The sequence below is a fragment of the Lepeophtheirus salmonis genome, chromosome 7 (assembly GCF_016086655.4).
Source record: "Lepeophtheirus salmonis chromosome 7, UVic_Lsal_1.4, whole genome shotgun sequence".
NCBI lineage: Eukaryota > Metazoa > Arthropoda > Copepoda > Siphonostomatoida > Caligidae > Lepeophtheirus > Lepeophtheirus salmonis.
The window spans coordinates 9,204,705-9,276,793 of record NC_052137.2 but is presented as its reverse complement, the minus strand read 5'-3'; the positions used below and the strand labels follow the sequence as shown (position 1 = coordinate 9,276,793).

The window sequence follows — 72,089 nt, the reverse complement described above, 5'->3', positions numbered from 1 at the left end:
TACCTAATATAAAAAGTACATAGTAATATTTCGTATGATTAATTATCATAATTCAAACATCAACAGCTGACACGCCTCTCGAACAGTATTACTATATACTTTTCCCAAATGATCAAAGGCCTGCTATTTGCGGGCACCATATTTTTCAATATTCTCATCCTTAATAATACTTCCTTTTCTTTAAAAAAAAATGTGAAGCGCACGCTTGATGCTAAATGTAAAACGCCTGCAAGATTTCATTAATATGGTTATATTGTTATTTCTTATGTCAAAAATGACTTAACAGATTACAAACAACCAAAATTTGCTTTATTAATACTGATATGTACTTATTTTATTTTTCATGACTCGCTTACTTTTTCAGAAATTATGTCATTTTTTTGCATTTTGTTTGACTCATATTCTGGAGAGAGTATTGTGAGGTCCAGTGTTTTAGTTATCAAAACCCTATTGTACATGTTTTTAGTCTGTTGATGTAAAAAAAAAAACTCTTAGTAATATTTTTCTTAGTTCAAGCCTTATTGAGTCAAGTTCCTTTATATAATTCAAATGCAATTTAGCAAATATTTATATCAATCTGTTCATAATTTGGTCATTCCACGTCAAGTATACACACCCTCACGGAATGCCCATCGCCGATTTTGATGATTTTTGGTGAGCTGGCTTTTTTATATGAAATAAGAGATTGTGTGAAATATTAGGGTTCTGTGACTCACCTGGGCTGTTCTAGGACTGCTCAAAGTTGGGCCTGATGCGTTGGACCTGTGTTGTTTAGAAGGACATAATTCCACTCATAGTGGCGAAATTTTAATACAAGTTACGTCAAAAGATGCACAAGAACACAAACTTTAACCTATATTCAATCATATTCTTATTTTAATCTAAAATGAAAGTTTGTGGCTCTGGTGCAGCCTTTGAAATGACGCCCTTGCCAAGCAGCAAACCTGATTTTGTTTTAATTTTCGTAGAACCTGTATTAGTATACGTTTTCAAACATATTCAAAACTCAGAGTGGGATCTTAATTGGATCACTTCCAGCAAGAGCATTATTTAGAGTATATAGAGCCGCTTTTATAGCATATTGGTATGATTGTTCTACATATAAACTCGTATTATATATATTATACATATTTTCTCTTGATTAATAAAATAAAATAGGATTCTTATCAGAGGAGTCAAAAGTTGGATCTGTTATATAATTTAATTTTAAAATGAAAATGATTGAATAAATATTAAATATTGTTATTTTGTAGAATATATAAATTTTGAATTATTTTATACTTAAATAAGAATCCTATTTAATTTTATTAATCAACAGAAAATATGTATATTATATATAATACAAGTTTAAATCAGTTTGAACGAGTTTTACATGTATCAGTATATGTTTTCAAACATCTACTGATACATGCTCAACGAGAATTAATACAAAATCACGTTTGCTACTTGGGAGGGGTGCTATTTTGAAGGCCGCACCAGAGCCCCTAACTATTATTTTTGATTAAAATAAGATTATGATTAAATATAAATTAAAGTTAGTGTTCTTGTGCATCTTTTGACGTATTTTTTTTTAAATCGAACAATTGCAAGCGGAATTATGGCCGTCTGAACAACACTGGTCCAACGCATTAGGCTCAACTTTGAACGGGCCTAGAACGGCCCAGGTGAGTCACAGAGCCCTAATATTTCACACAATCTCTTATTTCATATAGAAAAGCCAGCTCACCAAAAATCATCAAAATCGGAGGGGATCATGGCGTAAATGACAAAAAAGTTTTTACACTTGACGTGAAATGACCCAATTAAAAAAAACCTATTTGACTTACTGGTTTTGGTGCTTCTATACTTATTGTAGATGTGTTGGATTTTGGTTACAATAAAGTTAATAATTTCTATTTTTGGGACATATGAAATAAAACTGACATCTTTGGGTCGTAAAAAAACATTTTACATTTTATAAATAATCTGTTAAATACGACTGTTTCTTTAACTCTGAATAAAAAGTGACCAGATGTTTTCATTAACAATCGTTCATTTTCAAATATTACTTGTGAGGACTAATTATACCATAAATGATAAATGTATAGTATTTCAAGAAAAAATTCATATTTTTGAATTTTATAAAATTCAGGTAATTCAAAAAATTCAGGAATAAAGGAATACAAATGCCATCTCTAGCATGTGAACCTGCAAAAAAAAAAATTCTAGCTTAGACCCTCACTTTTCTAATAATTTAGAGTGTCCCTTATTAGATATAGGTAAGCGTACATTAATGCGGATCTTATTTTTTAAACGTTCAAAATATGAGGTCCTTCGAGTCTCAAAATGTTTATCTTAGTTTATAGACATCATTGCCTAACTTTCAACTTTTTAAATATATTTCGAGGGAGCTCAACTTCCATAAAGTTTTGAAATTTTACACTTTTTTAGAAGAAAATGTTTTTTTTTAAATTTTAAATATCATATACATATTTAGTTTAAATTACAGCATTTTTATGAAAAATACGAAATTTAGATAAATTAAATTTCAATCAATGATATTTTATAAATTTTGATGACAATAGTGTTTCCAAAACAAAGACCACTTAAGTGACATGAATTTTAGCTTTCAATCTATTCGCAACTTAAAAATTCCACTGATCATACCAAAATTTGTCAAAACACATATTGTGTACTTAGATAAACAAAAGAATACAAATTTGGATGACCTTGACCTCGACAACCTTATTTACATAAAAAAAATATCCATATAACTAGATTTTATAAAATAAGACAGAAATCTTTGTCAAAATAAATTTAGCAGGAGTTTTTTTATCTAAATTTTGTATTCCACTTGCAAATACTTTCTGGTTTCGGTATTTCCTTATGTATCATTCAAAAAATGTAATGGCGAACGACCCAACTCTTTACACTCATCATAAGTCGACAAATATACGTCATTGATTTTTTATTCTTATTAATTCAAAGATTATATTAGACTTTGAAAGATTAAAGGGTTAATTTCGGTTTTAATATTTTTTTTCCCTTCTTAAATAAATACCCACATAATAGGAATGAATTCCTACTATTTAAATGTATTAATATAAATAGAATAAGCCTCGATGACAGAATTAAAAAGAATCAACATACTTACATTGCTTTTTATACCTTGAGATCAGATTTATATCTATACAAAAATCATGAAAAATTTATTGCTGTAGTGACTTGCTTAAAATAAATAATCGCCGGTGTTATTTTGGCATTGATAATTTCTTTTAATGGAACTCAAAATTGAAGTACGTTTTTTGTAAGATAATGGATACATTTAAAGTTATACTTTTAGATAGTAAGAATTTTTTCTTTGGAAAAGATTTGCATATTGTGCATATAAATAGAACCGACATTCAGCAAATCTATGGGAATAGAAGAAAGAAAGAAAAAGTCATTGCTCTGGAACCAGTTATGAGAAACAAAAATCTAGATTAACAATGTTTGACAACCTTGAAGAATAAAACATCTTCATATTTACGAATGAACATCGTCCATATAGTGAATGCATATCATATATGTCTTCTACATTACTTTAAAACTAAGTGTAGAACTTGTACTAATTATTTTAAAATATGAGTTTCTCAAACTTTTTGCAATGCAGAACCTTTTTGGGTTCAAATAGGGTGGTTCAAAAAGAGATCCGTGTCGGTTATAGAAAGGATTACAATTAGTCAAATGTAAGAATAAAATATGTTCTTTTTTATTCCTGTCTTAATATTTTAATTAGCAAAAAAAAAAGAAGACCTTTCTTTTTTCACAAATTGATTATAATGGAATAAGGGGATTATCAAATCGAATTAACCCTGAAAAACTTGGATTTTTCAAGATATAAAAATGTTCCCGAACCCTTCGGATTGGATGTAAAAATATGACATTTCTGAATAAACACGAATCTAATTCATAATCACTTCGTAGAAAACGATATTCAAATAATTTTATATACCTACATTTAATGGCACAAATATCGTCAGAATCACTATTTTATATTTGTAAGGTTGCGTGAATATAATGCCAACAATATATAATCAATCCCCACTCCCCACCTGTGAATACATTCCACTACTGCTAGTTGTGACGATATCAATATTTTTGTACAGGTTCCAGTAACGATATAACTATTGGTGTTGTGATCTACAAATGTCGTTAAGGGAAGTTGGCATGCACTTACTGAGTTGTTTGAACGGTTTTTGATTGTGTTAGGAGTACCGGAGTATAAATGTGTTTACAAGAAGGAGGGGTGGCAAATTATATCATGGTCCTGTCATGAAGGGAGCCTGTATAATTTTTTTTTTTAGGGTGGTCAGGGATAATAAGCTTTAAGAGTTAACATTTTTGGGAATATATTAAATTTGAACGAATTGTCTGATTATCTTTTTGCCAAATTACAACTTAATGTTTTTATTTTAATGTATTTTTTTTGTTATAGCTATAAAAATTCTTCAAAAGTGTGTGGGAGGGAGAGAGGGGGGAATACGCTCTATGGTTCCTGTGCCACTGGTTAGGAACTAGTTCATAAATTTAATGGTTATTTTTTTTAATAAAAGAAAATATTTATACTTGGGTTTTTTGTTTTTGGAAGAAGTGAGTGAAAAATTTGAGGAGGTTTGTTACGGGCAGACCAACTTTTATATCACTTAGTGAAATTGCAAACACCTATTTCAATATCAGTTTAATAAATTAATATTTTAAAGATGTTAGTAAAACAACCCTAGTACATAGTCAAGATACAAATATTGCTCAATAAATGTTTTTCACATACCTTATTTTACCAGGAAGCTAACTTTGAGAATCACTACTGCTCTAGGTCACTCATAAAATAGCTAATGATGAGGTTTTGTAAATAAATTTTCTTACATACATTAATCAATTGGAAAAATCGTTGGATTTAGTTCATATTATTTTATTTGTAATAGAATGTAGAAGGGAAAATAGTGTTATCCTGAGATCGAGTGTAATAAAGAACTATGCACGCTTGATATAATCTATATATAAAGCAAAATTTATATATATGTATGAAAAAAAGTCACAGGGTGAGATTTAATAATAATAATTGTTAAATATAATCACCTTTGGTATCAATAACAGCCTAGACTCGACATCAAAAACGGGAGTATATCTTGATGACAGTCTCCTTTGGTAGATTCCAGATTTCCTCCCAAATCCTTGAGATCAGATCGGTTTTTGTTTTGCAGAAGGATCTGTTGGTGTGTTGCTTAACTGTGTCCAACAATAAAAAGTCCATGGGGTTGATGTCAGGTGAGCTTGGAGTCGAAACACTGGGTCTAACGAAGTCAAAGTCATCCTCTACTTCTTTGTATTTTCTTTCAGAATGAGCTCTTTGCATCTTGTATGATTTGAATAGAAAGTCATCTGCCACACACTTCCTGATCAGACTTTCAGAACAGTTGAGTTCCCTGGCAATGACCTCATCGATTTAGATGACTCATCATCAATGATTTATTTTTTTTCCAAATTTTCAATGATATCCTGATTCCTCTCATCTTGTTATCAACACACCTTGCTCCTAATTCATGATCACCTTCATACTCTTCCAGTTCCTTCACGACTCTCCTGACGAAGAACATTTCCAGGTTTAATAAGTCTGCAATCTTAACATTGTCTCGTCCAGCACGGATCGTAACAGGGACACCCTCTATTTTCTCGATTGTGGAATAAATACTTCCTTGATTAATGACATTATTTTCACTGGCCCCAAATCCTTCTGGATTGCAGCCAAAACGACAAGCAACTTCCTACCTATACATGCACAGCTGTCACATGGTCTTAAAGTTCCTTTTTAAACATGGGACACATGCTCCATATAGTCCTGCTTGATGTATATCATATACCAATACAGTATAAAGAAAAAAAACGAGAGGATAATATACAGGCAGTAATGAATAAAATGAATTATATCTCCTTGGCGTCGAGTTCAACTCATATTAGAAAGAAAAAAGGGAAGTACTCCATCTCAAAATTTAAAAAATGAATCTAACTATAGATTAGATTTAGCAAATTTTTATCAAGCTCTTATTCTATTTTGATTCTTGAGGAGAGAACGTGAGATTTTGCTCTGAAAAATGCAGAGTAACACACACCAAGTATTTGTAAGTTTGTCGACGCCTAATAACTCTGGGCATGCTGGATAATACAGCTAGTTCTTCATAAAACAATAAGTAGGCATGAAAGTCATAAATATTTGCTCAATGGGACGTGTGAAAAAATTTTACACGCCTTTATTTAAGAATCATACATGGCATTTTTTTTTATATTGAAAAAGATTATTTAAAAGTCCTAGTCATGGAAGCAGATCTTTTTTGACCTTGGTTGTACTTGCTATAATATGTACTTATATAGATACTACAATATAATAATATGTGTTCTCCTGTGTTTGGTTTTTAGGTACATGTACAAACTGTATCGTAGAGGGAAAGGGGGAAACCCTTGATTCATTTCTGATATTTATGAGTAGGTACATCATAGTAGACCCGATTTGAATGAATGAAAACCCCTTTTCATTTCCTATTTATAACTCCTCCTGTCATATATACAGGGTGCCCAAGCATTTTTTTCAAAACCAATTTCCTTACTGACCATTTAACAAAAAAAAACAAAAAAACAGATTCTGAAAGCTTGATGGATTCTTGATTTATTTTATTCAATAAAATCCTCTCAAGTCTCTATTATAGTCTTACTACGAGGCCAAAAGTACGAGCAAATCTTCGCCACTCGGTAAATATTGGAATTCTTTCTTGATCCGACTGATTAGTTTGTCTTTAGTGTTGCAGGAGTTTGGTTGGATTGTTGTTCGATCGCCCTCCACACATAAAAGTCCATCAGATTAAGATCCGGTGAGTTTGGAAGGCAAAAGTTCATATGATGAAGTTGTCAAAATTGTTTTTGAGCAATTTGAGACTTTTTTTCGAGGTGTGGTGAGGAGATCAGTCTTGCTGCCATATGTAAGATGGGTTGCTAACTGTGCTTTGAAAAAAGGAGTTGTCCCGTATTTAGAAAAATAATTATTCGTCCCTTATTGATCTGAAACGAGTCGCACTTTGTCGTGTTATACTAAAATATTAAAAAAGTTGTCAGTAAAATACCACGGGAAAATGAAAAACAATGCGGTTTATATAAAATTTTATGGTAAACGTATAACATCATGGCTGACAGTGACTCAGACGTTGACACTGTTCTAAGTGGGGGTCCAACTACAAACAGCTATTCAAATTGCACTCCTCCAAAAAAAAAAAAAAAATGAAATGATCCATCGACGCCGCTATGAGGTGTCCCATATTTTTTTCTTAGAGTTGGCAACCCTACATTTAAGGCCTCGGATGAACAACCAAGTCGATCCAGGGCTTCACCTTGCTCTATAGCACGTCCAACATTTGTTATGTTCTAGCTCACGGAGCAAAATCCAAGGAAGGCCTCGTGCCTTTTCCAAATATTAGGGACAATAAGTTCATTAATGTATTCCATATTTTTCTAAGTGGTGAAAGTTTGAACAAGCTATCTAACAAAAAAAACAAAAAAAATCAGCTACTTCAGTGACCTAAGATAGTGAACCAAAGTGACGGCGGCATAGATAGCATGCGCACTCTGTATATATACACATACGTAATATGTATATATATAATCCAATAAAAACATTGGATTTTCAATGTTTTACGTGGACATAATATGTACTTGCAATATAATGAAGACGACTAAAGGATATAAACAAACAAGTAACCGGATCTTATCCATTCTGAAACAGTCCCCTAAATCATTGATATTATTATTATCATTATAATAAGAATAATTAAATGATTGGCTAGCCTAAAAATCGAATAATTGTTCAATGTATCCTATAATATAATAACAACAAAAGAATACTTTCCTATGTCCTCCTTATATATATTACATATATTTATGTATATTATAATGCATTAAAATATTTTTAAAGATGACCTTTCACAGGCTTTAACTTGAAGAAAAATAATTGTGCAATTTTCAAAAGGGTCAAAGAAAAATTAATAATTAAAATAGAACCACAGTCTGTTTGAGGATTTATTTCATTTTTCCAATAATAAATGTTTCAATGATTCATTAGATTACATGAGGCATGTTTTTTTATCCCTTGTTCTTTCCTTTGCTATGCCTTTTATTGACGTAATGATGGATTGATAAAGGCCAATGACCTTAAGCAAAAATGATGAGAAAATGTACAAATTTAATTTTTGTATTTTTTGGGAAAATAATAGCAACGTATAATTTAACTATTTATATTGTTACAAATAGTCAGAGATATTTAGACATCTTGAAGGAACAATTATCTCTCTATCGTCGTCATCAAGGTCATAGGTAGACGACGGTACTTAATCATGATTATTCATGATGGTGGAATGTACGCAACAACAATGAGGACTAAGTCAGTAGTACTTACTACATACTATAAAAAATAAGGATGGTTTTTTTTCAACTTTTTTCGAATTTAGATTTGTCCAGAAAAATATTAATAGATTTTTGCTTCGGAAGTTTAGATTTTTCTTTGTTTTAATTTTGCTAAAATGTTAATTTTTATTATTAAAAAAGATTAGTTTTTTTATGGGTGGTTTCTAATATTATTGATAAGGAGTTAAATAAAATATATTTTTTATTTGAGTAACAAATAGAATAGAGAATGAATAAGGTTTTAAAGGAAATAAATCCGAAAACATTATTTTTCTCACTTTATATAGTAATACCTGTAAATTTTGTTTTGACGAACATAATTTCAGTACTTTTTTAACAACAATTACTAGAGCGAGTGCTGATTTTAAGGGACACTTGCCCTAGGCCTGGCAATTTACATAAAATATAGGAGCCAGGCATTGTATCTGTATTTGAGGTCCAACTTAATGTAAAACCAGTGCTAACGACAGCTCTTTTCATGGGAATCAACCAAAGTTTAATTATTATTCATACCTTTTTCCCAAAATGAAGAATAAGAATAACTTATCAGTGTAAATAACACTAATATTTTAAATTTTCCTTAATTCCAATAACACATAAATGTATCCGATTCAAATATAGTACATAACAATATTTGAATAAACAACTATATACAACAAAAAATTTAATTATGATAAACATCATTTACTGAAGAGCATAGTATTTTTTAGACTCAAGCGAAGATATACCTTCCCTTGATGCAAGTTTTGGAAATATATACCTTTGTAACGTATTTGCAATATTTGGATGATACCTCTGTCACATTTTTAACTGCTATTTCGACAGCTTGAATATGTAAAATGTTCTAAATACTTGTTATTTGATTCCAAAATCAAGGATATATGTTATTTTATTTCTTTATTTCCATAAAGCTTATAAGCTAATTTTACATTATTATAGAAACATTCTCCCTTTCAATCAAAATATATATTGATGATAAAGGAATATTTGCAGTACATTCCTTTTCTCCTTTTAATACTCATTCTCCTAACTTTATTCTTGTCCATTTCGTGTTGGATTCATCGAGAAGTCCAATATCATCCAATAGTCACGTAGATAGCAATGCCGCCTCTCTATTTGACGCACCTACCCTGTCACAGGCTTCTGCATATAAAAACAAAGATTTTATTTTGTCATTTAAATTACTAATTGGATTTTTTATTCCTTTTGGTATTATCCCCTTAAGAGTCGTTTTGGTCGTAAATAATCTTCGTCGTTACTATTACTTGCGATAGAAAATGCATAATCTGGATTGGTTTATCAATTGAAGGGAGTTTTTGGGATGTTAATCGTCCATTTTTATTAATTACTCTTTCTTCTAGAGTAACTGTTTTTTTCTTGTCTAAGACACTCATAAACATTTTTCTTTCCTTTCTTTGATCGGACAGAAAGTTTTTCTATTAAAGTAATTTTATACTTACTAGAGAATAATACTTTATTTTAATTATTATTAACTAAATAAGATTGTTTTTCTTTTTTCGAACTTTGATTGAGATGTCCGGCCTAAAAATGACGTCCTAGAACAATGAAATTTTGCATGAATGATTTTCTGACCACTTGGCAACTTTTCCACAGTAGTCAAAATCGAAATTTTAAGAAATTGCAGAACGAACCAGCCCTAATAGACGTTCCTATATACGAAATAATACATGAATAGGAAGCGGATTCGGTGTTTTGATTATGTTTGCAAAGACATGGTTTAATATTTGTTTTTTAATTTTAAAAACCACTACTTATTTTTTTATTGCTATGTTCTAACCCAAAGTAGAAAAAAAGGAGAGGATATTATTATTACTATGTTTATAGCCTTCAAATCAAGAAATGCAGATTATTTGTTGGCAGTTCCTTCCTTCCCTAGTACTCCTTCTTTTCTTTATCATTGGTGGTTGGCTCTGCAACTCCTATTTGTACACATATATTTTTTGAAGGTTACAAGGAGGTGGTTGACGTACGTTAGTTATGGATTGGGGTTATTGAACGTGGATATTATAAATAAGTATTCATGTAGATTGTAGGCCTATACAATAATACCTAGAGAGAGGATATACGAGTGTTTGGAGATACAAGCTGGAATTCAAGTAAAAATTGTTTTGGTACACGAATGTTCATAAAGATTGGCGTTGGTCCTGACGCAGCTCAAGAGCTGTTTTAAACTTAATTTTTTTAAATTAATTTGTATTGAATTTATTGGTTTAACTGACGAGTTCGATCCAGGAAAGAAATAAACTTGTATCCGAAGGAGCTGCTGTATTGCTCAAGAATTAAACAAAAAGTAGGATATACTCGTATACAAATTGGGAACCCAAAACTTGATGTAGCATTTCATTACGATTTTAACTACTTTGTTTTTGATTACGAAGTTTTATTAGGAAACTAAACGACAGCTGAAACAAAGATAAACAAGTTTTGTTGTTATCACATGCCCGTTAGTATAAAAATATCGGAGGAACAAAAAATAAGACAACACGTCTGCGATTTCCTCCTTACTGTTTTCAGTACCAAGAAGGCTGCAAAGACCGTTGCCATTTCCATCCAGACTGCTCACAACATCAAGAAGTTCATTACAGCCTATACAGTATACATGAATTAAAACTTCTGCAGCAACAATATGGTTAACTTCTGACCTGCTTCAATGTGGCTCCTCTCATCCAAATTTGGATTTTCTCCGAGCTCCCATTATGATAGATTTGTATTCCATGGAAACAGCTTTCATCGGCGAGAGCAGCCAACCTGTTCACAGGCATGTCGATCCTATTATTACATTTTAAGGAAGGTATATTGGATAAAAATATAGCTAGATATAGTATTTAAACATATCATATAGTGGTTTTGAGTGGTCTTTTCTGGACAACAATTTTCTTGCATTAACAATATAGCTGACTTCTGGTCTGTATCCCTTTGACCCTTCTCCAACCCTGATCTCGACCCCCAAGACTTTTCGTGGAGAAGAATGTCTGCCGTACCTCTCATCCAAATTTTGATGCGTTTTGAGTTACCATTATGATAGCGTGGTAGGGACATGGGCACAACCTTCATCCTGCGTGCCGAGACTGTTATTGCTTGTAAAGCAGGACATATTGAATACAAAATTTAGTTAAATATAGTATGTAAGCATATCACAAATTGGTTTTGAGTTGTATTTTCTGGACTCTATAAAACCCACCTTTTTCGTTACTACAATAATAGACTAAAAAAATAGAAAAGGACTATGCCTCCATTTTTGGCCCATCCTAAATCCTTTTGAGTATGGAAATCCTATAATATCTAGCTATGTATGTATTGTATATACTTATATATTGTTAGTTATATTTATGAATAGCCCAAAAATAAGAAGAAAATGGGAAGACTCACCTTTTCTTTTCATTTGTTCATCTCTTAACCCCACACAGTCTAACAAAAAAAAGATCATTCAAACAAGTCAGAATGACGCAAGAAAAAAGTTTGAATATAAAATGTTCATACTTACTACATAATATTATAGTGTATGTACTCATAAAAAAAGAGAGAGTCAGGAGCTGTAAAATTTATTCAAGTGTGTTAATAAACAAGTGTAAAATACATCCATAACCATGGCTGTATTCGAACCCTCCACTTCCGTCAAAAACGGCAAATCACAAAAGAGTACAACAATCTGCATTTTCCTGCTCTCTATGCGTCTTTTAAACAGTATTTTTTATTAATATATAATTATTAAGATTAAAACCCTTCCCAATTGAACTCGATGTCCTTGAAACAAGACTTTTCTAATTCTCTACAAAAAGTTTATACTCACGTCTCCAAGTTACTAGTTCCGGTAAGAGAAGGAATAACTACATATTATTTATACACACAACCATACTTGATTGTGATTTTATATACATACTACATAAGAGCTACGCGTACGCTGACGCAATGTTTACATATGTATTCCTATATAAAAGTAGTTTAAATATCTTTGAATCATGGCATTTCCCAAGTAATAGGAGTCCCAACGTCAAAGGAACAACCAGATTGGTATTTTACATACATAAATACATATTATACAAATACCATGTCATATATTGTAGATAGAATTCAATTAGAAATCGTACAAAAAGGCAATGGATAGTGTTGAACCTCATATTTTTCTACCTTTATTTCCACCATTTTGTATATGTATACATAATATAATAAAATATATATGTAGATAGGCATTTATTTATAATAAAAAAAGGAAGAAGGAGAAGAAGGGAAAATAGAAAGTGAAATAAACGCCCTCTAGCGTACGAATACGTACTTCTTCACAAGAAATGATTACACGACGAAAGTTTTTTTGTTTTTATTATTATTATAGTTGTATCTATGTATGTAGATATATTTATGAATTCCTGGAAGAAAAAAAAAACCTATAGGAGAAATTTTCTTTTCCTTCCTTGATTCCCTTTGATTTTCTTATTTATACATAATTAAGTATGATAGCCCATGTTGCTACAGGACTGGTTAGGACTCTATGTATTATTGAATTATTCCATCCGTGGGAACTGCAAAGGCCATGTCGTAATTACCCTTAATTTTAGCAAAGGAGAAAGTTTGTAACATAGAAAGAAGCTCTAAACATCTATAATTATGCGATCTATAGCATGAGATATTATGTACATACGTACAAAAATATGTGGCATAAAAAATCCCTCCCCCCTCCCCAAATAAAGAACAAAAATGATGACCTTCATTCTTTTAAACTCTTATAAAATAATTCATTAGTTTTTCTTCAAGAATGAATGCATAGCTACAGAGACAACCTTGAATGATTATTTTTTTGTTCTAAAGTACATAGAGCCATACAATAAATAGTCGTGTTAGTATATACATAAACGTATTGGTCTTGTGATTATCCAGCTAACCTTCAAAGTAAAGAGAGAGAAAAAATGATGAAGAACGGCTGGAATATCTATATCAATATATATTGTTATGTATGTAATCCTCTCATTCAGAGAAGATTGCATCACATCATGTCACACTTTAAAACACATGCATGCAAATTTAATTACATATCTCTGGCATTTATATTTACATTATATGTACAAATACGTTAAGCCTAGTAGTCCAAGACTACTACTATTCATTCCTATAAGCTATAAGGAATAAGTACAACTGCTCCCACTTTCCATCAAAAATCAAGGGGAATAATATCCTTGAAAGTTATATTTATTCCTTTTTGGCATTTATGTATATACACCGCTTGTACATATGCGCCTTAAATCCATTGTTCCTTGCAGCATGGTTATTATATGTGATCATTGTCATAGACTATTGGTAAATACAGGGCCGTAACTAGGGCTTTTGTATTGAGAGGGTGTTGATTTTTTTTATTAAAACCTTTTTTCAGAAACAAATTTTACAATATCCCATAGGTTCCATATAGTTTTGCAATAATATTTGATTCCGGCTTTTTGACAAATAAGTACCTAGAGTTATACATAATATAGGTATGTAGAGATAAGTAATTTTTTTTGTTTCATATAAAATGTCAATATACTTGATTGACTTTTTCTACAAAAAAAAAGTTCAAGGAAGTTTATTTAAACTATGTCAAGGCTGTGATATTACCATTTTATTCTCTAAAAAGACATGTGTGTATTGTATAATCTGTATTGTCATATTTTACATATGTACATACTGAAATTACGGAATACACTCCACTGTTTTCAATCTGTTCTTCCTTCTACATATGTATGTATATGTTTGTTTCTATACATAGACATATTCAAGTCATCCCTTGATTATCATCGATGGAAAATTATTTTCATCTTTGACATATGACTCAATTTCAAAATATTTATATACTCAAATTGGATTGACCAAGGTCATTTGGCTTATTTCATCATGACTTTATGTGATTATTTCGATATTATTAATATTCTTCATCTACAATTCTTCCATATTTTTTATTTTATTATTTTATAAACCCTTCAACACAAAAACAATGATTCAAGTACAGACACATTTTGTATTACGATAAACAATCTATTCAGATAAAGGCTATTTAAATACAAAATGATGCTAAATTGACCAAGAGTCTAGTCTCCTTTTTTTTTAATGGCTAAGTGTCTTTTGTATCAAAAAACTTCCTGCGTCAGTGTCCAAGTCCACGGAACGATAAATTGGACTTTTTAGAAGAGTCAGATGAATAGTACCTTGGAATCACCACTTATCCTAATAAATAGTATACCTTCATAATCCAAAAGATTTGCAAGTACTTTGTAATCTGAAGTGTTACTCTATTTAACACATGGACGGAAAAGTAATAGGCTTCACACCTTCGATAGCATAAACTTTGTATTTAAATTTAATACGGCTTCTTGATAAAAAAATTAAAAAATACTGAATAAGCTAAGTAATAGCTTGAAAAGTGTAATGAGGACTCTGTTCCATATAGACCATAATAATAATAAAAAATAATAATTTAAAAAAATTATATTCATGTGTTAAAATAATAAGAACATTAGAGCAGTTTTAGTAATGTGTCAGGTATTTATTTATTTGGTCCAGTTCAGTCCACTCATAGGACCGTTCCTTAAGACTGTCAGTTCTATGGACTGTCTGTAATTTTTACTGATTATTCAAAGAAGAAATACTGTTGAGTGACGTCATTAAGGACAAAACTTTATAAGTTTTACGACTGAAATGCGAGACGGAACTGTATTTAACTAAAAGAGACTTCAGTCTTTAGTCCAAAATAAGGACGAACTAAGTAGAACACTTTTTCATTTTTTACATCATTTTTTTTTGTGCAGAATCTTGATGTCAATTGAATATTATGTATATAGATTTACAAGTAAGTATTTAATTATGATTTGATGTTTTCTTACTGAACGCACAGAAATCCTTTAAAGTTTTTTTGTTTTACCTGAAGGAGTGGATTAATAATGAATAAATCGAAAGAAACATGTACCTACAAAGGTATACACATTCATTTTTTTCCTTCTTTTTTTTAGAGGTCATTTGACATTGAATCATAAGAGACCAATAAGAGCAAAGGGATTCCTTGCTGCTTAGAAGGTCAAATACGTATGTGTGTGTGTATAGAGGAAACCAATGACCATGTGTGAATGGTGGTGCTATTTCTCCAGATTGGACTCTAAGAAAAATTGTGGAATGTCTGCTTAGCCTCAAGCCGTTTCCTTTTTAAATATATTTTTACTCATCCACATTTAATAATATTTTCCTCTCTTTTTCTCTCCTCGAGCATTGTCTGAATCAAGGAACATAAATATAAATCATTGACCCTAATATAATGAATCATTATTATTAATCCGACATTGAAGGAGCTCTTTTTTAACTATGTACTTCATAACAAATGTTATTATTAATGATGTGGTTGAACTATGTAAGTACCTAGAAAAGATACAAGTTTTGCTTTTAACACAACTCTTTTACTTATTTCCCTTTATTCATATCTTGAACCATGATTTGTTCCACTCCAATCAAACTTGGTGAAATTGTGAAAATTTCAATTATTTAATAAGTCTTTGTGAATAATGAAATATGTAATTGACCTCAACTAGTGTTGCGGTTAGTACCACTTTACCCTAGGAATATTCTATACCAGCGTTTCTCAAAGTGGGTGCTACGGCCCACTGGGGTTGAACAACTTTCTTCTATCTTTCTATAAGTAGAATAGCTATGAAATGAAAGAAAGAGATAATTGAATACAAACAATCGTGTAATGAATGTCCTAAGGAACTAAAATAACTTTAATTAAAAAAAAGTATTATGTTATGTAATAAACATGTATTTAATTACATAAAAATATATTTATTTTATATGACATTGATTACATATTTCATAACTACTTTACTCTAAATGAAATAAAAAACATAGTTGTTAGTTATATACATAGTTATAGCCCTTAGTTGGTTAAAAAGGAAAGAGAAAAATGAGAGAATGTTCTACCTAGGGAATGTTTTTTGCCTTACCCAACAGGAAAACATTAAGGAGATCGAGACTAAGATACATCAAGACTTGGAGGAAGTAGTGCACAACCTCAGGAACCAAATCACTACCTCCTACAACCATTTGATTGGCCTTTCTTCTTTCTATTTTTGAGTAAAGGATAGTCATGTGAAACTGTTTGAGGTACAAGAATAGCCACTAGGGCACACTTTATCCAGTAAAAACCTCACAAGATCTCAAATTTAAAACACAAAGCAAAAGTCAAATTTTGTCCGAAATGTTCTTGCTATTATTCTTATGAAAACTTTGTTTTGAGCTTGGCTTTTTCACATTTTTTCACAATGTTTTCAGTCATAGTTATCGTTTCAAATCCTATTGAGTTTTTACACGATATTTGCGATTGTAGACAAGTCGTGTCGGATTTTAAGTTGTTATTATATGTATTAATGTTTTCGCGAAAGGTTTAGTGATTGAATTGTAATAATCCTCTCAACAATATTTATTTCAAATATTGATAGTATTTAATGACAAGTGAATAATAAATTAAAAACTTCATTTTTGTGATATTTATATCATATAACTACTCTATGAAAAGAAGGATATCTAATGTGAGTTCGTAAACAATATTTAAAATTTTATTTAATTGATGGCTCATTAGGAACTTTACACAAAAGATTTAGCCATCCTGACTGTCTACCCATATACATAGTTCATTACTTAGTACTCCTTCTATAAGATAGATGGTATTGATCTCTCTCAATTTATATAGATTTTGATGGATGAACTTCGCTAGAGACTATTGGAACATACATAAATGCCGCTAAGAAAATTAAATAACATGATATTTTTTATTATCAAACCTCAAACGATACATGTACAGGTTTGTCAGCGGTTGGAGAATTCGTTCATTAGAAGTTGCATTATGAGGGAATCAACTATTGTTATTGTTAAAAAATTATTAAAAAAATATTTTTCTGTTTTAATGAAGCATTGCTTTTTGGTAAAAAAAAAGTACTGATATATTTAAGACTTTCCTTGATGAACATTATTCGAACTCTGCCCTGAGCAAAATCAACCTTTAAAAAATAATTTGCTTAATTTAAACAATGTGAAATGAGTGTCGAAGATGATGAAGGCAATGGGCGTCTGAAAGATACAGTTACCGACAAAAACATCAAGAAAAATCATAAAATTTTTAATGATAGTAAAATGTAGTCAATTAACATAGATGAGACTCTACACTGTCTCCAGATATTAAAGAAACGTGTTTGACATATTGTGTATAAATATTTGGTCATCCGAAAGCAGTTTGTAAAGTGGGTAGACTTGAGTTACTTGAGTACTTCTAAAAATCCTATGGATATTTACATTTGACAGAAAAGTTATGCATATCGAATGTAAAGGATTTTAACTAAGATATCTCTCAATTTCTAGGTAATGGTCTTTTATCAAGATCCCAGGAAACAAATGCTTACACTTCGGGATGAGATAAGGGATGAGATAAAAAAAAAAAAAAAAAAAAATAATAAGATCTACAATTAATTTACTTTGTAAAGTTATAATTAAATATAAATTTCTTGGTTTGTTATGAGTACTTTGTTGGGCATCATTTTTTTCGATGCACATCATTTCCACAATAGCGAAAATCATTCAAAACTTTATCTCAAAAGAATCTTCAATACTTATTCAACTTTTCATTGAATGAATGACATTCAATGAGTCTATATTATGGGAATGGCTCAGAGGTGTAAAAAGCCAAAAAATCTAAAGAGTCTATTTCAAAATAGACACATAAAAAAATATTTATTTTCTAAAACGGGGCTGTTTTCTATTAAGCTTAGTCGGTCCTATTTCGACCTGAAGACTGCAGTCCCGTCCAGTTCAGTCTTGGTCCGTGCAATTCAGTCCTAAAACTTATACAGTTCGGTCATTGATGACGTCACTTAACTTTATTTCTTATTTTATAAATCAGTAAAAACATCTCTTTCTGTTTTCTAATTATTCTTTATTTATTCACAAGTGATTCTTGTTTAATTAAAAGAAAAAGAAGAATTGATAAAGTCTTAAAACAATGTAGAGTTTTATTCCTATATTAACACCCGATTTTACTCAAATTCCCCATTAAGTCATATTGGTGAAAACTTTAAAATTAATTCAATTTCCATCAAATAAATATTTTGAATTTTGAATTTTATTATTAAATTTAAACTATTTCATGGTGCATTATATGAAATAAAATATGTATATTTTTGTTATATCTGTATCAAAGTGACCTTTTAGATTGTAAACATTTCATTTGATACATTTTAAATGAAAAAAAAATAGTTTTTATCCTTCGTGGTTATTTTAAGGTGTCGGACAATAAAAGAAACACAATATGGCAGATTATAATTCCAAATAAATATTAGAATTTAATCTCCCAAAAAATGTGATATGGTCCACTTCCTCTAAAGGAAATATTTACACTCATAACATGAAAACACTAAAGTGAGTCTATATGAGAAATGAATTCAATTTCGATGTCATTTTATAGTTACCATATAAATCCTAAGAGATTACCAAAAAAACATCATTCACAACCAATGTATTTTGCTTCGAGTTATATACAAACAACTAAGGACAAAGCATAACTATTCAAACAGAAATATTATTAGTTACCAATGGCCTTGTTGCCCCTTACACTGAGATATGACCGTGACTCTAAAGTTTACCATATGTTTTCCGTTTCACCATCAGGAAAAATATTGAAGTAAAATGAAAATGTAAACTATTATTGTTTCCAAACGTGAATATGTATAATTTAATATGTAAAATATTAAATATACTTATTTAAAGAATTGATATTAGATTTCTTGGAGTATAAGGTAGATCAGGGCAGGATGTCACATTTAGTGTTGTGTCAATCCTTATTTATTCAGTCCAAAGTAATCTTAAGACCGGTTTAATCTGTTCTTGGTAGCAGTCTTTAAGTGTGTCAGACTGCCAGTACAAGAACTGATGAAAAAGAAGAAAAAATAAAGTTGAGTGATATCATCAAGGACCGAACTTTATAAGTTTTAGGACTGATATGAAGGAATGAACTGGACGTTTGGCAGTCTTCAGTCCTAAATAAGTACAGCCACATTATTAGTCCAGAGGCGTCCGCAAGGGGTAGACTGCAGGGGCTGTAGCCCCTACCACCCAAATTAAGGAATTTTTGCTCTTTACTACATTTTTTGGGGGTTTAGGATGAAATAATTTTACGCAAAAAATTATTTTTTTTAAGATTTATTTTCTTAAAAATAAAGCTCATTTGGAAAAACAAAGCAGCAGAGCAAAAAATGTAAATTTTTTTTAATAGCTGTGGATTTTTGAATTTTTTTTTGAAAAATTTAAATTTGTGATTTTTTTTTTGAAAAATTTAAATTTTTGAAATGTTTTTCCAAGAAACTTAAGTTTTTATTAACGATTTTGGAAATTTTTTCTCGAAAATACAATTTTTTGTGAACAGCTGCAGATTTTGGAAATTTTTTTCAAAGGTTTTATTTCTTGAGAATTGCTGTGGATTTTTGAATTTTTTTCCATAAAATTTATTATTTAAACTATTTCTCAAAAAAAAAAATCAATCCCCCTCCCCAAAAAAAAAAAAAAAAAATAATAATCTGGTGGACGCCCCTGCAGGTAACCATTTTTAATTTTAAGAAGTATCGCAGACCATGTATGTCCTTGATTCGGTCTGACATTTAATCTTGTGGTATTTCTATGTCTTTCTTAATCAAAATCAAATTAATCAAAAGTTTATTATGTATCATAAAGCATCAATTTCAAATGTGAATTCTTCTTACAGTGTCTAAACATTTACAGTTAGGGTCTTCCCCCCTCTCTACCATTAATTATGTTGTCTTGGATCTTAGGAATTATTTCTACTAACAAATAGAAATGTGTGGTGTACAGGGTGCGTGGACAAAATCTGCCGCTTCAAAAAAAACAACTACAAGCTTATTTTATAATATTTATTGATAAAATAAAAACAAATATCTTTATTAGGATATAGAGCAGCTATCTATTCACTGTAGCCGCCGTCTGCAGCCAAAACCCGCTCAATGCGGCTACGAAACCGAGAACAGGCATTTTGGATCTGCGCTGCTTCTATCTCACTGAATTTCTCCTTGATGCAGGTGATGAGAGACTGCTTGGTGTTATGGGAGGAGCAGCTGGTAATGTTCTCCACGTAGGACCAGACAAAGTAGTCCAACGGGCTCAAATCCGGTGATGAGGGAGTCCAAGAGGAGAAGGGTACGAATGTAAAAGCATTGCTTTTCAGCCATACTTGCGTCCACTTAGCTTTGTGGGCCGGAGCCGAGTCCTGCTGCCACATCTACGGCCTGTCACTGAAAACAGACTTGACAAGACCCCAAAGACAGTATTCGGAAACTTGGTCTTCATGCCCCTGGAGACGTCTCTGTTGTTCACGGCAATGCAGCGATGGTTCTGGGACTTGTGGATTTGATCCTGAACGTCCATTGGATCCGATGACCCCTCCAGCTGCTTCTTGAGACTTCTAACCGTTCTAACTGGCATTGACAGAAGACCAGATATGTCAGCATTGCTTAATTTCATGTGATCACTAAGCATAATCGGAATAGCAGCGCACCTACGATCTCTATCATTGAACATAAGGGCTTTTCTTGGGCACTTAAAATAATGCCATCGCTACAAGTGGTAAACAATAACTGAAGCCTATGACCCGAAAAAATTTATGTCGTCTTTAATATGCGGCAGATTTTGTCACTGCACCCTGTATATTTAATTATTTATTCATCTATTCATTAACTTTACATTTGGGTAGTTAATAAACAAAGAAAATCTTATTAAAAATTTATTTTGTTTAATTATATTAGCCGCAAGATCACACCCCAATACTTGGCTATTTAAGAAAACTTCTTTCATGTTAAGAACGCTCATTTGTTGATTTTAATATCACATCAAAAATTAATCCTCTTAATAAATTTTTTTGGTAGATTACACGATTTGGAAAAAAGATGAGTTGTTGAATTATATCGTTTCTCATACTTCACCAGTAAGAATTAAATATGTGAGAATCTACCAATTTTATTTTGTCCCACAATCCCACTTCAACTTTATCAATATGATTTGCAAATAAAACCGATCCAAAGGGATCATATAAAAGAATTATTAGAAACAATGGGTTGTATTTTGTACGCTATGAACTCATTCATTTCATTATGAATCTATTAATTACGATATTGCTTAAAGAGTGAAAGTTTCTTCAGGTAAGGAACATGATGTTCCTTTGATTGTGGATCAAACAGGCGGATTTGGACACTAAATTTTGTATAAATAGTATTAGATTGATATGTATGTAGACACTAAAGGTATCATTAATGATGTAAATCCTGTGTATTTATTTTTTGGCTGGCCCGTTTTTGTTTTAATAGATAATCTGAAGAATGACTTTTCTTAATACTATTTACTCCTAAATAATGAACTCTCTTTCGGGTACAAAATACAATTATATTCAATACTTGATTGAATATTTATATGTGCTTATAAAAGACGGAGAGTTACGCAAGGGATTGGTTATGGAATTTTAACTATAAATCCTTGTTGGACTCAGAGTAGAATTGAGGATCGACATCGGAGTAATTCTTACCAATTTCCTTCTTCCCCTCATTTACCCCCGTCACAGTTGATTGCAGCTGATCTAATGAAACGTTATGACAGCTTAGCTACTATCCTCCAAAACATTCTTCAAATTGTCAGGGTTGATTTTCTGTTTCTTTTTTTAACATGCTCAAAATGCACACAATTTTCATCAATAAGTATTATTTATTTTCTTTCAGTATAATATGTAACAAGCTTGTTCTCTCAATATAGCGTATGCTACAACCGTGTTGTATGATAACATGCCCCAGTTTCCTCTAATTCGGTTGCTTATATGGTGTACAATAAACTACATTTTTTGCAAAAATTTCATTTATTTTAAATATACTACAAAGCATTAAAAAGATGTAGGTATATTAATTAATTATTGAATCTTATGAATCAATTGTTTCTATTGAGATAAAATAATGCCATTTCTAGAATGGTAAGATATTATTTTTGTGCAAGGATTTAAATTTGGATAATGAATTTGGCTCCAGATTGGTGGTAAATTTCCTTGCTTTAGTCACCAATATCATTGTAGACTTAGATAATGATGCCGTAACTATTCAAAAAGTGACTAGAATCGTTGATTATTGCCATCAAAGGATACCAAACCTAGCTCAAGGGGGACTTTTGGAACTATGGGAACTTCTCCGGTATAGATGTTGCTCATTATCCAAGGTTTTATCTTACAATACATACATGAAAGAAAAAAAAATCTGCATCATTATCTTATTTTTATGATGAATTCAAAATATGTGATCCCCATTTTTTTTTACTACTTCATCACCCATTGGAAATATAATTATTTTTCAGATAATATTTATTGCCTTTACAAAAGTACTCTAAGTATATAAATTTAAGTTTGAGTATGCCTACATAGTATATAGATGTGCATCCGGTTACCAAAAAAAAACACGTCCAAGAAAGAATGTGAATCTAAATTAAGTTACCCTGAAGATACTTTAATCAATTTGTCATACACATTGATTCCCAACTTGGTATTTCCCAAGTACGTAGATAAATATAAAATTGGCCATTAAAACAATTTATCTTTTATTGTTATATGAAGCAATCTAATAGTTTGATAAATCATATACATAAATGTATATTTTTCTAAATACAGTACATTAAATTTACCCTTCATCGACCTTTTGGATATAAAGTATCTTTCAATAAACTTATTTTATAAAATATTTAATGCTTTTACCTTTTTCAAATGATGTTAGAGCATTTTTTGATCGCACGAGGACCTATTATTGCATTAATCCATTTTTTATTATTTAAACTTATTAAATTTGTTTGTCTGCTTAAGGATGTAAAATGTTACTTAAGTACATCAATATAATCCACCAAGAATTATACATCAGGGTTGGACCTTTGTATACTTTTCCCATTTATTCTTTCATCAATCAATCCGTTCTTTACTGATTTTTTTTCCTCACCAGATGGAACTTTTGTGGACAACAGATTATGTTACATTACCATTTTTCCCCGTGACGTATGAAAATGTTTCTTCTCTTCGTAGAAATCACCTTGTGTGCCCATGGAAGTGGTGTAGTTTCGTTATAAAGTAATCAATGATACTCTCACCCCCTCATGTGGGTAAAAAATTGCTCACGTGGTCGTCGTTTTGGTTTTAAATTAGGTCCTTCGTCAAAACATGCATTTGTAGAACAATAGAAAGGGAACGGTTAACTTAAAAAATGCTTTAAGTTAATCGTTCAAATTTGTCCGCTCAGGCGCCCTTAAATAAGGGGACAACATTGTAAGATAAAATTTTTAATACAGTGTTTAACAACAGAGGTGTCTATTGGAAAAAGGCACAAAAATAAATTATGATATTAAAAGTTTTTATTTTTTGTTTCAATATGATAGTACACTTTTAAAGTTTTCTTTTACATAGTTTGAAATATAAGTGAGGTTCTCCATTGTCCATACATTGTATAAGCCGAACTTCGATATTTTAATGGTTAGATATTTTTATTTTTTTTTTAAATCTCTAAATAATTTTTTATTGGGAGGTTTAAGACAGATGTATATATATATGTTATACAAAAGGATGCAAAATTTAACTGTTAACAATTCTTTTTTAAAGTTGTGGATCATTAGTTAATCACATATTGCCCATTTTCTTAAGTTCTTAAAAATGTTGGGGTTTCTGGAATAAATCTGTTTCCAATTCCCCGATTAGGACAAATTGCACCAATTTAGCATTCTAACAAGATATAAAATCTGATAGCATCAATTAACTCTTTAACATCCTTTTTTGTGTAGGTATTTACCTTCAAAGAATTTTGCAAATATCAAATTATGAAAACAAATTGAAAAAACTGTTTTTTTTGTATATATTATAAATTGACGCAATTAAGTAACTTTTATTTATTGCACCATTCAAACCTTGGGAGCTAAATTGCAATTAGTTTAACTTTATAAAATATTATGTCAAACCATTTTAAACAATATTTATTTTCGACAGGAAACACACGTTCCTCACTACAGCACCAATGATAGCGACTAACTGTATTTCCAAAAAAGTTAATTTCCTGTGAATCGCTACGAATTTTTAATTTTTTTTTCAAAAAAATTAAAGAACCAAGCTCCCCCCTCCCAAATATAATCGTGCCAACGCCCCTGAAATCGGTCAATTTAATGCTTGATAGTTTGAGGCCTCCTGCTCTTATTTGTCCCTCACTTCACATATTCTATTTCAGCTTACAATATTTTTTAGTATATTAGAAGATACCTATAAACTTGACTTGTTATCCTATTAAAAATCTTTATCCTTATTAAGTGGAACCCTGGAATTTGGGAGGGGTAAAAAATTTGCCTATGAGCTCGAACAAAATTTCGGAATATGACCCGACTCACGTTCTACAGCTTTGGGAATTATACTTATTAAAAAGCTGTAGAACGCCAACAAGAGGCATGTCCAGAAGTTACCAGACCAAAAAAAACTCAAAAAATGTATAAAGACATCTTCTCAAATTAAATGTAATAATGGTTTAAAGGCCACTAAACAACAACGCCTACTAGGAGTTTTTGAACAAAGCATGAACTGTACTTTACTTTCAAAATTCACGTGAGTCGGGTCATATTCCGAAGGTTTGTTCGAGCTCAGAGACAAATTTTCCAAAGTGGTCGAATTCCAGAGTTCCACTTAATGAAGTTAAAGTTTTTAATATGATAACAACCTGGTCGGTTATATTTTAATATAATGATACAATCAAGGTGAGAAAAATTAAGATTTTACTGTAACTGGATAGCGGTTTTTTAAAAACAAGCTTCATTTTGTACATAACTATTTATGGAGAAAAAGCTTTCGTGATAAAACTCCCCTCCATATAATTGGAACCATTACAATTTCATATAAATACATTGTAGAAATATAACTATATTATATATGTAGCTTAATACGTGCATGCTACCCGGTCATTTCTTCCTTCTCATGGATCCTTTATCATTCCACCATTTTTTATAACTATCATACAAAACAATGTAGTATTATAAATGTGGTGAGTTAAAGAAAAATCCGGAAAAGAAGAAATGGGAAATTAATTTTTTTACGTTATATATTCAGGGTTGATCTTATCTAGTGATACATATATCATATTATTTTCAATATTTTAAGAGTAAAATTTAAGCAATAGGTTTTGTGTGTACATTTATTCAACAAATTCAACTAAAAATAGTCATTGGCACAACTTTTATTTCATATGTGATCCCTCGACTCTAATAATTGGCTCAATAGGAGGCATAAATCCCTTGCAGGCCTTGACTATGTAGTCAGACCAGAACTTGGTCCACTCCTTCTTGATGTAAGCCTCTAGAGACGGGACACTCCTGTGAGGAGTAGCACACACCCTCTCCTCCAGACGCGTCTAGATAGAGTAACCAAAGGAGCTTTTGTCTGGAGATGAGGGAGGACACATGTTGATGTGCCAAAATTCCGGAAATATATCCCGCAGGAAGGCCTTGGCCTTAGCGGCGCAATGACAAAGAGCTCCTCCTTCAGTGAAAAAAAGGTTGTGTCCGAACTTTCTCTGGCCCAAGGTAGCAAGTTTTCTTATCCATAAGTTCAATGTAAGCATCTGCATAGAGCCGATTCTTCCTTTGCACCAAAAAGAAAGGGCGTAGATTGCCTGCACTGGCCACTGGATTTTTTGTTTTCACTGAAGATGAGTCATTTTCTGGAGTTTCGGTTGTGATGTAGCGACTGTTTTGCTTATTCACAGTGGCATCAACGGTGAAAAAAGTTTCAACAGAAAAGAAAAAAACCTTGCCCAGATTTTTGTTGGCCTTAAGAAAATTTAGAATCTTCTTTGCTCTTTCCTACGGTCTCAGCTTGCTCTGTTCAGAGATTAGATGTCTTGTTGTCCTCCTCCGTGATTTTGTACCAATGCCATTCCGGATTGAAAATAATAAAATGTATACCACTAGATGTGATCATACCTGTATGTTCATAAAGACCAATTTCTCATAAGCATATTTAGTATAGACAATTGGAAAGAATAAAGTTATTGAGTTTACTCCATAAAACATACCTAAGAAATATGTACTAGGAAATTACATTTTTTATGAAGACTTAACATCATCCCTTTGAGGAAACGGAAACACCTCGAATATTTCAAATTTATTTGTTTGTTTTTTTACTTTTTTAAAAGTTAATAATAGAGTTTTTTACTTATTTTTATTAATTGAAATATGTGAATTTGAGATAAACAGATAAAAAAATACTAATTATAGGCTTAGTATTCAAATTTATGCGCTCATTTGAGATACCCAAGATTTATACTATACAAGATTGAAGACTATAGTTTCAAAGCCTTCATTTGACTTTTGATACATAATTTGTTCTCGATATGGTCAACTAAATACTCATAAAATCTATCTATTCACAATTATTCCCTTGGGGTGATGCATTTTTGTTATTTTAAGCTTCATGTCCAATTTGCAGAGCTTTAAAATGATAAATTAGGATAATTTGTCGATGGAAATGGTCGAAAAATACAAATATAATGCAGTCATAATTTTGATAAAAATCTTTCTAGCCTGCTTTTGTATTAATAGGCTACAAATATTAATATATCTTAAACATTGTTATTGAACTTAAGTATGTATTTTCTTTTCTTCCTTTTAAAGTTTTCAGTATTTTCTCAGTTGATTAACTTGTCATGTGTGACCTTTTTGATTAGCATATTGTAAAGTAAAGTTCCACATGTTGTAAAGAGTTTTATTTATTTCCTATGCTTATTATAATATGTTGTAGCATAAATCAAACAAATAAAAAAACGTGAGTACCATTAATAAACATCTTTCACCGTAAGATGAACATTATTAGAAGAGTGTTTAATGCTTATAATTATGAATACAGTACACAGAGCCCATCGTTCCTCACCCCTCTTTTGATTATTAGATATGCATGAGATGAAATTTCTTCTCAGGTGGAACAAATGAATATAATTAAAGATAAATTATCAAGTTTACATAAGGTTTTCAAATAACTACATATATTAGGATGCGCAAGTTTATTTTGTCTGTGTTTTAGTCAATACCAATGGAAGTACGCGGCATTCCTTGGAATAATTACATACTTTAATAATACAGAAGATAAATCCCACAGACATCCTCAGTGTTACTCTCCGTTTTTCATAAGCACACTCACACGTAGCTACTTAATACTTATATCAATTCATATGACATATTCCCCATCAAGAATGAAAGAAGAAGAATTAGGGGGAAAAAATATGATGGGAGGACTTCTGATACTGATGTTTATTATGCTAAATGAAAACACCTTCATTTGTACATAACCGAGTTTAAAATTTATTCAAATTTTGACATAGGTATACTGATAATGCATATGAACAAAGGTGAAAATCCAGTGTCGAATGGGCATGTTAAAAAAAGAAACAGAAAACAAGCATGGTGACCCTAACAATTTGAAGTATGTTTTGGAGGAGAGAAAGAATAATGCCCATGAAGCTTCATTAGATCAGCTACAATCAACTGTGACAAGAGAAGGAGGAAAAAAGGATCAGGAACATTTGCTAGAATTCCTCCGATGTCGATCCCCAATTCTACTTGGAGAGCAACAAGGACTTACAATTATATCTCTGCAACAAATCCTCAGGGTTACGCTCCGTCTCTTATGAGCACACACGAACTTTCAAACAGGTTTTGAATATAATTGAATCGATTTAGAAAAGGATGTTCACCTCATTTATAAAATAATCATATGTTTTGGGATCCTAGTTAGTTGTTACTTAATTTAATATTCCATATTTATTATAACAATCTATTTTCAGATGTCCTAAAAATCCAATGCTTCTAAAGCCGTCGCCAAGATTGGAAACAAACCAAATGGTCAAAGATATGTTTTAAGCACTATTACAACTCTGACATCATTTAACACAAAGCTAAGTAGACTCTTGTTAGTTGTTGATGGAACAGTCCCCCCCATTTTCGACTTTATAGCTCATTAATACGACTAAATTTTATTTCTTAGATCAAAATTTGTTTATGCTATACATCAGAATATATATCAGTGTAGTAATACCTACACAGACATACAAATTTACACTGTCTTTGATCCTTCTTTTCCCCTTATGAAGGTTATGAATATTGATTGGTTGAGTTCGAATTACCTCTTGTTAGGTACTGGAAAATTTCCTCCAATTACTGAACATTAATTCCATAGTTGAGAAGAATTGAGTAACTACCAAATGATTTTAAGGCTATTTTGCCTGGTTTTTTTGGAGGAAAGGTTGCAAGGAGTAATGAAAAGAAAACGTAATACACATCAAGCCCAACTTTCAATTTAAAATAATTATGACCAAGTTTAAAAGGATTATAGATTCTTGTTATTGTGAACTTTGTCAATAAGGTATATTTTTAAAAAGGAAACTCTGGGTCAATTTCGGTTTATGAGTACGAGCTGTTGCATCCTTCTAATAGTACCTAATACTATGCATTTGTGCATGGCTTCATGTTTTTATCTTTAATACAAGTTAACAAAAAAGTTATCCAAATATCAATGACGCTTCATTGTTTATCATTGAGATTATAACTGCGTGTCTATATACTTAGATATATACATACTTTGTACACATTTGGAGGACATGCTATATTGTTCAAGCATTGCAATTTGTAGGCGTCATAATACTTTAAAACAGGTACTTGCTGATGCTATGAAGTTTTGTTTCTTATTTACATTTTTCTATCTTGTAATTTTTTTCTTCTTTCAAGCGTTCAAATACTCCATTTTACATGCACAACATGCGATTCTTGTTCGTTTTTTGTTTTTTTTTCAATTTAAAAAGAAAATAATTATTCAGTCTTGAAAGAAAAAAAAATATATATTGTAAATCTACATACATTTCATCATAAGATACTCAAGTCATTGTAGGGCTTTTGCATTTTGCTTGCTACGAAAAAGACATTGATCAAATCAATTTTAAATCCGTAACTACAGTGTGGTTTATAATTGTAGTCTCTTTTACTATTATTAAATTAAATTAAGAGTATTGTGTGTAGATGTTCCCTTACTCAATTCAGAGCTATTGCAAGATAAGGATGGGGGCCTAGGATACACAGCAAATTAAATGTAAGAAAGGCGCAAATACAGTTTTGAGGACTTTTTGGGTTGTTTCTTTATCTAATTTGGACTCCCTCATAGCAGTTGTAGAGGTTGCATTATATTCAATAAATGTTTCCAAAATCATAAACAATGGTCAATTTATTACTTGAAGTAGTCAGAGTAGGTTAAATTACCATAAATTTGACCTTTTTCTGACCTTTTTTTTTGATAAAAAAACCTTTATAACCTAAATTCACCTTATAAGTACAAAAGTTTTGTAGTATTCGTAATTAAAAACTACTTTTGATTTTGAACTTAATACACTGTAAAATATGTAGAGCTAATCCAACAAGTTCCTCCCTCGGATAAGTACCATAAGCGCTTCAATAATTTTTTTGATGTTGAGATTCAATGTGTCTGAATTAATTGCGGGATATTTAAAGAGGGATTTGATTCAATTCAGGTCATTATTTGGTGCACTTAAGGCTTGATGAGCCACATACATCCAGGCTCGGAGATACACTCTCACTATCAACAGGTAAATATTGCGCAAACCTCGTCCTTCTATATTTATGTCAATTTAAATAGTGATCGAAACATCTAAGTATTTAGGCAGTATAAAACTTTTTATAGCCATCGAGTGTGGTGTATAGCAACCAGCTGACATAAATTTTACATTTCAAGCATGCACATCATCAAGGAATATAAATTACCCTGTTAAGGAATTTCTTTATAGTCGTGTCGAGAAAGAATTGTTTCCATACATTTCTCCTTATAATCAAGGGTCTCTTGTCGCATTTCTTCTTAAAGACTAGCTATTTCAAGATCTTCAATTCCAGTATCATACAAATGTATTAGTGGATGGCAATCTTTCTTAAAATCTGTTCTACATTTGATCATCAGGAGAAGACATCAGGGTTCAAAGCATAAGTGAGCTGTGCTTATGATTAATTAAATATTATGGTTTCTACATGTGAGAGGTAAAATATTTTTTCCTAGTTGTTATTTTTAGAAGAACACAAACTTTAGTACTCTTACTCCTATTTGAATTTGTTCTGTCAATGCACATGCCTTGAATTTGATCACGCATTATCCGTCATGAAAAATTTGAACTAAATAGCATTGCTCAGAAATTTTATTTCAGTTTAAAATAAAATAAGGTTTAATTACTTTACTTATTGATTAAAAATTGGCTATTCAGACTTTTTGGATCAAGTAAAGGTCAGAAAAAGGTCAACATCTATGCAATGAATATTTTTTAATACTCAATTAAGAATTATTAGATAAATTTAACATATAAAGTCTTTTTATTCGAAAAAGGTCAATAAAAGGTCGGAAAAAGGTCAAATGTATCCTAACTTAAACTGATTTTTCTATTTCGAGTAATAAATTAACAATTGCTAATAATTTGGGATACATAACTTGTTAGTATGTATATCTTTTATTTTAACGAGTATCAGATGGGCATACGCAAAAAATGCAGTTTATGGTAGTCTTTGCTCTTTTTGACCAATTAGCACAAAACGTTAGTGAGAATATTATAATATATTTTCGATAGAAAATTAAATTATCTAAAGTTCTTGTATTATAAGTTTTGCTGTAACACGAAGTGTTTGGGTGATATTTAGGTAAAACACTTATTTTTGCAAAAAATCGTAAAGTTTCAAAACTTTAGAGCCGTTGAGCTACCTATAAATATTTGTTGAACCCTGTTCAAAATTAGTATACGATGTCTTTAGTCTAAAAGGAAAAAAATGCCGCCCTCGCAACTCAATAACTCTCCAATTAAAAAATAAGTTCCACTCTAGTGACGAGACGTTTCCCCCAGGTTTTCTATAAGAAAGACAATCAAGGACACTCAATGATATATTGGACAATTTTAAACCTCTAAAAAAGTTTTGAAATTTATTTTGATACAGAACATAATCTGTGATTGATTTCATTTTTTTGAGGATGACTCAAATTCTGGACCACCTTACATATTTATAGTAGGTACTGAAATTGAATTGAGTCTTTTTTCTTGGGCTGAAAGATGAAAAGAGTAATACATTTGGTAAAAATGCAAAATAACTCATTCATTTATTCGTAAAAATGGATTAAAACAAAAATTCAAATCTTTCTTCCATTTATTTTTATCTCATGGCAATCAAAAAGTTGGGCTTGCATCTTTGACATCAAAATTACCAGAATAGAATCCAAGGCACTAAAACTGCGCATGATCGGCTGTTACAGTATCAGGACCATAAATACTAGTCACATTTTTAGACACTTTGCCTGTGTTTTCACCTTGTTCGAAGAAAAAAGATAAGAAATATTGTATTTTCTCCTTACTGGTGATCATATTTGATGTGAACTCAAACAATACTGAGTCAAAGAAACGCAAACCTGTAAAAAACAAAATAGTACGAAATCTTATCTTTATAACACCATCTAATATAAACCGATTGCACTTATACAACCCAATAGTTCAAGGTGGGCCTACTGATGGCTCTTGTAGCCATGGAGAAATTGTTGGTGAGGTGATTTATCTATTTGGTGGGATGTTCCTTGATCTTTTTCTCCAAACTGGATAGGAACTTCCTGTTTTCCTAGAGAGGTCTTATCCATCATTCTTCATCTTGGCCACCTTGAAAACCAAGCTCTAGGAGCACTTCAGAATGTCCATAATCCTCACTAATTATACTTCAGCATCTAAGAGATCTGAGATGCACTGTCTTTTGGCTTCTTGCTCATCCATGATGACGAAATGTAAATTAAAGTTTGTTTACACAGAATGGATATTGAACCAGAATGTCAAAAAATAATTAAAGAAACTTTTTATATTAATGGAAAAATTAACAATAATTAACCATTCACCTTTTTCTGCCCATCCATGTATACATATAAATCCGAATCTATGACTTAGTATATTGGAAAGTTGAACTTAAGGAGAGCAAATGATATAAGAAAGAAGATTATTATTAATAAGTAAATCATACCCCATATTGTCACCAAATTACCAATTTCTTTTTTCTTCAGATTACAAAGAAACAATGTACACCATTATTATCTAACGGTCATATTGTTAATAAATTTTTTTATTAAATGTGTTCAATATATTTCTAGTAATTACTCAGCAGTTATATGAATGAGGATATAATGTTGTGGTATTATAATATGTGTTTAATTCATAGATCTTATCACAACATTTAAAGTTCAATATTGGAAGATTTCTGAACAACTCCTTTTCTGTATTATGGAGGAATCACATCTTTATTCTACAGATAACAGGTTTTTTCTAGGTCATGTCCCAAATAAGCATTCATTATTATTAAAACCATGGCTTAGCTCTATAAACTTTCTTTTTCTACAAGAAAAAAACAAATGTTTTGAGGTAGTGAAATATATTTAATTTGTTCGTTTCTTATTTTATCACATTGTAAATGTATGTGTTTTTTTTTTCATAATTTGATGTTTGCAAATTTTATTGTTGTATTTGAGCGGTTTGCCTATAATTGCATCAAAATAAAAGATTTTCAAATCAGCATTAGTCAATTAACGATTTTTAGTATTACTTCTATTTAGGTGAAGAAAATAAAGAAATCCTCATCGAAAATTGACTTTCATAAAAATACAATTTTTTTTCTATTTTATTTTTACTGACTATAAAACATAATGAATGCACTAGATCAATAAGAAACTGCCTTTGTGATGATGAAAAGTCATCTTTGACCTTTTATGTAGAAGTAATGACTTGATTTCCTATGAAATGCATGAAATAATGCATGAAAATTTTATGTATTGAAAAGATAGGATCCATAAGGACATGATAAGCTATTTATTTAAGATTTTGAGCTTTGTTACATCTTTTGTAGGATAAAAAAGATAAAAAAAAATAGAAATATCTTTTTGTAGAGGTATAACAACACAATTTAAATAATTTGCTTACCTCAATTATCTTGTTTTTGTGTTTTACATATATTTGGATATAAACGCCACCGTAAACACGGTTTTGTTATTGGGGCGAGGGGGAAGGAACAAAATGGATGACTTACCATAAATATACTAAAAATATCAAGTATAGAAAAATCCTTGGAGGGTTCAGAGCCCCCTAGTGATTACGATTCTGAATATAAACCTATATTCAGGGCTGTCTGCTTGATTTTATTTTTGAATTTATCTGATCTACTTATAATACTGATCATTGACATATTCATGCTATTATTTCTTAAACTGCAACAATACATTGAAAGCTAATTGTTCAACCTCTTGTAGTTTTTCCCCCTCAAAAATATTAATTTAGTATAAACTTCATGATTTGCATGTCAAATTTGATCTTTTAGATGCTGTAACTATTTCTGGTTAAGGTAACAGTTGCAACATTTGATGGATTGCATTTAAATGTAATTTGTAAAAAAAACTGCTACTTGGTATAATCTCTAAATAGAACCACATAAAGCAAATATGTTGCTATGAAATATGGCACGTCTGAGTCAAAACAGCCTTGGATAATAAAAACTCAAACAAAACCAGTGTCAACTTTCCCCCTAGTCTCCCTACATATAAATGATTAAGCAAAAAATAAAATCCCTTTCACCCAGACACCATTTCACATTCCTATACAACTGTATACCAAACTATACATTTATACATATGCCATAAGCCGTAAACCTGTAACTATGAGTATAATTCGTATTATATTAGTAGTTTGGAGTCAAAACTGATCTCTTCAGCTCTCTACATATTTACTATCATTGTGGACGGAGGATATTGCACAACCTCTGCCGTTTTGATTGATATACATGATATTGTAGCTTTTTTTCAGCTCTTTCGAAGGAAACCAAGTACAAAATTGTCAGACGTTTAGAACTGAGGCTAGATAGCCTCGAAGAGGATTGTAATTTTTGAGTCATCATCCTGTATATATCACTTCACAATTCCTCACATTGAATAAACCATGGAACACTAAATAAATGCAGTCTATTGAATCATAGATTCTTATTCTTTTTCAGCTTTATACACTTAGAATGAGTGCTTAGTTCATAATTTGTGTTTAAATAAACTTTTCGGTGGTATTTTTTCGAAGTAACCCTATTTAACGATATCCATGATACCCAATGAGTCTTTTGTTTCAAAATTAAAATTTATGAGACAATGGAAATAAGCACAAATCCCACTCCATTTATTACTACAAAGTCGATCTTCAATTCTACTCCGAGTCTAAAAAAATACTTACACGAATAACTCTGCTCCAAATCCTCAATGCTAATCTTCGTATTTTATGTGCATAATCACTAGTAATTACTTTGTACTTTGATGTTCTCTCTTCAAGAATAATGATAATAGCTTTGGAAAAAAAAAAAAAAAACAACAACACTGTTTAGGTAGCAGCTATGAAAAATCTTAGAGTTCCAAGGGCATAATTTGTTTTTAGATACATTTTTCGTTTGTAATACTTTGCAAATAAAGATATTCAATGAAAGCAATGAGTTTTTGTTTGAAGTTTTATAAATTAAAGGTTGTGTAAAAAAATAAATAATTGTTCAGATTCAAATTTGTGCTAACAAAAATATAAAGAAGGCCATTTTTTTTAATATATTTATTTGTCAGTTAACATTTTAGAAATGGTAAAAACAATAAAATATTCATAAAATAAAAATGCCTTCTTTATTCCAGATATCTAAGGTTCGACGAATAAGTTTCCATGTTTTAATATAGATATATATGTAATTGTAACAAATTAAAAAAAAATAATCATGGACTAGTTTGTACAGATAGATATATGCAAAAAGGCGCCATCTTAAGTAAAAAATGTAAAATAGAAATATAAGTGAAAACCTCAGAAAAAATGCTGTTTTTGTTCATATTGCTATGTACTTACTAATTTTGTGATAAGTCATGATAAGGTAGGAATAGGCCTTAGGCCCTTTTCCTTTTACTATACCTCTTTGTAGTGTTGATACTTTTGAGTGGTGCAGGTTGTCCGTCCATACCAAATAAAAGTGAATAATCCACTTTCGCTTTCTCTTTCTACCCCACTCCTCTATGAAAATATATTTTTTTTGTAACCTGACATTTTTTCCCTTTTATGTTTTTTTTTGGGATGAGATAGAAAATAATAAATACTGTAAAATTTAAGTAATATATTTTATATTTTAAGTAAAAAAAAAAAAAAATTAAGCAAGTGTTATTTTGTGAAGATCTAAAATTAATTTATGTTTCTTTTGTTAAAAGATGAAGTTATAATTTAATATATATTATTGCTCCTTTAATTGGTCAGATGGAGTTGCACTGATTAAGTATAAGTAAACATTATAGTATTATATTTACTCCATCTGACCTAGGAATCTTATTTGAAGTCCATATACACATACTATATTTCTTTCTCTAATAACAAGCGAGACACGAATCTACGCACATTGAGCTCAAGAGAATAATTTCTCCCAAGCGTGTTTGTATGTTTCTACATTGCTTAAATTCCTAAACAATAGAAACAAAGAGTGATTCAAGGTTTTTTTTAAACCTCTTTTTGCCATTTTAAAAGAAATGTTTGCAAGACATACCGCAAAAAATAGGAAAAATTAATTAATATGTTGAGTCAAGACATTTCCACATATAAATATTATATATATTATTTATTTAGACATGACAATATTGCATGAAGATAGTACATACATTTAATGTTTAATATTGTTTATTATATCAAACCACTATTGACACATTTTGAAAATGTAAGAATTTTGGGAAAAACCATTAATGATTTTCATGAAACCAACAAGAGATATTTGCATGGAGTATTAATCTTTATGTATAGATTAAAAAATAACTTATTAAGAATAATAGAAAATAAGGGTAAAAAAACCCAATTAAAAAACCCCTAGTCAAAATACATTTCAAAATAAAAACAGGGACATTTAAGGCTATAAATAATCAGTTGTCATAAGTTACTTTGAGTGTTTCGTCTATTTAGTTGATTTAGAACATTTATTTATATATGTGCCTTACAATAATGGACTTTAGAAATATGAGCAATGTAAATACAAATGTTATGTATGATTTCCATTTGCAGCTGATATTAACAAGGGTCTTAATTAAGTAAAATCATATTTCACGCTCCGGCCTTCTCCTCGCGCTCTTACAACAATCCCATCTCTAGTTATACCCTCAATGTATATTCTGAATTACAATACAATATTTAATTGTGCACTCTCAGGACTTTATTCCCAATAATCCATGCAGAATTTATCAAAGCCTTCAGACATTTTAATATAATGTAAATAATCAAACTATATTTCATGCAAGTCCTAAAATGTTGCTTTTTATATTTCCTGATCACATATGAAAAATATTATTAAAAAATAGGTCTATTTTTTTGAGGAGCAACAGGCAAAGTAGAACCATGCCTTATAGCCCTATGGACCCTTTACTGTATCGTTTTATGTGGATTTATGGAGTATGATTTCATAGTTCTACTTTGCCCGTTCCTCTACAAAAAATCGCCTTTATATCTAATATTTTTGTTTAAACCATATTTTTCATAGTTGAACAAGAGAACCTTTTGGATTCTGTTTTATTTTTATTTTTTTATAACATTATTTGGTCAGGAAATATAATATATAAATAAACAATGCTTGGTAATCATTAAAAGAAGTTTAATTTTTATATTTATGTATGTATGTATAGGTATGTATGTGGGATTGTTCCATTATTTAGGTATACACTTTTTTTCTTTTTGAAGAAAAAGAAGAACTTTCACCTGTACAAACACACATACTTCTTAATATATAAATAATATTCCTTCCACTTTCCCAAACGAAGAAAATATTTATAATGAATTTTACTGTTAGATGGTATAAAACTACAATAGAAGACTCAAGTACAGGGTGTGCCTAGAACTAAATAATGTAGATAATTCTTCTCTTTCTCTATCTTACTTCATAAAAGAAACAACGAAATCAATGGACACAGTTGGGCTATTAATACTTATTTATGGCATTATCAGATACTTATTTCCATGTTATTTATATGTAGGTATGTATCTTGTTACAGGAAATATTAGAATAAAGGAAAATCTTTGATTCTCTCCGATAACAATCACGTTATATTAAAAAATGATCACGATAATATTTGTATCACAAAACCTCAGATACTATTGTGTTCCTCCGCTGTATGACTTACTTATACCTATTCATTCTTTCGAAATAAAATAAAAAACAAATATATAGATTTTTAAATAGCATAAATCCCCTAACAAATGACGTCAGCTTAAGTCGATAACAACTTCGTAAATAAAAAACTACTTTTTACTCTTTACATTCTTTATAATAATTCAAAACGATTTATTATGGAGTTCTATTTCCATAGTCGTAAAGATTTGACTAACTACAAACTGATTTTGGCCATTGTAAATAGCTATGGTTTTTTGATTTTTTTTTCAAAAATTTTAATATTTATAATCAAGGCGTGCAAGGCCTTCAGTCCAAGAATCGACAGAATGGTTGCCAAAAATGGAGATCACATTGAATAACAATATTGTTTATAAAATAAAGAATAAATTGAATCATTACACTTTTTTTCTACTTACAACCTTTATTGATTTAGAAACAATTAAATTCAGTCACAATTTATCTGCAAAACTCTATAGGTCTGGTTACAGGACTGAAGAGAGTCAAAGAAATAGTAATGTTTGTCTCTTTATATATTTATAATGGTATATACTATATACCTTTATTAAAGTATAAAATAATGATAAAAGAGGCAGTTAAAAAACTAGAGAGCCCTGAATAGTGGCACTTGAACCAAAGGGGCAAGGAGGTCATTGGCCTTCCACTTTTGCTGATTTTTTAAAGTTATCACAATAAAATAAAAAAATATTATTCGTTACAAATTTAGTTTCTTCTGACATATTTGACCTCTAATTTTTTTTCTGTCAAATTTGTCATTTATAAAAAACAGAAAACTTTTTAGTGAAAATTGTGGAAAAAGCCAAAGATCCCATCCTTCCCCAGGAGCGTCCACAGAGTTTGTAGCCTTCCCCCCGAAATTAAGGATTTTTTTCTTTTTACTAGAAAATTTAATTTTTGAAATATTTTTGTTAACAGGTGTCGAGTTTTGGATTTTTTTCCGAAACATTCAATATTTAATTTTTTTTGTGAATAGCTGTGGATTTTTAAAATTAAAAAAAAATAAAAACTTTATCATTTGAAATTATGTATTTTATATCTAAAAAATGTAATTATTGGATTTGAAAAAAAAAAAAAACAGAAAACGCACCCCCCACCCCTAAAATAAAATCCAGCCGACGGCCCTGTTTCCACCTAAAAAAATAATCCTGTGAACGTCCCCATTCACGTTATTATAATATAAATTTGTAGTTCTGTTGAAAAATACATTAGGGGTCCCGTGGCCCTCTTAAGCGTTTTGACTGGAGTCTCTAAAAGTTAAAAGCGACTTCTGCTTCCCATGACTTGATTCAAGATTATGCAAAGTCCAAGCATTTTATTTATTTACATACTTATTTTATCTATCGTAGTCGGAATGCATTTTATTATAAATCATCATCTAAAAAGATCAAACGATTTTTCATCTTTATTCTTGAATTTGTACATCCTTCATCAAAACAAATCATTCAATGGAAGTACATTTTGTATTTTTTTCTTTTCTACACACAAAAGTGTTCAATGTTCATATTAAACAATTCAAAAAAATTGAAGTAATTTTATTACTATTATTATTTACTTCCTGATTGTTCCGGATGTATTTCAAGGTTCTTCTTTCTTGGATATACAAAAGTTTATAATTAATCGTCAAGATTTTATATATTATTAATAAAGTAGCTGATAAGAGAAATCTTTTTGTGTACGTGTGTGTGTGTTTGTTTAGAAATTTCTTATATTCATTAGGATAATTAAATAGATGGGAGCAGCTTATCCATACATAACGTAAATAATTACATGAATTAAGTTAATATTTTAACCATTTTCAAATATGTACAAAGTACATACATACACAGATAAAAGATTCAATCCAGTTAATTGTATGTAATTGTTGTAACTTTCTCTTGGCTATTTCCCTTTTTTCCTTCTTCATCATGGGATCCATTTATCCATCATGGAAATGAGCATAAAAAAAGATAGATATGAAATAGTCTTTAACAATCAGTAATCGGATTTGATATAACGATTTATAAAAGTATAATAAATTAAGTATAAATAGGTAGTTTATGATCGATCATATGTTATAGTTGTCTATTCAAAAACTATTTTGTATCGTCCTGATACTCAACCTGTCTTAAATGACATAGAAATACACATTTGAATTTCAATATCTCCTGTAATTTGCTTGGATTTCTATTTGTATTTCTGGGTGACGACAAAGCAGTTCGCACATTCCTTCCTCCACTATAATTACTCTTTGATGTTCTTTGTGGACTCTGCTGTCTTGGGCTACGCCTTGGTGGATAATATGACGGTCTACGCCGTCGTGGGGATCTGAGAGGGGGAGATTGTGAGCCAGTTGCTTTATAGGTTGGCCTAAGAGGTGACTGCAAACGAGGAGCCTCATAAGTTGGCCTAGGAGGTGTTTGCAAAAGAGGAGCTTCATAGGTTGGCCTAGGCGGTGTTTGAGAAAGAGGAGCTTCATAGGTGGGTCTTGTATCTGAAGGAAAACGCAGTTGTGGTGTTTCATATGTTGGGCTGTTAGAATTATCGCGTGGATTTGGAGCTTCATATGTAGAATCTCTTAAGATGGACTGATCGTTGGATTGAGGTAGTTCATAAGATGACGTAGCTCCAGGAGTTCTTTGTTGTGATAATGTTGAGGAAATGAAAGGTGGATTTAGATTAATAATATTTTTTGAGGTATCACTTGATGAAGAAAGTGGGTTTCTTCCAAATAGTCTGGTTATTTCAGCTAGTTGTTCTACACTGTTAACATGGACGTGATATTCTATATTATTACTTGAAGGCCTACGTTGATCTGGAGTATCATCATTTCTAGTTTTGTACGTTGGTCGGTTATTAGACAATGCCTCATTTCGGGTAATTGACGTTTGGTTCAAACTAATTGAAACATTTGCATTTGAGGTTACACGAGGTTGAGGCGTTGTTCTATGAACAATTTGTAGTTGAAGAGTAATATCATTTGGAACTCTATAATTATTATAATGTACTTTAGGTCTCTCCTTGATTATGGGATTTTGGGTTGTCACAGATATGACTGTAGGTGGAGATGGAGGTGATATGATCGTTGGAGGTTTAGGAGGAGATATGATTATTGGAGGTGAAGGCGGAGATATGATTGTTGGAGGTAAAGGAGGAGATATGATTGTTGGAGGTGAAGGTGGAGATATGATTGTTGGAGGCGATGGAGGGGATATAATCGCTCCTGGTGGTGCAGGTGGACCCACAAAATTTGGTGAATTAAATGTCGAAGATACAAAGCTCCGAGTAGGTTGGCTAAAAAATGTCGATGAAGGTAGAGGAGGTGGAATGGGCAATGATGGGAATGAGTTAGATTGGGATTGAGGTAAAATTCTAGACGTATATGTAACTGATGATGGTGAGGAAAAAGTACTTGGAAGATTATTAACAGTTCTCGTGATAGTTGGTGCATTTTGTGAGGAGGAAGACGGAAAGGTACTCCTAAAGGAGGAGAAACTTGACGATGGAAAAGACCTTATTGTAGAGACTGGGCTAAAGGAGGTTGAAAAATCTTGACTTGTACGTTGGGGACTAAAATAAATTCCTTTTCTGGAGGGATCTTGATTAGATGTATATATACTATTGGAATACTGGGTTTCTGAAGAGGAAGGCGGTGCTGGCGGTCCAATCAAAGCTGGTTTAACTTTTTCAGCAGAGTATGATGACTCAGCATCATTGGACTCATTTGATGATGGTGAAGGGGGTGAGGGTGGTGAAACGATACTTTCCTTAGATTTCAATGGCTCTTCAGACTTGTTTGAAGAAGGGACTGGAGGTGAAGGAGACTTGGGTCTACTTTTGTTGGATTTGTAGGATTTCTTTCTTTTTGGAGGTGACTGTGAAGGGGTCTGAAATTTAGGGGAAGAAGGTCTTTCTATGGAAGGTTTTTTTGTCTTCGTATTTGTAGATTGATATATTTCAAAGGCTTCTCTATCTTGAGAAGGGAGTCGGGTATCTTCGATGTCAAAAGAATCCGAACTTGGAGGCAAATACGAACTTTGTGGAAAATCATCAGCACTTAACTTATTATCACCACTATAGGTATATGAATATAAATCATCATAACTGTCCAAATATTCATCAAAATTTGTTTTTTCCTCATCTGAATATTGGTATTCACTATACAAATTAAATGGTGCATCTGGGGGAGGAGAAGGAGGCCCAGCTATTTCATCTCCCTCTGGATTAAAGAAGTCATTTTCCCTCAAAGGTCGTCCGTAACTATCAGTAAGTTCTTCATTAAATAACGACTTTTTTTGGTCCTTCAGTTTTTCATAAATAAATGATTTTGGTTCGTGATTCAAATTGATAATGATTTGAGTATTTTTCCCATCTGTACTTTGACCAACAATAGCGCCATCTCTGTTTTTCTTGTAAGCATATTGGCCTATTCTGGACTCTTCATTAATATCTCGAAGTGAAGAGTAAGGTCGTTGTACTACTTCATGACGCTCTGATCCTGAAGCAAATAATGATCTAGAGCTTGGAGAAACTTTGTCTTCTTTTTCATCACCAAAATCCAAAATATCCAAATCTTCTTCTAGCTCAATACTTTTAGGGCTGTTAGATCCTCGTGATTTTGAATTAACATTATTTCTGGTCTTTGTATTTATAGATGCTCCAAAGTTGGGTTCGTTATCGAATAGAGATTCTTTTTCTTCAGCATGGATTGGGCTGTTGATATAAATATTAATTAATTACAGAATTTATGATTAATAATTATAATATCAACTGTGCATAATAAATACTTTGTAAATTTTATCAAAATAATAAAAAGACAAAGTAATCTAGACGAATTGTCTAAAATTATACTTTATCTTTAACAAGTATCCAAACTTAGTTCAAAGAATTATAGTACATTAATTATGTAGATAATTTATGACATTTTCAAAAATACATTTATCCATCTCAAATATATACACAAAATACCAGGAAGACATGATATGAAAAATATATTCGAATGAAGTATATTTTTGGAGAAACATATTAGAATTTATATTAATTTACAGTATATAATACGGGTATTAACATAAAATCGTCCTTCTTAATGTTTCATATATATATTTTAATCTCTTACAAATATATTTTTTATTATAGAAGAAACGAATATAAATATTAATTTGATATAAAAAGTATCGGAACATTAAATCAACAGAACCTTTCTCTATTATTGTATTTAAATACCTGGTTTAAATACGTTCTTTTAAATAAAGGTTATATAAATATTTGAATCACACATATTACAAAAGTTTTGCCGTAATGCGATTGACAGAATATGATTTTTGGTTTGATAAAAATAATCTTAATATTCCACTTTTTATATTAATAATAAATGCAATTAAGAATTATGCGGAAATTAAAAACTATTACATATACTCGTATATAACGTTACTCAAACAAAAATAAAATACAAATTGTATCGTCACAGTTCTTTGTTATATGTTTTGGCATATTATTTGAATTTAGTGACTCTTAACCAGGGAAGACTTGCATTAAAACTTATGAGAAATTGTGAGTTTATGATTTACTCATTTAGATGTAGATAGATACATATCCATTGTTAGTTTATGTGCAATTTTCCAAAGTTTCTTAACCAATCAATTTAATAAATAAATGTACTATTCGGTATTTTATCTACTTTTTCATTTGCAAACCAATTATTTTTAACTCATAAAACCATGATTTAAAGCAATAAGATATCTTTTTGTTTTGGAATGATAAATATCGCGTTTGACTTGTTAATTCCCTTTATTGAGTTGGACATACGTATGAGCTTCAAAAAGATTACAATTATCTTTTATTATCCTTACAATATATATGATGTGGTAATTTATATATGAGAGACACACGACTGTACAGTGGTTTGACAACCTCTGTGCTCGATGATTACATATATCCAATAATTTTCTTTTAAATGGCTATATAATATTTGTTCATAAATATTTTATTACCATAGATTTAAGTAACACAAGATATTTCATATTTGCTCACTTGTTAATCTAAATTTCATGATGTCATTATGAAATTGATATACTACTCATTAATCATAAGTATTTTTTATATGAATACACCTGCCTCTAAGACGAATTTCATGCAAAGATAAATTAAAAACATGTGAGACCTGTAATTACTTCTTTCAAGTATTAGATGTGGCTCTCTAAGACTGACTCCCTAAAGAGGTCAGACTTATGTTAATTAAGACCCAAATAAATTATGAATGATCCCTGGAACCAGTAGTTCCCAATATCAGGATTATAAGGACTTTTTGGCATGATATTCACGTAATGTTCTTCTATGAAAAACTTCTTTATTGTGTTTTTATGTAGTAAATTGACATAAGATCTCCAATTATCACACAAGTTCTAATTTGAAAATCCTACATCATAATTTGACTTTACCCAATTTGAGCAAGAAACAACCGTCAATTATTCTAGAACAGGTGCTCTTTTATATCAATCCCGACAAAAATCATATCTTTTATTATTTTTACTAGTAAGACTGATATTTAAAATCACAAATTCTTGCCTAAATTAAATTTCAGTAAAATTGATAAAGATTAGTATTATGTATTAAGTTGTAACTTTTATAAGCAAACTGTAGATAATGCAACCAAATACTTGAATGTTTATTAGAAATTATTAGAATATAAGCAGAACTGTGAGCGATCAGGGAAAAAATTGCAATCAGAAATTCACTACGGTATAACAATCTGCGATCAGCAATCCGATCAATTTAATTATGATCAAATTCATATATACAATTTCTTTAAACCAAAAAGTATACCTGAAGGTATAAACTTTTTAATTTAAATTATCGATTTATACAACTTTTTCAAATGTATTTATTTAAAAAAATTATTATAATTATAAAATATTATTTATGTGTAGAAAAAATCTAAAATATAGGCGAATAATAAAGTAAATGTAGAAAGAAACTGAAATATAGTCTGCCGGCGAATATTAATATATCTAAATAAATTTTTTCTCTTCTAGCTTTTATTTGACATTAACAGGAGCTGCTTCTCAAAGTTGTTATCTCTCGGCCTCTGTCTATTCCTCCTCAGGATCTGTTTGGCATTAGAGAACAAACGCTTGCTGCTGACACTACTGGGAAGCACGTCATTGTATCTTTGAAACCTTTAAAATACCTTTTTTGCCCTCAGGTATGCCAAGATCATTTCCAGACCTTCAGAGTCATCAGCCAGGTATCTTTCCACTTCCTCCTATGCCGTTTCCATCTTTTGGGGACTTTTGAGAAATTAATCTTTAGTATTTGGAGTGCCGAAAATTCCTATTTATACATATCGGCCGAAATCTGTTTCCACGGCATATATAAGAATCAAGACCAAGTCAAGTCCGAGGTTATAAAGTTTGAGAAGAAAATCAAGACCGAGACCAGTATTTTTAGTTCGACATCAACACTGATTGTATTAGACTCAATACCAAGACCAAGACGAGACCAAAACCATAAAAAACATTCTCAAGAGCAGTCTGAAGAGAAAGACTTGTCTCGAGACTCACAGCACTATTACATATGTAATTTTGAACAAATTGATCGAATTTCAATTGTTTTGCTATTTCTATTGTGTTATAGCGATATAAAGATGAGAACCGATTGCAATACTGCAATCAACGATATATATTGCCATGCCGCAATTGATCGCCGATCAGAAAAAACCCCGATCAACAAGCCATACTGTGCACATTATAAAGTTTAAACTTATATATACTGTTATTTTACTCAAAGTACATAACGACCATGTAGTTTTAATAGATCAAAATTAAATGATAGTATCCATTAATATACAGTAATTAGGACGACCTATATTGTAATGGAATAATGCATTTTCAGACGGAGAAATTGAAGCTTATACAGTTTGCCTGTAGAAGTTGCAACTTTACACAACATACATATTTATTTAATTAAAATATTGTCTAGAAACTGAAAGAAATTAAAAATTATTATTTTTGCCTAAATAAACATTTATTATCAGATTAAAAGGTTCTTAAAAAAATATGTCATAACATTGTTTATTAAAAAAGATGAAATTTAACTCTTTACTATTTTCAAAGAAATATGAGGAGTAATATTTATGGAAAAAGTAACTGTCCAGTGTCATATATCCAATATATACCGATAAACAAAGACAAAAGTAAATTTCTATAAAATATAACGATATGTCTCGGAATAATTGTTAACTTTTTGTCCACGAAACCTTTAGCTTAATTTATATTCTAATTCTTTACGTTGTTACCTTTAGTGTATCTCGCAACCTTTTTCTCATAAGAAATACAGAAAAATGCCAAAAATCAGTTGGTAATCGGATATTATTTCATTGTAGAGAAGGATACTTCAGTGTTGGATCGGTCTAAAATAACTGAAAAGATTGAAGTCCTATCAGTCCGACTCTAATAAATTTTGTCAGTCCTGGGAATGGGAATCGGCTTTTTATGAAAACTACAGCAGCTGAAATTTACGTAGTTACTACTAACGTTCTCACTATAATTCCTTATTTTCTTAGATCTTATATTGTAGCTAGGACTAAGGGACTGAACCCCCAAAGTATCGGTCCTCAGGATCGTTGAAAGGTAAAAAAGATGGGACTGATAAAAAAAAGACTGACAGGGTAAAAAAAAAACACAGACTGATTCGACAATCAGTCTTAGGACTGATCCTAGACTAGTTGTTAGTGATTAAATTCTTCCTAACTATAAATTGATTATTCAATAGCAAATTGTTGGGAATTGTTCAATCAATCAACGTTCAGAGTAATGAAAAGGGAAAAGAAGTAGAAAATTAACATTGGCAAAAATATACAACATAAAGGGTTTCCAAAGGGGATGGATTGGAGGGACTGTCATCCCCCTCCCCCAATCAAGGATTTTAGTATTAATTAGAAAGATAACTTAGTCCAATTCAGGATGGGAGAAAAATTTAAGTTTAAATATATATTTTTTTTAAATTAAGGACCCCAATTAATTGTGGAGTGAAACATTTGTTTCAGAGTAACATTATCCCACAATATATCACAAATTTATATATTTACATTCTACTTAGGGATTGATTGATGCTCGGAATGGGTGCAATACTGCCGATTCCACTTATACTAATACATACTTATTTATAAACATTATTAACCAAAATAAAAAGTTAATATTTTATTAACTTTTTAATTTTATTATTTCAAATGGTCAACCAATAAATGGACTTACTTAGGTTTAAGATTCGGAGCTTCTACCTGTAGGGGCAAAGATAATTTTTTTTCTTCAATTTTTATTTTAACATATAAGAAGTGAAATAAACAAGAAAATTGCCTTTAAATCCTTCAACCGATCCAGGTTTGGCCTTTATAGCTTTAAAAAATAGTCATGTTTTAATCAAATTTAGATTTGAAGCCATATTCTTGCGCGAAGGAACCATATAAACGTCGATCAAAATAAATAACGGTTAATCAAAAAGATTACATCATTTCAAAGATGCATTGTAATATTCCAATTAAGATAAAAATATCTTGAACACTATTTGGAATGTGAAGAATTGCACAATTTTCCTATTTGGAAAACGATTTTCTTATTTTTATGTTGTAAATTGAGAGAAGACCTCCAATTCTTGCATAAGCTCAAAATTTGAGAGCTTTGCATCATAATTTTATTTTATACAATCTGAGCAGTGAGCAAGAACCAATCGTCAATAACATATTTTCTCTTTTTTTAGAAGATGGGATGATATTTAAAATCACAAATTCTTGCATACAATCCAAATTCAGTCAAATTGATACAGATTAGTATTCATAATTTAATAGATCTTGAGTATATAATTTTGACTTATATAACATATATTTAACAAAAACAAAGATTTGCTAGGAATTTGGATGTAAATACTTATCATGCCCAACTTTATCCATTAAAATTGAAGAATATTCAGTAGGGCGGGCAAGATATGAGACAGCCAAAAATAAATTGACTCCTGAGCACCGAGAAGAATTTAATTTTTGATTTAAAATTGTTTACAACTAGTTATAATCATAATTATGTATTTTCTTTCCCGGCCCAAATTAATAGAAGCTTAAACAACATAAAAAGTAAATCCTTTTTCTTTGTTTATGTAATTTCAATTTTCATAATAATAAATCGATATTGGAATTTTCCATGAAGATTGTATAGGAATCGGAATTAGCTGAAATTTTGGTATCGGTACATCTTTTATTTTAACTTTTGTCTTTTTTCAATTTTTGTACAAACTCATATTCCTCACATTATAATAAAATTATCTATTGTAATGCGGTAAATTTTTTTACTTTCATACTTAGCATAGTCCCACATTTGAAAGAATTGTCTAACTAGAAGCTACCAATTGATTGTGTGTCCTTTTCTTTATCTTTTCGAAGAAAAGACACAACAATAAAGATTATAATATTAACATGTTGAGTTTACTTATTTTAATTACTAATAAAAAGTCAAAAAAAAAAAATATTTCAATGATGGGTTCGTAATATTATCGTTACATGTATCATAAAATTTCAAGTATGATCTATAATATTTTTGAACTAAGGGAGAATGTTACTCAATAGACGACTCAGTTACTATAAAACCGACAAATAGGTATTTCTGCTGAATAAAATTATCTATGGGTAATTATGGCTCTGATCCTGGCACAAATAATTCCTGTGATCGAAATTGAACTTGAGTATTTTCATGGCATTAAAATGTGAAAGAATATGAGTTTTTTTCTAAACATGTAAATCTAATAAATGAAAATATATTTTATCAATTCAGTAAATCAATTGCATTTCTTTCTTCATAGTTTTTCTCCAAAAAAAAAAAAAAAAAAATGGGTTGTTGTAGAGAGATGAAATTTTTTAAAATATATACATTTTAAATAACCTTCTGAATTTGCAGATTTTGTTCAACAAAATGTTTTGCCTTAATTTTTCATTTCCATATTCAAATACCGAGTAGTACATTAAAATCTGAACGCTTTGATTTTTAAAATTTAACAGGATGTAATTTATTAATTAAGAATAGGATTTCAACAAAATTAATATTATAAATATATGTGCGTCTGAGCTCTCTTTATCATTAATTTAGCCGCCCTTAGCGGCAATGATGGCTTCCAGGTGGTGGCAGAAGGCCTGGTACCCGCTGCAGATGTAGTCATCTATCATGGCGTCCCAGGGCTGGCTGACAGTGGATTTGAAGGCCTCAGTGTTTGGATAACGAACACTACAGGCCTTCATTTTTCACACATTTTGGGTGCATGTCGAGGGGATAACATCAGGGTTATAGGGGGGCCAAAACTGTCAAAAAGAATTCAAAAGAAATCAAAAGACTCATTCAAAAGAGTGTAGTAACGGAAAAGATAGGTTTCTTTCTTTACTGGTGTCAAAAGTGGCCTATCCACCATCACAGGGCTCTTTACACCCACATTTTTGATAGCCCTCTGTACTTTCTACTGTGAAACCCCAAGATCTTTTGCATGGGCCCTCATGAACTTAAGGGGATTGACCTGGGCTGTTTTTTTAACTCCTCCAAGTCTAAGTTTGGACTTTTGGTTTGTTCGTGCTTTAATATATCGAAATATGAATTAATTTCAATCACTCAACCTTAATTAATTATTGAATTATTCAGTGTCCAGATTTCAATGGACCAACCGGTATCTAATTTACATATTTTTATTTGCAAACAGGTTTTTTTTGTTATTCTATTCCAATCTACGGACAAAATGAGTCTAATTTAAGCTCAAATGATATGTATCTTGTGCTACTTATTTTATCAAACAACAATATAAGTTTAAGTTATCTTGATTTACTTACGGTTCGCTAGACATTATTTCCGTTATGCCACTTCTAAGGAATCAAATTTTTTTTTCTCTAACAGTCAAGGTTAGAGTTTTAATTTCCGTAAATGAAAATAAATGCATTATGTAAGTAAAAGCGTTGAATTCCTATTTCATAATTTGGGTAGGGGAATAATCAGTCAAATATCTAGAGAATGATTAATTATTGGTGTCCCTCATTCTGAGTTTTAAAAAAAATGGAATTTATTTTTTGATGTTTATTTTTTAATGCATCATTTTATTTTTATAAGAAGTAATGGCTTGAGTTAAGAGAAATATTCATGTCAGAGAATCCTCTGTACTCCAAAACTGATAATAAACTTACTCTTTATTGGTAAATTTCCAATTGTCCACGTGTCCATTTAAAAAAAAGCTGATTGATTATCGGATAAATGTTTTTGAGGTAGTGTTAGTTTCAGAATATGTGGGTATGAGTTGACAAAGTAAAATGTGGGGAAATAATAGAAGTCACAAACAATGGTCAGTACATTGTTGGATCGTTCACCATTTTTTATATGGACTTATTAACCCAAGATTACGGGTAGTACCCGGCATTGCTTAGAGGTATTAAGCGTCAATGAACATACAGATTATGCATTAATAAGAGAGAAGATAACTCCCTAACAAATCCTGGATGTTTCTCTCCTTTTTTCATGAGTACACTCACACATAGCTACTCAATATTTAGATGTTCTCTCCTCCAGAATAAGGAAATCACAATAACAGCTCGTTATTTTTATTATTATCATATTTGATTAGCTCGTTGCTAAACCTCATCTAAAGGTACAATATTTTTTAAAATTTTATATAACGTATATACATTTTTTCCCATTTTAAAATGAGTTAAACTAAACTAAAAGTTTGAATTTCTCTGTTATCAAGTATTAACATTAAACACAAGACTTCAGGTATGACATATAGGTAATAACACCAATATTTTTATTTTTATGTATCTAAAAAAAAGGGAATGTTTATTAACATGTAACTTTTATGTCCCTTTTAAATACTATAATAATGGTTTTAATATAAACGATACATAAATTAATTTATCAACTGCATCTTAATATTTTGTGGTTTAATTAATTAATTACCATTTATTTGTATGTACAAGATTAGAAAAATTACGCTACATAGTTTAGTCTATATTATATATTAAGGGCGCCCTAATATATTAATATTTGACTTTTATATTTATTTGATATTTAATAATGGACCTCAATTTTTAATGTTTTCCCTTCTGTAAAAAATTAGGAGGGGAGGGGAAAAGTTCGATATTTCCATTTTTTATAATTTCATAAAATTACAACTTTGTCTGTAAGAATAAATCAATTATATGTCAATAATTTTACTGGTTTAGTTGTTTTTGTAGCTTCAATAATAAATTCTTTTTAACATCAATTAAGGTGTGTCACCACATCTATCGTGTAAGGACATGTCCAAATATATATATATATATGATATTTTTATGAGAGCAACTCTTCTCCCGATATTATTTATATAAATATATACCTATATATATATTAGGGTGTACTGACGAAAGTGGGAAATTTGGTATCGCCGAATATTTTTTATTTTTGCATTTTATTCCTCTAAGCAAGAAAAAAACATCAAACGTCAAAAAAAAGGTCCTTCATGGACGCGTTTTGATTTGAAAATCTGTAAAATGTCGAGAAAAAGGAAATTTTGATGTTGTTTCTTTGAAATTATCGATTTGAATACAGTTACAGGATTTTTATTTTTTTGAGTATTATAGAATAAATATATATTTTGCAACAATATTAGAACAATCATTCTCGAACTTGCCTCAAAGGGTGAGTATTTTAGTTCCAAGCATGCTACTAATAAATAATATTCTATTTGGACAGCGTATAACGCTCATTGGTGTAGACATTTCTCTTTATTTTTACTACTCAAATCTCGTTTTCTTATAGCAAGTGTCTAATATATTATTACTAAATATACTTTCATTGTTCATTTATGCCAAATAAGACATCCTATTTTACAGATTTATAATTTTGAGCTACAAGAAGCAATAATAATGGATCTAATTATTTTTTTGTTCCATTGATAAGAAAATTTAAACACAATTTTACTATTGCTCTGATATGTTTCTATTCTCCACAAATTTGAGCTGAAGAGTTGGTTACTTCTTTTACTGCAAGTTATGTATGCCATGGTATTTTGAGAAGTCGAAGCTGTGAAGAGACAAAACTAACCAGTTAACTATGAGGAATGACAACATATCTTATTTTTGATATCCTGAATTGTCTATCCTCTTGCTTACAGATTGATAGTAATGATTGTAGAACATGTTCAGATTGAAAATGCCACACGCCTTTTTCCACAAATTTCATGGAGATACTTTTTATTTTATTTGAAAGTGCATCCATCTACTTTGAATTAGAACCACATATATGGAGATAGAAACTCACATTAAACTAGACAATAATACGCATCTTTTTTGTTTTATCTCCAGCCAACCCATTCTTTGATATATACGAAACGACTTGCTGATATGAGCCATATCAATGTGAAGCTATAGCGATTTTCATTTTAAGAAGTTATTCATCAACAATTCCATCATAATCATTTTAGTAATGCAATGAGCGTAAAATTAATCATTAAACAAATCATCAAAAACACTTTCAGACATTTTACGCAGTGGGAAACTTGTCCTTATTATTCTGAATTTATAATTAAATTCGAAGTTTTCAACATTAACACAATTAATTTTCCCAAGTTTCCCTATTTATAATAAATAAAAACACTATAAAGTTGATATATATTATTAATATAATCTAGGACAGCTGAAAACGAGTTTTCTCATTTTTTAGCTCAGTTATTATATGACATAGCGGTAATTTATTGGTATGAAGTTCACACACTATTCAAACAAATCTATGGAACAAAAGTTTTTCTTTTAGTTGCACACTGAGCATGTTTTACTTTATTTACTATCAAGCTCTAAGCAAGAAGATAGACTATTCGGGATATCAAATATAAGATATATAAGAGATTGAAGTACAGCCATACTGTTCACGGAACCTCAATCGGGATGATAATTCAATTATTAATATCAAGGATTTGAACAACGCCACTGAGCCTGTTATCGCGGTAGTTATTCCTTAAAGATAAGTTTTCTCGAAAAAAAAAAAAAAAATTAAATATTCATAATGAATGAAAAGTATCAAATTTATAGAATATAAAAATATGCTTAAATAAAACACACTACACTAGGAATTAAGTAATAATAAATAAATTATCGTATTTTTAAAAGTTTAATTGTCAGTTATTGTAGTACAAAATTATAAATTGGTACAGTAGGGTATCTTATTTGGCATAAATGAACAACGAAAGTATAGTTAGTAATAATATATGAGACACTTGGTATCAAAAAACGAGATTTGAGTTGTAGAAATAAGGAGTAATATCTCCATAAATATGCGTTATACCCGATACCGAAAGAGAATATTTATTTATTGGGAGCATGCTTGGAACTAAAATACTCATCCTTTGAGGCAAGTTAAAGAAATGATTTTTCCAATGTTGTTGAAAAATATATATTTCATCTATAATACTCAATAAAAATAAAAATCCTGTAACTAGATTCAAATTGATAATTTTAAAGAAACAACATCAAAATTTCCTTTTTCTGGACATTTTACAGATTTTGAAATCAAAACGAGTCCATGAAAGACCATTTTTTTGGACGTTTGATGTTTGTTTTCTTATTTATAGGAATAAAATGCAAAAATAAAAAATATCCGGCGATACAAAATTCCCCACTTTGGTCATTTTGGTATAATCCATGCATACACTTAGATAGATGTGGTAACTCGACTTTAGATTGTCTAATATGATGTTAGGATAAAGTAATTTTTATTTCCTTTTTACGCCCTTTTTTTTAACTTAATATATCTTGTTCATTATTGGTCATAATAAAGCGTTGTTAATGTATGAGTATATACTACAAACACTTTTCGGACTGTATTGCACTTGGCCTGTTCTCTTGTTAATTATCGTGGGTCTAGTATGGAGGTCTCAAAGGAAGAAATTCGCCATATTTTAGATTTTTACTTCTTGAATTGGAAAATAATGTCATTTCTGGAGCAGATTGGTACTGGTGATGAAAAATGGATAGCTTACGTTAATGTCAGGCGACAGAGATTGTGGTAAAAAGCCAACGAAACGTTCAAGACCGTGACCAAGCCAGGATCTACTACCAGGAAGGTGTTGCTGAGTATTTGGTGGGATTGGCAATGAATAATATTGCCAATCCCATTAAATAAGCTGTAGAGGAGCAGCCTAAAGCCATAACAGAAGCGTCCAGCATTTGTGAATAGGAGAGGAATCATGTTTTATCAAGACAACACCAGGCAGCAAACATCTAGAATGACACGTCAGAAGCTACGGGAGCTGGATTGAGTTACCGATCTGTAGTTTATTTATTGAGTTTCTCAATAGTAGTTTATTTGATTTAACAAATTTGATTCGAATCGGATAAAAAAAAAGTTTCCATTTTCTATATATATATAAAGGGGTTTTTCATTAACAGCGCTCACATTTTTTTTTTTAAATAAAACAAAAATGGTTTGAGATATCGAAGATTTCTTTATTTGCCGTTAAAATACATTCAAGTTAATTTACGAATGAAATTCGATATCGTTTGAATGACCACCACGTGCACGTTTTACGAAGTCCAATCGTTGAACCCAATTTTCGACTACTTTTCCGCATAAATTGGCTGAAACTGCAGCAATTTCACGTTGAATATTTGTTCTGAGCTCTTCTAACGTCGAAATATTATTGGTGTAGACCAGGACTTTCACGTGACCTCAAAGAAAATAGTCTAGAGGCGTTAAATCGCATGAGCGAGGCGGCCAATTGACTGGTCCATTTCTGGAGATAAGAAGCTCACCAAACTTACTCTTCAATAAATCTATTGTAACATTTGCTGTGTGTGAAGTGTGTTGATGAAACCACATATCGTCCAAGTCCATATCTTCCTAATCAGGCCAAAAAAAATCGGTCATCATGCCGCGGTAACGATTTCCATTCACAGTAACTTGGCGATTGTCATCGTCGACGAAAAGGTATGGCCCAATGACAGTGCCAGCATACAATCCACACCAAGCAGTATTCTTTGGGGATGTAATGGCGCCTCATGAATCATGTGTGGGTTTTTTCCGGCCCAATAGCGCATATTTTGCTTTTTGTCAAAGCCATTGAGGCAAAAATGTGCGTCATCGCTGAAGATGATTTTACGTTGAAAATCAGGATCATTTTTGGAATTTTCCTTCAGCCCATTTTACGAATTCCCGACGTTTGAAGTGGTCAAGCGGCTTCCGTTCTTGTGTCAACTTGATCTTATACGGGTGTAGGTTAAGATCTTTTCGCAAAATTCGCCACAACGATGTCACAGAGATGCCCAACGATTGAGAACGGCGTGTAAGAGACAAATTTGGGTCATCTTGAATTGATGCACTTGCGGCAGCAATATTTTTTACACTTCGTGCATTTCTTCGTCTCACTGCAGAGGAACATTATGTAGCGTGTATGTGGACTCAATTTTTTTTTACCAAACGTTGAATTGTTGATATTGCAGGTGGATTACATTGACCATAAATTGGCGTTAACGCTCTTAAAGTTTGGATCAAAGACTCAACATTTTGTAATAAATTTTAATAACTTGCAAGCGTTGCTTGAGTATGTACTCCTACATGATAAAACTACAATTATTTCTGAGCACAGCTGTCAAAAAAACAATAACAAATATTGTGTCGTTTTTGAAACCTATCAACGTAAAATGTAAGCGTCCCTATTGAAAACCCCTATATATGTATGAGCTTTTAAGTGAGATGAAGTTTGTTTGAAAAAGTTTGATAAAAGTACAAAAAACTCAAAAATTGTTAGATCAACATATTCCGCACATAAATATAACCTTTGGAAGCTGGTGAGACTGTGTCACGTCTTTTGTAAAATTTGTAAAAATGTTTACTTTTATTTTAAATTTAAGAATAAAAAATAATTATTTGAATAACAATAGTTGAGTGAAAAAATATAAGATCATGTTTCAGGCACTTTCTTTGACCTTGCAAAATACCCAATATATTTGAATTTTTATTAAAGAATGATAAATTTTTTAATTACTATAATGCAGAAAGTAGTTAATATGCTTGCAGTAATATATTATCATTGTTATAATTTTGAAGGGTAAATTTTTTTATAGTAATTAATATATATGATTAATTTTTGGTCAGTTTAATGTAAATATTGAAAATTGAAAAAATGCAGCGCTATCAGAAAAATGTGAATAATCATCTTCCGGGGAATTACTTATTATGGAATTGGAATGGAACAGTAATTTATCTAAATTAGCATATATTTTAAGAGCAATATGCAATTTAAATTCAACAACAACAAAAACTAGAGCGCCTCGATTTGAAATCATTTCCCCCAAAATTAACATTCGTTTGAGTTGTGTATTTTAATTTGTTCAAAAGAAATGATCGATTTTGCGTTTTGAACGTTTTGTGTTATCATGAGCTATCAAAATTTAATGGTCTCTTTCTGTTTTCTTCCGAAAAAGTTGTACCAATATCGGTATATAACCTGTTCTATAATCTTGATAACAAACAAATGGAGGCAATTGCATAATATCCTTCCAACTTTGTTGTCGGAGAAAATAACTTCTTTTTTTTTTAAACTAAAAAAAACAAAACTTAGTTTTCATAGAATTGTCTCCAAAACGAAAGTATAAAGTCTTTTACATTGAAATGTTTATTTGTAAATCCCAAAATTTTTGTATATCGTATGTACTTTGTAGAGCGTGTCCTAGCAAATCGGGAATGAAATTTTTGATTTTAATTGATATACAAAATAATTAACCAATTTTTTCCGATAATATAACTAGCAAAACAATTAAAACAAACGATTCTTGTAAAAAAAAAAAATTATATATTATATCGAGGACAACTGAAATGGAGGTCAAAATAAATCGTGTGTCACCGCTTCTTCGCAGTAGAATAATTATAGATTTTCAATCCTTTTTGGGTCAAAGGGCAAGTCATACACTGATGGCATGTAAACTGGTCAATATTAAAAAGTAAATTAACTTTTTTTTCTTCAGATTTATACTTTCCAAATAATCTTTATTTACGTTGATAGGCTGCAAGGTAAGAGAAAAAGACTAGTTGAAATCTGCCGTACACCTCAGTTTTAGCATACATTCAAGGAGAATAACTGCTCTATTTAAAAACCCACCAATTATAAAAAAAAACAAAAAACCCAAAAAAAAGAACAATTAGAAAAACATATTTGCTTTTAGAAACTATTTTGTTTTTATACTAAGTTTCTAAAATTTTGTAGAAAATGCTGAATAAAGCTGTCTTCCTTGTATAAGGAATTATCTTTCCCTTTTGTAAAAGTTATAATGATACTTTCTTAGATTATTTGTTCTAAATTGGAACTAAAGAGTGCGTTCCAGTACAGTTGAGTTCAGTTTTCAATTCCAAAAAAAATAGATCTTTCTTTTTTGGGGGGGTTGTTTTTTCCCTCATCTCAATAAATAATGATTCAACTTCTATGGTAAAGAATTAGTGTTTAGAATTTTTTTCTGTACATGGAAAAAATCCCTTTGATTTTAAAAGCAAATGAAATACATTTCTCTCCAAAATGATTCACCTTATGTAATTATTAAAAGATTTTACATAAAATAAAAAACTTAAAGCTTAATTTTTTCAAAATTAAAGGTATTAGCCTAAAAAAACATTTGTTATAAAACTACAAAAAAACAAAAGGTAGGATAAATCTGAAATATAAAGATAAAGTAAAATTTTAGGAATTTTTTATTAAATTCTCAAAGCGAGTTCTAAAATTTTTTTTTGGAAGAGAAGTAGTGTTAAAGACATTCCTTTTGATCAAGTTATGATATAACAAAGGTGTGACAAATGTACTAATTTGGAAGTATTAAGTCCGAATCAAGCCTCAAGTTTCAATGACATTTTAATATCTAAGTTATTTTTCAAATGATGTATTTCTAACTGCCAGAGATGGACAAAGTTACTAAATTTTAAGTTTCATGTCTTCAAAACTCATGTCCAAGTCAATAAAGGCAATTTGCTTAGTGGGAGTTGATTTATAATATCTGAATTAATAAAAATCCATAATTTATATTTAATTCATAGCTTTATTCATTAAAAATCTCGTAGTCGAAGTATTATGAGAAATATTTTGAAGTAACGTGTGCTTCAGACAATACTATAATTGATATCTAGATGACAATGTAGAATAAAACAGGCAATAACATCTCTGACATAGATTAGTTTATATAATTTGAAAAACTGATTTAATATTCTAGCTAAAGAAATATGTACTTTGGAAGTTATTCACTATTAACTTCTCTAAAATATGGGTTACAACAATAATTCTATTAGTTTTGGAACTATATACTTCGTGATTTTATTTTATTTTTTCGTAAGTTTTCTCAAATCGAAGAGCTCATGTCTAGTTCAGTGGTGTCAAGTTACTATTCGATTTTTGATCATTCTACCAAGTCGAGTCAGGATTCATCAAATTAATAAGACGAGTCAAGAGGTAAATATTTGTCTAAATGAGACATTGATCATTGAATCACAATTATAAATTATAATATTCAAACATTTTAATCTTTATTTTGATAAACATATGAAATATATTATATGTGTGAGTTCAGAAGTTACAAAAATATGAAAGCTGAGCTTACCTTATGAAAAGTTGACTTAGCAAAAGAAGTGGAATTAGCGTTGATAATCGTTGCCTCTTCATGTCTTTAACTAAGACTACATCGACATTAATCTTCATTATGAGTATTTTCTTAGATTACCCATTAATAATAAAAACAGATAAGGCTCTCTTTTTCTCCTGACCAACAAGTGAGTGCGAGTAGTAGCAAGTAAGATTCAGTATTTTACTTTTAAGATTATGTTCATGGGTGCATAACTAACTCATGAGAGAGAGAGAGAGAGGGGGAACGTCTTCTTTTCTTACACACTCAAAAAAAAAGCTCATCATGGTTAACCTTTAAAAAAATATTTGCCTCATCTATCAAATTTCAATATTATTATGGTTCAGCATATCCCACTCAAAATAATAAGAATAATAAAATTACAGACGCAAAAATAAGCTTGTTAGACTTGCAAAATATATATGTATTCATTTTTTTTTATTTAGATGAAGGATAAATATTTTATATCTAATTTATTTTTAAACTTTAAAATTAAAAATAAATACTGCTTAATTTATTCTGACAACTCCAAGGAAAAGTATTTCCGACTACCATCGATGGAATGTTTTAACCCCTATTCTTTCTTTGTTGTTTATATTAGTGATATTAAGCTACGGGTTTACTTCTTACCATCAAACCGTCAAATTTGTATAAAATACTTACAATCGGTTGATCATTTCTCAAAACTATAGAATGCTTTTTTTTTTGCATTTTTTTGATCAAAATATCAATGCACTTGAAATTTTAAACGTCCCTGTCTCCTGACCTTGAGAATCAATCTAAACTACTGCTGTATCTATTGAAAGTAAAAATGTGTAGCAATTTTTCTATTTAGCAAACCTACATTTTTTCATTAAGATATATTTTTGAGAAATTACCTTTGATATTATAGCATTTGACCTTGGGGTTGACCTCTAGAGACACTCATTATCATGTTTATAACAACTTCAATTTTAGATTTTTATCTGTAATCCAATAAATAAAAATTTAGATTGGGATTTTTCACTCTATTTTGCAGAAAATGAATATTGATATTAAATAAAAAAAACACTTTCCAACAAGAAATACCGTTATTTTTTGAAGGATTTATTTTGCCAATTTATTTTTCTCATAAGCTTTTGAAAATGGCATAAAACAGACTAATAGACTCAGTCGCACTTACTTAATTTAAACTACGAACTTTTATCATCACTGCATTTAAGCCAACTTAAGTGTTAGTCGAGTTGGTGCAACCGAGCTTTAGTAGGTATTTAACTACCAAGTTATTGTAATATGAATCAATCGGGTAGGCTTGGTAGTATAAATGGCCTTTTTGTAGTAAGAGTATTATATATGCATAACGCAGGCTATACATTTTTAGTCTACCATACGACACACTTCTTTCTTGTTCAGTGATTGGAAACGAAATTGGGCAGTCATGGGTGTCAACTTTAAGCTATTGAGAAAATAGAAAAACTGTTGTGCAGTAAAGCTTAAATAATAACGGTTCACTCTGGCCTGTGTATTTATATACTATATTATGAATCAAATGTACAGAGCGGGGAGTCAAAACTTTCAATAGCCTTTAATTACGATTTTTTCTGCTTTATTTTTAACTACTAGGTTTCTTTATGTAACAAAATGACAGCTGAAAAAAAAAAGTTTATGTTTTATTTGTGTCTCGTAGTCTATAAACGTCAAATCAATAACAAAAACGCGAGTTCAATCTCCTCTGTACCAGTGGCCTTGCCAAGAAGGCTGCAGAGAACGTGGACATCTTCATCCGGAGTGCCTTCGGCATCAAGAAGTCCATTACAGCCTCATACAACCAAGGAAAACCAAATATCTGCATCAACAACATTACTGACTTCCTACCTGCCTCCATGAGCTCCTCTTCCAGCCCTAACCTCAAACCCTTGGACATTGCAGATGAGGGTGCCTTGGAGAAAAATGTTTACCGTACCTCTCATCGAAATTTGGATTTGCTCCAAGCTGCCAATCTGTTCGCAGGCGTCTATTACAGCCCTATATAACCAAACAAAACCAAAACTTCTGCAGCAAAAGGATGGCTAACTTCTGGCATGCCTCCATGTGGCCCACCTCCAGTCCCGACTCAACTCCCTGGAATTTGGAGAAGAGTTTCTGTCGTATCTCTCATACAGGTTTGCTACAGGCTGCCATCATAACTACGTAGAAGTATGGCAAGGCCACAATCTTCATCGTCAAGAGATGGTTGCCAGCGTGTCAAGACTGTTTTTGAGGATATTTTGCAAAAAAAAAAAAAAAAACCATAACTAAACATAGTATTTAAAGATACCACTAATTGGTACTGAATTGTCTTTTCCTGATTCCTTAAAAATCAGGGTTTTTTGTAACTTAGTCATGCTACTACAGGTTTTGGGCTCACCCTGTAGAATGTAGAATTATTGTATTTATGTATCGTATGCGACATAATGGCTTATGAGTGAATTCAAAAGCCTTTTACTCCTATATGATTGATTCCAATGTTATGTAATTTTCAACAAGTTTTCGTGACATAAATATTACAGTTACGTGTTATTTATAAATAATTAAGAAGTGTTCTGTGTTTCTGTCATCGAGGATGTTCGAACTACGTTCAAAAATATACGTGCGGATTTGTCCTGGAGACCTATTTATTGACATAGTCAAGATCTTTGGAGTTCATGTGAACACAGTCAACAAAATTTTAAAAGAAATTTGAAGCTACTGGAACCTTTAAAACAGGCAGGATCACTGGAAAACCCTGCACAGTCCATACCAGCCCAAGATCAAGGAGATATGCTTTATTATTCAATATCATCCTTCAACTACCATAAGGAAGCTTGCAAGATACAATCACATGGCTAAGAATACTATGAGAGACTTGATAAAGAAAGATTTGGGATTCAAATCCTTGGGAAGTTCCAAATCTAAATATTGACTACCTTAAAACAACAGAAACAAGCCAGATGATTTTAAACTTTCTCAAAAATCAAAAACCACCAAGGATCATAGTTTAGTGCTGAGAAGATGCTTGTCGTTGGTAAGGTCTTTAATTATCCTACAGACAGGTACCTATACACCTTGGCCAAGGCTGCTCCACCAGAATTAGGATATGTTTCGAAGTCCAAATAACCTGCCAGAGTTATGATGTTAGATTATGTTGTCTAGTTTTTCCATCCCATTTTTATTAAAGAAACTGTAAGTGCATTCACATACAAAAATCTCCTCATCTAAAAAAAGATTCCACTCCTTGAGATACATTTTTAAAGTATGGCTTTAAAAAGTGTCATAAAAAACCAACACACCATTCCCAAAAGAAAAATCCTAATAACAGCCCTGGTAAATAATATTCCAAAATTGGTATTTTTTGCCTTCAAACAGGAAAAAAAAAATCAACCAAGAGGGGACATTCTAATAACAATTTAAAAATATATTTATCAAAAAATAAAATGACAAATCAATTCTCATTTATTCAATTATAAAATTATTCATCAAAACAAATCAATTTCATTGTATTTTATCATGCCTTTTGTTAAATAATTGCATATATTTTCAGTATTTCAACAGGAACAAGAGTAGTTTCAATACTTTTTCAAAAAAAAATCCATTTTTAATATGTAAATCATTAATAAGGATTTACAATAAAATATCTAAGTTAATAGGAAAATGTTGATTAATTTTTGGAAAAATATATTGACCAATACAAAAACCCCATAATTTTTGAATGTACATGCATACAAGATGTTAATTTAATTCTATGTAGAGTAATATTTTTTTTGGTTCCGGGAATTCTTTGAATTTTACCTCTTTAGAATTGAATTTAAGTAAAAATATTTATTCTACTAACAAAATACAATTTAATTTTGTTAAACAATGCAACATTCAACACAATGGAAATTCTTTCTCGTTCTACCCGTCCTACGTCACAAAAATGTCTTCCTATCAAATAATATACATTTATACGTTTGTATAGAGTGACTGATGTATCAAGGATACAATGATGACGCATTTCACGAAATTGGACAACAACGTCAACGAAGAAGAAAATGTCTGACGATGTCAATGACTGATAAATATCTACGGATGTTCTCATGATCCATCTTATTACTTCAACATAAAGAAGAAGAAAACACTTAAAATGGTGTAGATATATTTTTGTCTCATAATTTACGACTGAGTTGACATGGCTTTATAGATTGTTAATAGATAATAACAAGAGGAACAATTCGACACCTTCAGGATGTCGTACCTCCAACTTTGGAATTTCCTATATTTTTGTACATACAAAAATATATTGTTATGTTTTTTTTTTCTTCAAATATAAAATATCTGCATTTTTTTTCCAAATACTGTAGACGAGACAGACGATGTAATATTATCCTTATTGAAAAATGATGACAGCATGATGACCCCATGATTTGCTAACCAAAAAAGTGATGCACATGCTCATGAAAAAACGTGATGGAATCCATTCTGTCATGTACATATTATGTAAAAAAAAATAAAAGGATTTAAATTCACAAATAAATTGACAAACTTTTATGAATAGCAATGACTTAAAAACCAAACCAAATAGTACTTATGTAAAATTTAACCAGGTAACATATGTCATCAGCTCATTGGTTACGTTCCTCAGTTTGTTTGGATGCATCTGTTTTCTTAACACATACAAACCAATTTTTATGCAATCTTTGGTCGTGTGTTTTCAAGGGAAAATATTTTCTAAAATTTTACATCCACTGATGAAGAAATGGATCTTTTAGTTGAGGTAAAGTCATGAAGGCATGGTATAAAATCAATTTGACATTTACATAGGTACTTCTATATAATTATTAATAATGGATATCTTTCTCTTAGATATTATAATTACACTCTAAAAACGTGCTATTGGTTTAATCAAGAGTTGGCATTTTGACTCTTTTTTTTTAAATCGATTTAACAATGCATTTGTCCAAGATTTATTTTAAATTAACATTTCGTGTTTGTTAAGAAATGTTAATCTTCTAATGATTATGTTCGTAACTAAATATATAAGTATGTATTTTTTTTAATTAAAGTTATAAAACGTTCCAATTTTTTTGCAAAATTAATAATAAAGTGACGGATTTTCTTTTTTGTTTTGCATAGATTATATTTTTGTATAAATGTGGGTAAATTATTTTATTCACACATGGCTTTATTTTTGTGAAAGGGGACATTTTTTTTTAGAAATTTGTTGTTTTTGGGGAGGAAGGACTTCAACATATGTTTTACATTACACAATACTAATGTATGAATTGCGTCTTGAAAGTGGTAATTGTAATGTTGGTTGGTTAATTTCAAGTACATAAAAGAAGTAATTATCTGGGAAAGTTGAGTGTCAACAAAACCTTTTCTTTTTTGGATAATATTTTCTTCTGCTTCATGTTTCAAAAAACTTTTGTTGTTTAGTCATTTTTAGAAAAAGCATGATTATTATTTTTTAAATTAAAGAAATGATTTTCTCTATAAATCAATTTTCCTAAATTAATTGCTATTCATACAGTGACTCATTAGATTGGAATCGTCATGCAATGTGCAGTGGATTTATTAAAATAAAAAATGATAAAAATTAGTGGAAATTAGCTATTTAGACCAAATGGGGATAAACTTTTAAATGAAGGCTTCAGAAAATTGTAATTTTTATAGGATCGAATTTAGGAAAGCTCTTTTTAAAAAATATACCAATGAAAATGTTTAATATGTAAAAAAAAAAACTGGATTATAATATTAATCCGGAAAAAATCACGTTTTCACAATGATTTCCCCCAATTATGAACAATTTTCACATGTCTCATGACCTGAGATTTAAAAAACATATATTCTACATAATAATGAACACCAATTAAAACTTGGGAATCATTAAAAGAAGTTTCAAAACACGTAACCTATCGTTTATGTTAAAACTTTATAAGCCTTGTGTCCTCCTAATCTTCATGTATAGATCTGAGATCTAAAAAAAATCCTGAAACTACTTATTTAACTCCGTGGAAAAGATTCAAATTCGGTTTGGTCATCTTTTCTTTCATTAGAAGATGACGAGTAATATCCATGCACAATCAAAATACTTGTCTTCATAACTCTTTATCATAAACGTATCATTAGGGATGTTATTACGCTCTACCGAATTTTAAACAAAAGATAAACCTATTTCCTCTACTCAGGATACTAAACAAAGGTAGCTCTTCCACAAAACGTGACTATCTGATCACAACACCATCTACCTTCCAAAACCATATAGATATTTTCAAACATAGTTTTTTTATAAATTGGCTAATTTTTCAAATTCTATATCTCTAACCTTTCTCAACGGAAGTGAAGCTGACCTCAATCTATTTTTAGCTAATTATTTTTTTGTGGGACATATTTATATACCTATATATTATCAACATTTTGGAATTGTTTTATCTTCCTTTTTTTTTTATTGGCACTAATACGTTATTTCAAAATTTTAATATCTTTATGGTGAATGTATTACTTTTACTAACTATGTTAACTTTTATATTTCAAAAATACTAACTATTAGTCGACCATTATATGGTTTCATTATCGCCGCTGGTTAAAAAAAATAGATATTACGAATTTCTACTTTTCTAACCCTTGTTAGTACTTGGAAAGTTGATTGGTTAAATTTGAAATCTGTGAACAATGATTTACTATACATAAATAAATATTAGTGCCACGGTTGAGAAGAATTTGTCAACTCCCAGTTAATTTAATGGTGTTCTTTTTTTCTTTTTCTTTGTGTAGGAAAGGTTGAGAGATACAATTAAGATTGTCATGTACTATATTAATTTTATCTTAAAGTATTTATATTTAGAAAATTCCCCCTGAATGACATTATGGAATGACTTCATGGAAGCTTTTTTTGCGGTCCTAAAAAAATATTTCCTGATCACATGCAGCCAGCTCGTCAGAGTTTATCCAATCCTTTGTTAGACAATGGACCGTTTTCCCTTGACGTAACTATAAATAAACAGCGCCACTAAAGTGGATGTTTATTAGTTATAAAACTTAGTACAGAAACGTAGGAGAGAAAAAAGAGTTCTGTGAAAAAGGCCAAACTGGATCCGGATTAGTTAAAGAAAACATCCCTGGCCAATTCTCTCAAGTCCATGAGGGCTCATGCAAGAGGTCTCGAGGTTTCACACCAGACTGTCTAGAGAGCTATCAAAAAGGGGATTGAAAGAGTCTTATGAGGGTGGAGAGGCCACTTTTGACACCAGGAATAAAAAAACCTGTCTCTTCCGTTGTGAGACTCTTTTGAACTCTTCTTTGTTCTTTTTGACCCCCTACAGCCATGATTACAGCCCCTTCGACTACACTTGCCAAAGTTATTTTTGGGTGTATCTCGAGGGCAAGGCCTGCAGTTCCCGTCATCCAAATACCAAGGCCTTCAAAGGCACTGTCAGCCAGCACTGGGACTCTATGACAGATCACTACATCGGGAATGGGTACCTGAAGTTCCACATTCACCTGAAAGTAATAATTACCGCTAAGGGCGGCTACTTTAATTATTATGAGAGCTCAGACAAAAATCTATTTATAGTATTAATTTAGTTGAAACTCTATTGTTGATTAATAAATTATATTTTGTTGAAGTTTAAAATTCAAAGTGTTCAGATGTTAATGAACCACTCGGTACGTACTTATACTTCTTTCTCCTTCAATTATTCATTTGGTTATTATCATCGATTTCATTTTGAAAAAAAAGTTTCCAAGAGATTTGTAGATGATAGATTGATAGGTGATGTCTTCTTCTTTTGTCGGGTCATTTTGATTTTCAAAGTCAAGGACACTTGAGGTTGATATCTACAACTGATTCAAATAATAACTTCCCCCCCCCCTAAATCTCAATTAAAAGGAGTTCAATTATCTCCTACAGTATTTGGTCGATATTTTCTTTGTGATGTTCAACATATTTACATGAATACATAATATATCAATATTAACATTTATGTGATTTTTCGATATAAATACACCCAATTGTTTAAATAATTTGAAAATAAATATTTGATAAATACCTAAATATTGGAAAACTTAATTTATCAATGAATAGCATTTTATTATGATTGTTCTACCTCAAATGTCCAAGTATTTAATCGGTTTCCAGCAAAACAAAAAAATTATGCCAATTAAAAACATTTCATCAATTTGGAGTAGTTTTCAATCGATATATTGATGAGATAATTAAATTGGCATATCATAGGCCCATTGAAAATCATCATTGCTATTTATTTTCAAAAGGCCCTATAATATATTTTTAATTTACGACACATTATTTTACATTAAAATATATTTATTTTCAAAAAATCTCAAATGCAGTTGTTTTATTTGAAATAAATTAAACTATAAATTAGATTGATTTGCAAATAGATACCAATGGCAATAACTAAAAATAAAATATAATCGAATAAATTTGAAATTTAAATTGGTTTACGATTTATAAGACAAATTAAAAAACGTATGAGAAAGTGCAGTGAACAAGTACTTAAAATAATATCAAATTTCAAACGTCAATACTCCCAAAACTAACATTTTAATCCAAATAGTTAAATCTATTTAAAAAAGTAGAAACCTTTAACATTTTTTTTAATTAAATATAATTATTCATTGAGGTTCTATTTAATTTATATCATAGCATTATTAGACACTGATCTGAATTTTCATCCCTAAAGACACAATGTATCATGATAAATATGTATTCAAATTTTAGTTTTGTATCTCTAATATATAATCTATAAATTTGGCGAGGATTTTATCTTCTTATTTTATTGAAATGTGATTTGAAGTAATCAAAATGTAATAAAAAAATTTATTAAAATTGGATTTTTATTATCAATTAGAAGGAGTACCCAGCATTGCCCGAAGTAATTAGGCGTTGACTGAGGGACAAATGGTTCTTAATAATATAGGAGATAATTGACCAAGGAATTTTCAGTGTTACTCTTTGTTTTTCATGAGAACACTCACACGTAACTACTCAATACTTATATCAATTCATATGAAGTGTTCTCTCCACAAGAATAATAATTAGAAAAAAAATTAATATGATGGGGTCACTCATTAGTAATTTAGTCTCTAGAGGACTCAATAAATAATAAATATGTGCTGCTCGTATGCTAAATACAAAACACCTACGAGAGTTAAGTCATTTTTACATACCAGCAAAAAATATTTTATTCAAATCTTAACATATACTGTAAAGGCATATTAATTCGGATTAGTATAGAAAACTTAAGTATAACGATTAAAAAAGGAAAAACGGATGATGTTCGTGCTCTTTCTTCTCTTTTGCTCATTATTTAAGATATCGTGGGGTTGTTAACATCTCCCTCTGAAAGAAGAATTCTCACCTATCTTTGGTGTAAATTGATTTAAAAATGCATCATAAAATATATATATGAATTGAAACATAATTATACTACTTTCCCTGTAGTAATGCTATTTTCAATGTAGAAGGTTCTCTTTTTTATAGCAGTAATTCATCCCCCCCCCACATATAACAGCCAACATATATTAACGAGGGGCTTAATTCAGGTAATACCATATGTGTCGTTCCCGCCTCTCCTCACGCTTTTACAGAAATCCCATTTGTAATTATGATATAAAAACTCCTGCAATATTGTATTAATATGACAATATTGTTATTTCTTAGATCTAAAATATGTGTTTGATATTAAAAAAACACTATATACAATGCCCCCAATGATTTTTTCTTTATACACCCAGTCATACAATCTTGTTTTTATTAATATAGATTATTTTTGACCAAATTACTCATAGTCATTTAGAAAATATTTAGATTTAATGATCTCGTAGAACTACTTATAGTGCACCACCCGTATACCCCTTCAATATACACCAGCTATATTTAATTAATACGAGTAAATTTGTAGATCAAAATATAACATAGATTCATACAGACAGACAAATCTTGCTTTATGAATATAAATTACTTATGACCAACTTACCCATAATCGTATTAGAAATATTTAAATATAAAAATCTCATAGTAAAAAAAAAAAAAAAAAAATAGATGTTTTAACAGAATATAACAAGGGGATATAAAACAGCCAGCAATATCTTAAACACTTTAATCGAATGGTTACAGATTTTTGATTTAAAAGGTTTTCAAGAATTGCTATTAAATATATTAAAAGCTGTTGAAGAATTATATTTAAAATAAATTTTCAATTAATTATTATTATTATTTTTTGTCGTCGGCATCTCTTTTACATCATTAACACAATCAAAAACTCGAAAAAATAAAGATATTACGAGACTCATTTTACTTTTTGCCTTTATGTGATTTTTTTTTAATTAAATTTTTTTAACTATTTCACTCATCTAGAGGGGAAACAAAGTTGAAACTATTTAACAATCTGATAATTGCATCATAAATTAAGAAACATAAATATTATTTATACTTAATTGAGGGTGTCTTGCACATATATCAAACTACAAAAATAGTTCAATATATAATTTAATTATAGGTAAACATGAAGAAAGTTGTTTGTTAGTTTGTGGAATGACTCCACAAAAACACATCAAACTATGATACCTAGCCTATTCATTTCTTCGTACAGTAATTACTTAATTACACATGGGTACATACCATATACCTTGTTTAAGTAAGAAACTTCATATTATTTTTTTTAAAGTAAGAACGTAAGAGTTAAAACTATATAAATAATATATAATTCATTATTTAATACAAAATATGATTTTAATACTTAAGGAATTAAATTTAATTCTTTGTTATTTCCCTTCAAATCATTTCACAAGTACTTCCCTGTCATCCCAACAATAAAAATAATAGCACCATGGCGTTTGAAAAAATTATATTCAAAAGATTTTAAGAGTATTTGTGATATGTTAAAATATTAGATATGTGATTTTTTTACGTGATCCTGCTTCCTTCATTTATTTCTTATGTTAATTTCTTGTGCATATAAAATATATGAAAAATAATAATAATATTTTTGAAATATAAATCTTTATATGTCCATAGTAGTTGTCACATATTTTTACCATTGTATGATATAGGTACTTTTAAATTAATAATTAAAAATATTAATGTAGGGAGAGAATATTAGATTTTGTAGAATTAGCAAACAAAATATATTTTAGACTCAGTGGAACATTTCCGGCTCTCTCTCCATCTCCTATTATAATATTTGACTGGGTTTGATTAGTAATGAGAATGCATTAAATATTATTTGAATTCTCCATAATTAATTATTGAATTTCTTGAAAACTAGCTAAGTACCATCCTCAAAAAATTGGATACATGAGATAACAGAAGGGTAAATATCCCAGGAAAGTAACAGTGAATTAATTGAGTTATTCCTCATATTTTTTGAATTCTAGAATGACGTATAAATCTTATATTTATTGTAGGTAATTACACTATCCAATAAAATTACAAAAATTATTTGTCGCAAGAACGACACATAAACAGTTTAGTAGAGTTTGATTCTAAAAATGGCCTTTTTTTCCTGTATTAGCCTCGTGGCCTTCAGAAACAGGTATTCTTAAGCGCTTAACGTTGACGATAGGGATACATTTTGTAAATATGTTTCAAAGCTTAGTGTTAAAAGAATCCAACCCCAATTTTTAAAATGTCTATATCATGTTTACAACTCGAGTTATCTTTGTTTAAAGTTGAAAATTGGTGTTTTTTTATTCTGAAACTGATATATTTAAGAAGAATATATATTCAGAAAGTTTTAAAATTTCTCATTTGAAAAACTAACAATCTTAACTATATATTTCAAAAAAGAACATAATCAAAAATGCTCTATATTGTGGTCAATTTGAAATAAGGTCATCCAAATAGTTCAAGATTTACCTGGCATAGCTAAGAAAATATAAAATTGGATGAAGAAGACTGAAAAAGGAGGCTGTAGAATTGAAAAAGTATCAAATCCGAATCTTTTTAGTTGCAACATTATATATTTATGGGAGATGGAGTCAAAGGTCTTTTGAACCACCAGTATCACTGACAAGTGACTCCCTTTCGCCCTATCAATATCAATAACGTCTTGGATTGATCATAGTGTGTCTTATGCTCGCTTTCCTTTCATAAAGCCCTCTTGTGTTTCGGGTATAATTGAGAAAAGTTGCCTGGACTATTCTATTGTTGATAATTCCTTATATAATTTTTGGACGAGGTATTAAGAAGTCTTATTGGTCTATAATTTGCTAAATTCAGTTTGCCTTTGTCCTTCTTTAGTATCAGAGTTAAAAAACCCTCACTCTTTAGAATGGAACCTATGTTCCGAATCTCTTGGTAAGAAGCCTCTACGATAGGACATAGCTTTTCCCCAAATACCTTATAAATTTCAAAAGGCAAGCCCAATAACCCTGGAGATTTAAATTTTTTCTTTAATTCTTTATATATTTTTGGATTTCTTTGGATGAGATACACTTTCTCCATTTGAAACAAAGGACCTTGCATTTTACAGTCACAACATCTATGGAGATTCGAGTAGAAAGATAAGATTTCATGTGTAATTTGTGTGGAGGCGGTTTTAGTTAACTCTCCATTCCCCGTCTTAACATTACAATTTTCCTCGATCTTTGATTTTTTTTTCTTCGAAAGAGAAGGGAAACAGACTCTTGATGTTTTTTTTGTTTTTTTTTTTCAATCAGCTCTAATTTAGATTTTATTGCTCTGCCTTCGTTTGTATGGTAAATAATGATATTCAGATCCTCTTGAATGTCGAGTCCACTACAAAACGAGTGGAAATATCATCAAGCAGTGGTACGTTTAATTTCCAATATGTCTTAAGTTTTAGCTTAGAGATATAACAGTTTGCCATAATTGGCGAGTGGTTGGAGATGTATGGTGGAAGAGCCTTGAATTCGGATAGAAACTTCGCTAAGATACGAAATATATAAACTAGTCTGCTTCCCATTGATATGCTTAGAACAATACAATAATGATGAAGACTGATTATTATATTATTTGCAAAATATATTATATTATAACACTCTCAGTTCGCCTGATTTATTTTTCTTGTAATACGTTATATACAGATTACTTCTTTTATCAAAAAGATAGAAGTCTTCAAAGTAAAACTTGTAAATAACTCCCTCTAGGTCGAGTTTGTTTTTAAAATTTCGTAAACTGTTTGAATTACACGTGTCCCTTCTAATTTATCGAATGAAATTTAGATCTCCTAAAATTATGATGTTTTTTTCTTTTATTCCAGAGACTAAAATTTGAAAAGAAGTCGAGGTTGACTATTCCCGATTTGGGCCATATATTACAAAAATTCTCCAGGCTATACCTTAAAGGTCAACGTCTACCTTTATATAATTACCTTTGCTAGATTACGCTATGAGCACAAGAGAAAAAGATTTTTTAACTAAAAGTAAAACTCCTCGAGATGGATGGGATTCTTTTGCTTTGGCAGCTGAAAAAAAAAAGAATGTGACTGAGGGGAAAAATGAGAATTTTTTGAATATCTAGTAGGATACAATGTTAGGAAAGCTTGTAGATTTCAAATAATTAAAGATCGAAGACCCCCTTTTCTGCAAAGCAATCGAGCATAGATTATAAGTTAGACATGACAGTTTGATAGTGAACTAAGAGGGGTTGTTGTGGTTTTTTCTATTAAGTTTAGTTTTTTGAAGTTTTCTTTCTCTTTCTGGTACTTCTTGT

The 72,089-nt window shown here is 30.4% G+C and overlaps 1 protein-coding gene across 1 annotated transcript; it reads right to left on the bottom strand.

Annotated features, from left to right (window-relative positions):
• Positions 1-39,344: 39,344 nt before the first annotated feature.
• LOC121121874 (uncharacterized) lies at positions 39,345-58,585 on the bottom strand. The gene is made up of 2 exons (XM_040716869.2): positions 58,397-58,585; positions 39,345-42,492 (listed from the first exon to the last, which is right to left on the bottom strand). The coding sequence occupies exons 1-2, from the start codon at positions 58,492-58,494 to the stop codon at positions 39,876-39,878; spliced, it is 2,715 nt and encodes a 904-aa protein (XP_040572803.1). The 5' UTR covers positions 58,495-58,585; the 3' UTR covers positions 39,345-39,875.
• Between the last annotated feature and the right edge of the window lie 13,504 nt (positions 58,586-72,089).

What these genes read in the sequence shown, in the direction of transcription:
- LOC121121874 (XM_040716869.2), bottom strand. Translation starts at nt 58,494, where the DNA reads ATGAAGATTAATGTCGATGTAGTCTTAGTTAAAGACATGAAGAGGCAA. An exon ending in CTAAGTCAACTTTTCATAAG is followed by an intron (nt 42,493 to 58,396) that starts GTAAGCTCAGCT and finishes TTATATCAACAG; the next exon opens with CCCAATCCATGCTGAAGAAA.